The following is a 72089-nucleotide window of genomic DNA, read 5'->3' as shown; positions in this document are numbered from 1 at the left end:
AAAAAGGTCTTACCGAGAAGCCAGCCATCACGCACAGCACCATTTTCAGGTTTGTTCCCCACACTACTATGTCTCAGGGTGAATGAATCATGAGTTGAGCCAGGCCATCTTGCAACATTAGTGAGGCACATTTTTGCATCACTGATAATTTGCACATTAATAGAGTGAAAATGCTTTCTATTCACATAAACAAATTCATTCTGTGAAGGTGCCTTTATAGCAATGTGTGTGCAGTCAACCGCTCCGATTACATTGGGAAAACCGGACATTGCTGCAAATTGCGCTTTGATGTTTGCCTGTTCAACCGTAGTGTACAGAAATCTTATATATCTGCTTGACAAGCGGATAATACCATCCCATACAGCTGAAAAGTTCCTGTGGCTAAAAACCAGAGAGTGGACAAAACTTGCAAAGGAGCAGGTAAAGCACAAGTCCTTAAAGTCTGCCTTTGTAAAGCCGGCACCAGTTCAGCACACAGCTCCAAGAGGATCGCTCTTGGAAATCTAAACCGACAAAGAAGCCAGTCATCATCTTGTGCCAAGAAATCAGTATAATCTCGGAATACGCTTCCATTTGCGAGGTCCTCTAGCAACTCTAAAGCAGCCATGCCAGTGGAATAGTTTGGCCATTCTGTGCACCATTATATTGTTACAGGTTGATTACAATCAGGTGCCTTAAATTTATGAACGATATGCGGTTAATTTCAGTGTATTTGATAAGGCTGCCGTCGTGGATGTAAATCTAAGACAGGGTAACCACACAGGAACAGTAGCACTGCTTTGACGCTGGGAGCCGCCAGTCTGCAAAACCGAATGGAGAACTTGTGTACAACAGGGTATGAGGTACCGTGGAAAAGTGCGTGGTGACACAGGTTTCGACCTTGATGATGTCACTTCCTCTGACATCCCTTAAAGACAGCATCTTTGCCTCATTCAGGCAGTTCTATTGTGGACTCAAACCTGTACCATTGCACTTTCAATTCTCAAATTTGCAGCCAGGCTTCAAATATACATGAGGCTGCCCCAAACCTTTTTATGGCTCCTGTCTATTCATTTGACAAGAGATTGAAGAAGCTGAGCCATTTCAGTTTAAGCAAATGGAGACCGAGGGATGACATAATCAAAATGTTAAAAATTAGGAAGGGAATTAATACAATGGATCCTACCTGTTTGCTTTCTTCAACAAGAAAACAGTTGGAAACTTGTTAAGGACAAATTTCATTCAAATTTTAGAAAGGAACTGGAACACATTACCAAATAGTGTAATGGAGAATAGCCTTTTAAGGATCTTCAAAAGTCAACTTGATATTATTTTGGGGTGAATAGGATGGATGAGCCTATTGGGATCAATGGTCAGTTTCCATCTTAGTTTTCTCTTGGGTGGCATTACCAAGTATTAGACCCAAGAGAAATCCTATCCACATGACTAAACCTCCTCAAGTAGCATTTTGCTGTTCAGAGATGCAGCTGTTCTCCTCTAAAGTCATCGCATATTTCTAAGCACTTTGCCCAACCTTTAAATAACTTTTAAAAATAAATGAAAATATATATTTTTGAAAGCAATTATATTATAAGACAAGGCATGTGTGTTTCTTTTCATTATTTTTGCCTGCAAAACATGTTTTTGTAATTAAAATGAAATGGACCAGATAATAGCTATTAAAAACATTTCATCAATTTAATGACCTTTATTATGCAATCTAAAAATGAAACATACTGCATTTTTAAAGTTTGTTATTGTAAGGTTCTGAAAATTAATTGATATATATGGAGGAAGATATAACCTCATACCCATCTGCTGTGCTTTATATTTTTCCTTACTTGTTGTCATCATTAAGTTAAAATCTTTTTTTAGTTTCCTATTTGGACTTTGTTGAAAGATTTTGCAGTCAATCTTAAAGAGCAAAAGAAGTCTTACTTCACTGTCAAACAAAATGCTTTACAGAATGATACAATCATGGATGTCATCCAATGTTTGAGCTTCAAGTTTCATTTTGCTGAAGTGTTCGTCTCTCAAAAAAGTGATGGCTATGGTTCAGTCAGTTGTAGAAAATCTGAAAGCACTGTCTTGATGAGCACAGGTGCATTTAGCCAAACATTGTAGGGAGAATCTGTTGTGCGGGCCTTTCTTCTTCCAAGATCATAGCCTTGATGCAATGATTATTTTAGTGCCAGACTATTCGAACGTACAGTGCCAATAAAAATATTCAACCTCCTTTGAAGTTTCCACTTTTTATTATTACACAACATTGCATCACAATTGATTTAATTTGGCATTTTTGACCATGATCAACAGAGAAAAACTTTATAGTGGCAAAGTTAAAAATGATCTGTGCAAAGTGGTCGAAATTCTTTTTTTTTATTTCTTTTTTTGTGTTCAAATTTTTATTGATAAAATGAAAAAAAGAATGCAGTAAAAGGAAACCAATCTGATAAAAGGACCCTGCTATCCATGACTCCAATGCTCCCTTATCTGAAATTACTTTTTCAAAGGCAAAAAAACAAGTTGGTAGGATACTGAGAAGAGAAACCGAACAGAGGGGCAGTAATGGTTTATAAATATAGTATTACTTTTATTTTTGCACATATTACTAACAAATAGAAATGCAGCATGTAGACGTAATCAGCAGCTCTAATCAGGGTATGCTAAACTGAAGTAGTGAGTATACAGTGTCAAAGTTGCACGGATACACTCAGGGGTTTCCAGAGACAGAAACTTTATTCTTAAACTGTCAGAACAAACACAAGTCTCTTTCAGGTGCGATCCAGGCTCAGTGTCAAACTGGTCGCCACAGCTCTGTCTCTCGATCAAAAGAGCACAACATCTTCCTCTTCAAAGAGGCGCGCCTCAGGAACAGGAGCCCCAACTGGAGCAGAGGATGTCTGGGGGAAGAGAGACAAGGCAGTGAGACAAAAGGACAGCTGCGGTGCAGAATTATAATTGTTTGAAGCCCCACAAAAGATGCAGATTATGTGGCAGCAGCAGGCTTGCAGCTGATCCAGCACAGAGGAAATAAAAAACTGTCTTTGTTTCCCATTGAATCGCTGTTTAAGAGGGGGTTTCGGAGAAGCAGCCATGTCCCCTTGGGGCTGCATTCAGCGTGTTCACAACAGCCAGAATTTAAAAGCCGAGACTGAAGGGGCATCTCTTATACAGCAGGCATATCATTCCATAACTTTGGGGCTCTGTAACTAAAACTCAACCTTCCACTGTTATTTTATTAATCTTTGGACTCTTAAGTAGGTTGGCATCTTGAGATCTCAATGTGCACTCTGGTTTGTAAATAATGATAAGTTTAGAAAAGTAAGGGCATTCGGCATTTAAGACTTTATAAGTTTAAAGGGGGATTTTGAAATCAGCCCTAAGCTTAACTGGGATCCAGTTTAAGGACTTGAGACCTGGAGTTATGTGTTTGTATTTTCTGGTTTGTGCAATGATTCTTGCAGTGGCATTTTGAATTAACTGAAAACTGCATAAAGTATGATCAGAACCTGCAGTGAATAACACACTGCAGTAGTAAATCCTGCTAGAAATAAATGCATGAACTAATTTCTCAGTATCTTCCATATTTAGAAAATGTCTTTTTCTTCCAACAATTTTTAGATGGAAAAAAATGTTTTGAATAGTTTTGTAACATGTCAAAGATAATGCTTTAATTCCATGCTGATGAAGTAAAACTAATAATGATTCCACCTAAGTTAAAGAGCAACTGAATGTTGTTGCAGTTGGCATCATTTCTTCCAATTACTAACATTTCTGTTTTTTTTGTATTCAGAGACAAGTAGTTCTCATGCATCCACTCCTTTACCTTACTGACACACTAATTAAGGACAGCATCAGGAAATGTAATTTGGTCTAAAAGAAAGGTATAATTCGGTATCATCTGCCTATGAGTGAAAATTAATGTTAAATTTTCTAATGATAGTTCCCAATGGAAGCATGTAAAGAGAAAACAGTAAAAGTCCCAGTATTGAGCCCTGCGGGACACCATATTTAACTTCTGAGTATAGCGATCAAGTACTATCAGCACATTTCTGGACCTACTGGTAATGGTTTGATAAATAAGAACTAAGTCATGCAAGGACAGATTTATTGCATAGAAAAAAGCTTTGCCAAAAATTTCACATTAGTTTAGTGTATTTGAAATTAACTTGTAAAAATGATAACTTATCCAATACTTCGATGCAAGCTGCTGAACAATGTCATCTTATATACAGTAGATGGGGTATAATGACAGAGCACATCCTGTGACATGATTGGCAACATGGCAGTGACCTTGCAGATATACTGTAAGTACAGAATGGTGGCAGTGGCAGCAAATGACTACATGAAATGATGCAGAGTTGATATCAATGATAAAACACATGTTAAAAGTACAACAACATTTAAAAAAATTAACAACAAAGACGCATTAAATGTGGTCACATAGCAAAAATTAGCTATGCCCAGGTTTAATCCAAGCATTTGGGTTTATTTTGATTTTCACAATGTCATGGCACAGGAGAAACTTATTATGAAAGATGCCAATGTTTTCGTATTAAAATCAAAAGCAGTTGCACATGAGAAGCTAGAATGATGTCTCAAGCTCCAGCTGAGAGTGCTTGAAGACTGATTTATTCTGAATTTAGAGTTCACAAAACTAGTGTAATCAAAGAGAAAATGGAGAAGCAAGAAATTCGGCTGAAATCGTGTGTCATGCGCAAACTCCTTCAGATGCTGTGTTTGCTCCTCACCAGAGTGAATCAAGTTAATCTCCCCTACAGCAGCCATGAAAATCTGCAGAAAGAAAAGAAGATGCCTTTAATACTAGAATCCATGAAACCTACGAAAAAACTTGTAATCCCGGCCCACCTTAAATACCTTTGCAACTCTCCATCAGTGCCTTTTGTTTTGTAAATGTGTCGATCAGCACAAGCAGCAAGTAGCCTGCTATCCCATCTCCTGATCACTGAGGCAGAAAGGGCAAAAAGTTTTGCCAGCTCAAGTCTTGTTGATCGACATGGCACGCTCACAAGTTACATGTGTACTGAAGTGACTTTAGCTGCAGATGGAAGCTCCTGTCACACTCTACTCTCAGGGTTGCCTTTGTCCAGAAACGGTTTCATAAACATTATGACCTTAGCCATGGGGCGACTGGAATCTTTTCCTGAATAAGATCAAATACAGTTGTGTAGAGTGCGACAGGAGTAATAGCTAAAGGCATGAAGGAATCATTGGAACAGGTTAACATCTCTGCTGATTTGTATAGGACAGCAAGGGGAAAGCCGCTGCTCTCCAAAAAAAGCTTTTGCTGAATGCCTGAAGTTTGTCAAAGACCACCATGACCATACACAATGTTACTGAAAAAAATGTTTTGTGGACTTTTGAACCTAAGGTTCATGTCTTTTGTGAAGAATACACAGAAGTACTTATAGCATAAAGAAGTGTGCCACATAACGTGAAAAGAAAGAGCCCAAACCTTACACAAGTGGAGCTACTGTGGAATAACCTCAACAGAGCTGAGTTGTAGCTGTTCTGTAAAGAATAATGGTCCAAAATTCCTCCTGAACATTGTGCAGATACCGAAAGTGCTTGTTAAAAGTTATTACTGCCAAAGGAGGTTTGATTAGTTATTAAAATCAAATCCCATTCTTGCCAGTGTATAATATATATATATATATATATAAAAAAAAAAACTAATATTGGCTGGTTATCTGGGCCTTTATGGGATCTAATCAATGTAGACTACACCCTCAATGTCATTTAAAAAAACTACTGCACACATCATCTTGCTAGATCTGGCTTGGATCTGATCTTGGAGAATCATCATTATTCCAATATTTCAGCTATTGTTTAAAATCTCCCTATTTGCAATGTATCTGCATTTCATTCCTACATATAAAGCAATTCTTATATTTATTGAAATCTGAATTCATTAAGGGGTAGCACGGTGGCACAGTGGGTAGCACTGCTGCCTCACAGTTTGCTTATTGGGTCATCCCTGCGTGGAGTTTTGGTTTCCTCCAGGAATTCCAGTTTCCTCCCACAGTCCAGAGTCATGCAGGTTAGGTGCATTGGTGATTCTAAATTGTCCCTAGTGTGTGCTTGGTGTGTGGGTGTGTGTGTGTGCTCGGCGGTGGGCTGTTGCCCTGCCTGGGGTTTATTTCCTGCCTTGCGCCCTGTGTTGGCTGGGATTGGCTCCAGCAGACCCCTGTGACCCTGTAGTTAGGATATAGCAGGTTGGATAATGGATGGATGGATGAATTCATTAAATGGGGATCATCCATCAGGTGCCCCCACCATTTCTTTGGCTATCTATCTATCTATCTATCTATCTATCTATCTATCTATCTATCTATCTATCTATTGTCACTCATGTGTACATAGGGTACATTTTCATGGCACTTCTGAGGTAAGTAATACCACCCCAGGACAATCTACATTACCTATCTATCACCTCCCAAAGCTGTCTGTGTACACAGTAAATATTGATTCATTTATGCAGTGAATTAGTAATGGGATTTACTGCCTGGCAATTTAGACCCAACGTAGCCAGGTTACTTTCCAACTCCCAATAGCCCCATAATAGACTGGTACATTGATTTGTTTAACTTTACATATGATACACCTGTGCAAAGAGCCATCTGAGTTGTAGCTCTTTAAAAACAATTGTTGGTTTCTGGGTACATCTTATAGATGTGTAGATTGAATTTATTGGTCACGTTGAATGGGCCTGGTAATGTCTGTGTGTCAATGTGCTTTGAGATAGGCTGGCATGCTGTCTAAGGGTGGATCCTGGCCTATGCCCAAAGCTATCAGGACAGACTTTGGCTTCCTTTAAACATAACATAAAATTCCTAAACCCAATTATTTAGTAGAACTGGGCACAAGGCAGGAACTGACCTTGGAAGAAAATCCAAGCACTTTCTCCAGTTTTGATGTCACTGCATTAGTTACCCGTGTCATTTAGAATTGACTTTAAAGTATGCTTACAGTTTACAAAGCCTTAAATAATCTGCTCCATCTTATATTTCAGAATGCCTCTCACCTTACACTCCAAATTGTAACATTAGATCTTCAAATGAGTGTCTGCTTAAAATTCCAAGAGCTAACCTTAAAAGAAGTGGTGAGGCATCCTTCTGCTGTTATGCACCTAAAATCTGAAATAGTTTACTGATAGAAATTAGCCAGATTAATACGGTGGAGCACTTTTAAAAAAACTGCTAAAAACCCATTATTATAATATGACTTTCTCATAGCTTCATTTTAATTTAACCTTGATATTTTGTATGCGCATTTAATTATCATTTATATCATTGCCTCCGCAATCCACACTAACTCCTACTTTCTCTGCTGCTCTCTTTCTGCTTTTCTGTGGTGGCAACCTGCACCATCACCACCTGAGTAGGACACCGTGTAGTCCTTACATTGATGGATTGAAGGCCAGATGTCCACATGACCATCATCTTCTAATTCTTTCACCTGAAGCCTGAACACCATGAGAACGGATTGAGATCACTGATGTTAAGTAGAATGCCCAGTGGGGGCTAGGTGGTCTCATGGCCTTGGAACTCCTGTTTTTTTTCTTCAGTCCTCCCTCTGGAGTTTATTTTTTTTTTTGTTTATTTGTTTTTTCTGTCCACCGTGGCCATTGGACCTTACTTTATTGTTTGTTAATTGCTATTGCCTAATTTGTATATTTTGCCTTTTTTCTTTCTTCATCTTGTAAAGCACTTTGAGTTACATCATTTGTATGAAAACATGCTATACAAATAAATGTTGTTGTTGTTGTTGTAGTCCATCACAATACCCAGTTATGTACATACATACTGTATATTTACACTTACACTTAGAATGACCACTAAATGTAAAATACAAAATCAGAGTGTCCAGAGGAGAATTCTTAAAGGCAAAGGAAGTGTGTAAACTCAGTGATGCAGCACCATTAAACACTGTGACTCATATCCTTCAATCATGTAATGGAATAAACGGGCTAGAAAGTGGCCGGATGGTTGGCTAATTATTTATTGATTGGACTGTGCTCATTACAGTCACCTTAATCAGGTATAATTATGTGGCATTTAGAGAGTTCCTTCTTTGTCACTCTTTGATTAGCCATTCTTCATCTGTGTGTCTCAGTGCTACAAGTTGCGATGTGATCTGTATATTATCTCAGTTTTTAAGTAATCAACAGCATCTGATATATTTTCTTCATAAAACATCTCCTTAACTATTACTGATTAGATTTTTAACATTACATTGCTTCAAAACTTGGCTGTAGTGTGGTCAAGGCTTTTGGTCGTCAGACCCTGAGGTTGTGGGTTCATAAACCAGGTACTGACACTCTGTGGCCATGAGCAGGTCCCTACTCTCCAGTTTGAAAATTAAATGTATACAGTGTTTAGCAAAAATGTTCTAAGTTACCTATGATAAAGGTGTCAGCCAAAATATAAGTAATTAATAAAAAGTAAAAACAACAACTTCTCATTTAATAACAAGAAGCAGAATGTTGAGTTGAATAGAAAATGTTTCAGCTACTGTTGAGCAAAATGGCTTAAAAAACACTACTTTAAACAGGCAGGCAATGCCATTCCATAGGGATTAGGCTAATTGCTTGAAACATTCTGTTTTAAAGCTCATCATTCTGCCTTAAAGCAGGAGCGATCCCTTGAAACTGTGACAGTCCGTTTTGTTGACTTTTGCCTAGTCAATTTTACCTACATAGTAGTACAAGCCTGTGCTAAATGGCTTGAAGAGCCTAAGGCGGCCTTCTTTTTTTTTCTTTCTTCTTCACAGGCTTACCCTATTAACAGAGCTAAACGCCTTTTGTGGGATTTCCAGGAGAATGATTCAAAAATTGAATTTTTTATACCAAGAGCAATACTGCAATACTAGCAGTAATTTAAAGATATTCAGGTTGCACAACTGGGCCAAACAAAACAAAAGTGTGTACAAAAATAAGTGTCCTTCACTTTTCATAAGGAACTGGTGTCATCTTAGCAGGACAGCGCCCTATGGTTAAAATGACAGCCATGATGAACACTAGGTCCTGTAGGTTCTTATAGAGGTGGAAGGACAAAATAGCAGAAACACTTCACATTGTTTTAATATCAAGGACCTAGTAAGTAGTTAGGCCACCCTTTACCTTCAGAAACCTTCAGTCCTTATTAGAATACTGACATATAAATTCAAAATTGTGTGTAGTGAGACAGGCATTATCAGGACTGAATTTTGGGATCTTATAAACTTTTCCTACAGTGGAAGCCATTTTGTTTACCGTTGTCATGGACGTGACCCGTGTTTGTTGGTGGGGTGATCTCCTGGGTTGTGACCTTGAGTTCATCATGAAAATGGAATGAATGTTCATCGGTTGCACTGAGATTTATCTGATTTGTGGATAAATCTTTCAAACCTTTTTAGTATCTCTTGGTGATTGATTATCATGTCAAGTTTTGACTGTAATGTTTGCATCGTATCTGGGTTTCATTTTATTTTATTTGTTTCATTTTGCCTTTTTACACATATCTCCCAGTTATACTCAAAAAATGTATTATCTTTTTAATGCCAACCAGGGCAGAAATATTGTAACCATCATCAAGACGAAAGGCCTCCAGTTCTCTAAGGGATGAAAGCTACTGTATTCTCTGTGTTCCAGAATGTAGCAAAAAATTAAATAATGTTTAGACCTGGCAATTGGGGAGTCCACACAAGGCATTTGAATTCACCTTCTATGGCTATGGGGGCATTCTGATTCTGGAATAGAACATTACAGAGGAACACGGATTTGGCAAAAGGTTCTGAAGAATAGAAAAAGGCCCACAAAGCAGGCAAAGAATCTCACTAGTCTGTCCAGAATAGGCTCACCCCAAGTTAGCTTGTCCTCCACTTCTACCTGCAGGCTGTGGCCTATAAAGCCCTAAAAATGGGGAGCTGGCTTTACTAGTTCAAAATACACAAAAAAATGACATAAGAGGGACAGAGGAACTGTTAAATCCTCAGCGTCAATGATGTTGTGAATTGGTTCCATAACGCCTTCAAGACCATAACAATGGGGGGTTTATAGCTAGCTGTAAATAGTTCCTGTTAGATTTCATTCATTTTTGCTTTACGCTTATTTATTTTGAGTTGTTCACAATAAACTGTTTTCCTGCAACCACTTCTTTGTCCTGCTGCACATTCTTTCCAAATCTAGCGTGTGGGTTTGCTACAATATATACAGAATATGTAAGTGTAAATGTAGGCCTGTTATTCATAAATGATTGCTGTTTTCATCACATACGGTAGCACGTTTAAATGAAGAATATAATACATTCAGTTATGAGAGAAGTATTCTTGCTTTATTACTTGAGACACTTCATTTGCATAGTTAATGTACAAAGGACTGTCCTTGTACGGCTTGTCTTAGCTCACCATGCTGCATGTAAGAACAAAGTGCTTTCGAGGTCATCTGCTAGACAGAGAATGAAGCTACTTTTATTTCAGAATTTAGTATCAGAGGTGTAACAGAAAGCCCTTTTTAAATTCCCGCTTTGATCCTTGCTCTCGGTTTATATCTGGAGCTCTCTATGGTCTCATAGAGCGCACAATGACGTTTTAAACTCTGGAATGAGTCAGAAGCCACTAGCATATTGTTTAGAGGTGAAAGGAAGAAATTCATAGCACTCTGTAAATGTGATGAAAATTTTAAACTTTAATATGCATAGGAACGTAATATAATAATAAGCTGCTAATTGTTGCTTTCATGTGCTGTTTTATATTTATAGTACTGTGGGAATGGAAATACAAGGGAAGAGAAATCAAGCAAGGCCATAGTGGATGGATAAAGTCAAAGGAAAATTGACGGACTGTGGTTGGATGGGTATGAAGGGCTGAGCTATATGGAGAAGGTTCATCAAGCACATTGACCTCCACATAGAAGTGGGAAAAGAGAGGAAGAAAAAGCATGGTTAATAGACAACAGGACAGCATTTAACACTGTTGTACCATAAAAGTCTATCAGGAAGCTCTTTGACTTGAAAGTTAGTTGTACCCAGTTTACCTGGCAGACTCCAGCATATGAGGACTGGCAGCATTACTTATTCCACCCTGATCCTCAACACAGCCAATACCACATGCTGGTGTGCTGAGACCCCAACTTTTCTCTTTGTTCAGCTATAAATGTGTGATCAGGCAAAGCTCCAACTCCATCATTAAATTTACTGATGGCACCAATATTTTAGGCCTAATCACCAACAACACCGAGGAGATAGCAATCGAATTTACATTTCTTGAAGTTACCATGACTGATGAAGTAAAGTAAGAACAGCACGTCTCTTTCACCAACAAGGCTCACCACACAGCCATGAAAGACGTTTCTGTCTCTGCTCACCAACTTCCTTGGGTACTATGGATAAACTAAAGTCAGCCAGGCGTTGCTCTTTTTCTCTTTTATTAAGCTCAGTGTTGAAGCAAGACAGCACATGAACCCCAATGTTATCATAGCTGAATTCAAAAGCAGGAACCTTGTTGGTGGTTTATGGCAGCAGTTTATATTATACACTGTGACGCGTGAGTCCCTGTCTTGCCACCCCAAAACACGAGGCTGAGTCTCAGTACTTTAACAAAACCAGCCTTATTCAGCTTGAAACAGGAACAGCAGAGTTATTTATTGTAGCGGGATCTACCGCTCTCCTATAAACAGACACAGTAAACAGGCAGGGTCGTGGCCAGGTTAGTGGCCAAGTTATACTGTTCCCTGCATTTATAATGTTCCTTGCATCACCCATCGACGACAGACACTTATAGCGTGAATGCAGTCAGCTTGGTTTTGCTTTCACTACGAGCTGCTACAGCGCTAGGAGCCTGTGGTTGCCCCAGCAACTGATAGACTGTCTTCCATAGACGTGGTGATTGCTCTTCTGGATGCTCTTCATCGTGTTGCCCCGTTGGGGAGTCCCAAAAGAGTTTGCAAACCTTACAACACATAAAAGAATAAAATGTATTAAATTAAACTGTAAATACAGCATATACAGCATGTGTATGACTTTCGGAGACAGGGAGGTTCAGAATATTCTGTAGCCATGCTTAATAGCAGGTGTTTAACGTATGTGTAAGAGTAGTTTAACTTATATAATAATAATAGCGTACAAATGCTCATTAATTAAAAATAGGAAAATAAATATATATATTTTGTCATGCATGTGTGCGTACATACTGGACAGCTACAAGGCTTTAGTAGCAGTAATTCCCTACTTTTCCAGGGGTTGGCGCTGTGCATTAACACTCTTTCTCTTCCTACTCAGCAGACTAGAATATCAACAATTTTAATATTGATGACATCACTTCCTTTGTCCTTCCACCTGAACTTACCTCTTCTGTCAAAAACAAAGACATTGCCATCTCAGTCAGTCTCTGTTAAGCATCTTGTCTCAAAAAACATAATTTTGCAATGTCGTTTGTGCAACTTGTTTTTCTTTTTTTCTTCAGTTATACAGGGTTTGCCTTCAGGTGCCCCAACACTTTATGTGTCTCTGTCTCTCTCTCTCACTTACAGTATATATATATTGTGGTGGGACACCCCTAGTATGGAAGGACCAGGATAGAAAGTGTTTTCAAGACCATTTCTCCCCCGGTCTGCCAGAGAGCAGCCCCCTTGACTTGTAGCAAGGGCACGGGTTGTAAGCATGGAAGTTCAACCCTGCTGAGGCCCATGGCCACCACCAGGGGGCGCCTGGACTTTAACAGGGCCCTGTTTGGCAGCACTTCCGCCACACCCATTAGTGCTACCGGAAGAAGCTCATTGGCCATCTGGGGTCCTTCCAGATGCCCTATAAAGATGCCCAGTTATCACCACTCAATGGCCAGAGTCGTAAATAAAATGTAAATAATTTGGGTGTAAACTCATCTCTCTGCCTGTCTCTGTCGGGTTAGGGCAGCTGTACCCGCCCTGGGCTTTCACAATATACATTTGTTATATATATACTGTATATATATATATATATATATTGTGAACGGCACCCGGGCACAGACAGGCGGACATGTTGTTTTTCAACCACCACACGTTTATTTACAATATTTACAAGAATAATTATGGTCACAAAGACCCCAGTTCATTGGTCACACAGACCCAGTCACGTGCACAAACCCCAAATCCAAACACAAAGTCCTGGCCACAATGCCTTTCTTCGGGCCGCCTCCACTCTCCACTGCTTCGTCCTCCTTCCACCCGACTCCAGCTCTGAATGAAGGGAGGCGGCCCCTTTTATAGCTGACCCGGATGAGCACCTGGTGTTCCCGGCATACCTTGTTACGCCCCAGCGTGGCGGAAGTGCCTGCTGTCCTCCCGGCTGCTCTCCGGGCGCCGTCATAAATCTTCCCCCCAGCACTTCCTGGTGTGGCAGGAGTGCTGGGGAAACAAGTCCCAAGGCATTGGGGCGCCCCTGGCGGTGACCACGGGCTCCTACAGGGAAGGGCTTCCATGCCCTTGACCCGTGGCCCCCAAAGCAACCCGGAAGGCAAACCCCACGTGATCCAGGCAGGGCTCTGACCCTCTTCCGGTCCCTCCTGGCGTCCCGCCGGGTCATGGCCCCTGGCATCCCTGACAATATATATATATATACAGTGGTGTGAAAAACTATTTGCCCCCTTCCTGATTTCTTATTCTTTTGCATGTTTGTCACACAAAATGTTTCTGATCATCAAACACATTTAACCATTAGTCAAATATAACACAAGTAAACACAAAATGCAGTTTTAAATGATGGTTTTATTATTTAGGGAGAAAAAATCCAAATCTACATGGCCATGTGTGAAAAAGTAATTGCCCCCTGAACCTAATAACTGGTTGGGCCACCCTTAGCAGCAATAACTGCAATCAAGCGTTTGCGATAACTTGCAATGAGTCTTTTACAGCGCTCTGGAGGAATTGTGGCCCACTCATCTTTGCAGAATTGTTGTAATTCAGCTTTATTTGAGGGTTTTCTAGCATGAACCGCCTTTTTAAGGTCATGCCATAGCATCTCAATTGAATTCAGGTCAGGACTTTGACTAGGCCACTCCAAAGTCTTCATTTTGTTTTTCTTCAGCCATTTAGAGGTGGATTTGCTGGTGTGTTTTGGGTCATTGTCCTGTTGCAGCACCCAAGATCGCTTCAGCTTGAGTTGACAAACAGATGGCGGACATTCTCCTTCAGGATTTTTGGTAGACAGTAGAATTCATGGTTCCATCTATCACAGCAAGCCTTCCAGGTCCTGAAGCAGCAAAACAACCCCAGACCATCAAACTACCACCACCATATTTTATTGTTGGTATGATGTTCTTTTCTGAAATGCTGTGTTCCTTTTCGCCAGATGTAACGGACATTTGCCTTCCAAAAGTTCAACTTTTGACTCATCAGTCCACAAGGTATTTTCCCAAAAGTCTTGGCAATCATTGAGATGTTTCTTAGCAAAATTGAGACGAGCCCTAATGTTCTTTTGCTTAACAGTGGTCTGCGTCTTGGAAATCTGCCATGCAGGCCGTTTTGCCCAGTCTCTTTCTTATGGTGGAGTCGTGAACACTGACCTTAATTGAGGCAAGTGAGGCCTGCAGTTCTTTAGACGTTGTCCTGGGGTCTTTGTGACCTCTCGGATGAGTCGTCTCTGCGCTCTTGGGGTAATTTTGGTCGGCCTGCCACTCCTGGGAAGGTTCACCACTGTTCCATGTTTTTGCCATTTGGGGATAATGGCTCTCACTGTGGTTCGCTGGAGTCCCAAAGCTTTAGAAATGGCTTTATAACCTTTACCAGACTGATAGATCTCAATTACTTCTGTTCTCATTTGTTCCTGAATTTCTTTGGATCTTGGCATGATGTCTAGCTTTTGAGGTGCTTTTGGTCTACTTCTCTGTGTCAGGCAGCTCCTATTTAAGTGATTTCTTGATTGAAACAGGTGTGGCAGTAATCAGGCCTGGGGGTGGCTACGGAAATTGAACTCAGGTGTGATACACCACAGTTAGGTGATTTTTTTAACAAGGGGCAATTACTTTTTCACACAGGGCCATGTAGGTTTGGATTTTTTTTTTTCCCTAAATAATAAAACCATCATTTAAAAACTGCATTTTGTGTTTACTTGTGTTATATTTGACTAATGGTTAAATGTGTTTGATGATCAGAAACATTTTGTGTGACAAACATGCAGAAGAATAAGAAATCAGGAAGGGGGCAAATAGTTTTTCACACCACTGTATATATATATATATATATATATATGTACATTTTGTTTAATAAAAAACACAATTACTTTAGTTACAAGACGAACAGGCACTCGATGAGGCAAAAGCAGAAAAACAAGGGTCCATTTGGAGGTTTTCCATCTTGTAGTAGGCTCAGGTTAAGGCCCTTCTGGAAATGGCCACCTTTATATGGTTCAGACGGGAAGGGGCGAGACATCTTGGTGTGATGAGGACGGAGTCACTCAACCTCATGGGGTGTTTTCTCAGAACTACAGAGGAGAGAGAGAAAACTGTTAGCAATAGTGTCCTCTCTTATCCTGGAGTAGTTTTGCATGCCTGCATATGTATATAAAATATATATATATATATTTATATACATTGTGAAAGGCGCTATATAGCGCCCGACCCGGCACAGACCACGCAGAGGCACGTGAACAAAAACACACAGGCTTTATTTTTTCTTCAGCTGTGTGACACGTCTTCCCCGTGCCACACAACCCAAACACAGTCCCAAAGCACAAACTCACAGCAAACCACAATTCTCCACCTTACTCCACCACTCCTCCCAGACAAGCTTCGTCTCCTTCTTCCTTCCAACTCTGGCTCACCGAGTGGTGGTGGCTGGGCCCTTTTATAGCCCACCCGGAAGCGTCCCAGGTGATTAACCACCTGGTCCTAATTGCACTTCCGGGTGGGGCTGAAAGCTCGTACAGCCGGGCTGTGGGAAGCAGGCAGCTCCCCCTAGCGGCCACGCGGGCCCCAACCAAGCTGTGGAGGACTCCATCTCCCATGGAGCCCTGCGGACGGCTGGGGAGTCACCGTCAGCCAGGGAGGCTGCCACCAAGCGTCCCGGGGGAGGTATTGGACTGCCCATGGCGGCTCCCCTGGAACATAAGTAGCAGGGGCGTCCCTGCCGGGCATGGGACCCGGCTGTCCTTCACAACATATATATAAATGGTTGAGATTTCACAACCGAATCTGTAATCAATGGCTGAATTACATCTTGGTATGGATAAAGAGGACTACAAAAGGTGGTGCAGTTGACACAGAATATTCCCGGCACACAGCTCCCTCCTATTATGGAGTTATGAATTATTGCTCAGCATCTTTTCTGCTCTTTGTAAATGATTCTTCATGCTGTTATCAGTTTTTTAATTATGCTTGTTATTTTGTCCTAAGCCATTCCGTGAGGATTTTTCCATAGGCACATCCATGCTGCTCACAGAAAGGAATCCATTGTTGACAGAGTGACCAGGCATTGACACTACAAAATCACATATGTACTGACCCAAAATGAGACAGTGAAAATTTGAGAATGGGATCAGGAGAAAAGATGTGGTCAGGACAGGTAGAGGTCAATATCAAAAGGACCTCACACCGATCATAAAATAAATCAGGACTATATCACAAAAGTCAATGTCTGAAGCCAGAAAAAATATTTAGTTTGAATATAACTGACCAGTAAGTCAGACAGTGGAAAGCTTTGTGAAATCAAATACAGAATCCTAATATCAGATGCTCCAGAAACTTTTGAGCCAATCTCTATCCTAGCGCTCCAACTCACATCTGACATTACTCACCCCCAAGACCTTTTGGGATGGATTTCTGTGGCAACAACTGATGCTAATTCAATAAAAGGCAATAAACAAACAAAATGGTGCTTGATGCTATAATACTTCCAACTTTTTAACCATTGCAATTTTTACATAACCAATGTGAAAGTCGCATTCCTTCGGTTTCAACACCCCAGAATCCATGTACAACTGTACCCAACAACTGTTAAACGAAACTGAATGAAAGTAACTCATTATACAATAACAGCATACTTATTATTTAAGTTGATGGCACAGTTAAACAAATGCCTGTGCTTTGGATTCCAATAGATAAAACATCTAATAATAATAGTAAGGCCTAAAGATTTTCAGTTTGTTTTGGGGTCTTTTTGACTGTCATTTTGGTTTAGCGTTTCTGAGTTTTGACACTACTTTCCTAATTTGAATTACTACCCTAGACAGTTCCTAGACCTTGATTTCTGTGCTGAAGTCATTTTTTATCTCTTGATCATATATAAATGCTGACTAGCCTTCAGGCTTGATCTATTTTCCCAGAGACTCTTTCACGCCAGCATAGTAATACATGCTGGTGGCAAGAGCATGAAGATTATTGACACATCTGGCAAAAGGGTAGCAGGTAAAGGGAGATGGTGCCATGTAAAATCCGTGTAAACTTTGTGTGGTTAACTTTTTTATTGTGTAAAATGTACCCCTGTCAATATTCCATCCATCAATCCATCCTCTTCTGCTTATCCGGGGTCGGGTCGCGGGGGCAGCAGCTTGAGCAGAGAGGCCCAGACTTCCCTCTCCCCGGCCACTTCTTCCAGCTCTTCCGGGAGAATCCAAAGGCGTTCCCAGGCCAGCCTGGAGACATAGTTCCTCCAGCTTGTCCTGGGTCTTCCCCGGGGCTTCCTCCAGGTTGGACGTGTTCGGAACACCTCACCAGGGAGGCGTCCAGGAGGCATCCTGATCAGATGCCCGAGCCACCTCATCTGACTCCTCTCGATGCGGAGGAGTAGCGGCTCTACTCTGAGCCCTTCCTGGATGACTGAGCTTCTCACCCTATCTTTAAGGGAAAGCCCAGACACCCTGTGGAGGAAACTCATTTCAGCCACTTGTACCCTCTACCCATAGCTCATGACCATAGGTGAGGGTAGGAACGTAGATCGACTTTCTTCACCACGACAGACCGAAGCAGAGCCCGTATCACTGTGGATGCCGCACCGATTCGCCTGTCGATCTCACGGCCCATTCTTCCCTCACTCGTGAACAAGACCCCGAGATACTTGAACTCCTCCACTTGGGGCTGGATCTCTCCCCCAACCCTGAGAGGGCACTCCACCCTTTTCCGGCTGAGGACCATGGTCTCGGATTTGGAGTTGCTGATTCTCATCCCAGCCGCTTCACACTCAACTGCGAACCAATCCAGAGAGAGCTGAAGATCATGGTCTGATGAAGCAAACAGGACAACATCATCTGCCAAAAGCAGTGATCCAATCCTGAGTCCACCAAACCGGACCCCTTCAACACCCTGGCTGAGCCTAGAAATTCTGTCCATAAAAGTTATGAACAGAATCGATGACAAAGGGCATAAAAGGGATCGACTTACTGCCAGCGATGCGGACCAAGCTCTGACACCAGTTGTACAGGGACCGAACAGCTCTTATCAAGGGGTCCGGTATCCCATACTCCCGGAGCACCCCCCACAGGATTCCCCAAGGGACACGGTCGAACGCCTTTTCCAAGTCCACAAAACACATGTAGACTGGTTGGGCAAACTCCCATGCACCCTCCAGGATTCTGCTAAGGGTGTAGAGCTGGTCCACTGTTCCGCGACCAGGATGAAAACCACACTGTTCCTCCTGAATCCGAGGTTCGACTATCCGACGGACCCTCCTCTCCAGAACCCCCGAATAGACTTTTCAAGGGAGGCTGAGGAGTGTGATCCCTCTGTAGTTGGAAAACACCCTCCGGTCCCCCTTTTTAAAGAGGGGGACCACCACCCCGGTCTGCCAATCCAGAGACACTGTCCCCGATGTCCATGCGATGTTGCAGAGACGTGTCAACCAAGACAGTCCTACAACATCCAGAGCCTTAAGGAACTCGGGCGATCTCATCCACCCCCGGGGCCCTGCCACCAAGGAGTTTTTTGACCACCTCGGTGACCTCAGTCCCAGAGATGGGAGAGCCCAGAGTTCCCAGGCTCTGCTTCCTCATTGGAAGGCATGTTAGCGGGATTGAGGAGGTTTTCAAAGTACTCCCCCCACCGACCCACAATGTCCCGAGTCGAGGTCAGCAGCGCACCATCCCCACCATATACAGTGTTGACACTGCACTGCTTCCCCCTCCTGAGACACCGGACGGTGGACCAGAATCTCCTCGAAGCCGTCCGAAAGTCGTTCTCCATGGCCTCTCCAAACTCCTCCCATGCCCAAGTTTTGCCTCAGCAACCACGAAGCCGCATTCCGCTTGGCCTGCCAGTACCTATCAGCTGCCTCCAGAGACCCACAGGACAAAAAGGTCCTATAGGACTCTTCTTCAGCTTGACGGCATCTCTCACCGCCGGTGTCCACCAACAGGTTCGGGGATTGCCGCCACGACAGGCACCGACCACCTTACGGCCACAGCTCCGGTCAGCCGCCTCAACAATAGAGGCACGGAACATGGCCCATTCGACTCAATGTCCCCACCTCCCTCGGGATGTGGTCGAAGTTCTGCTGAAGGTGGGAGGTGAAGCTACTTCTGACAGGGGACTCTGCCATACATTTCCAGCAGACCCTCACAACACGTTTGGGTCTACCAGGCCTGATCGGCATCCTCCCCCACCATCGAAGCCAACTCACCACCAGGTGGTGATCAGCTGACAGCCCCGCCCCTCTCTTCACCCGAGTGTCCAACACATATGGCCGCAAGTCTGATGACACGACCACAAAGTCGATCATCGAACTGAGGCCTAGGGTGTCCTGGTGCTTGAACATGGTGTTCGTTATGGACAATCCATGGCGAGCACAGAAGTCCAATAACAAAACACCACTTGGGTTCAGATCGGGGGGGGGCCATTCCTCCCAATCACTCCCTTCCAGGTCTCACTGTCATTGCCCACGTGAGCATTGAAGTCTCCCAGCAGAACGAGGGAGTCCCCAGAAGGTATGCCCTCTAGCACCCCCTCCAGAGACTCCAAAAAGGGTGGATACTCCAAACTGCTGTTTGGTGCATACGCACAAACAACAGTCAGGACCCTTCCCCCCACCTGAAGGTGGAGGGAGGCCACCCTCTCGTCCACCGGGGTAAACCCCAATGCACAGGCTCCAAGTCGGGGGGCAATAAGTATGCCTACACCTGCTCGTCGCCTCTCACTGAGGGCAACTCCAGAGTGGTGGAGAGTCCAGCCCCTCTCAAGGAGATTGGTTCCAGAGTCCAAGCTGTGCGTCAAGGTAAGTACGACTATATCTAGTCGGAACCTCTCGACCTTGCGCACTAGCTCAGGCTCCTTCCCCTTCAGAGAGGTGACATTCCACGTCCCAAGAGCCAGTTTCTGTAGCCGAGGATCAGACCGCCAAGGCCACCACCCAACTCACACTGCACCCAACCTCCTTGGCCCCTCCCATAGGTGGTGAGCCCATGGGAAGCCCTGTCAATATTACTTTACTTTATTTGAAACCTTATATGCCTTCAAGAAAGCATTGTGTTCCAATTTTGCCATATGAATGATATCAAACAAAAGACCCATTGTGATAAGCGTTTAGCATATATGGAGCTGTTCTAGTTGTTACTGTTAAAGATGTCAAACATTCTCCTGCTTTTAAAGAACCGTGGACTATCTGGTGATTTACATCCAGAAGATAGCTGAGGTTAACTACTTTAATCTACAAATCTACAACAGAAGGCTCACAGTGCCACTCAGTGTCAACGCTTGACCCGAGGTGGTAGTACGTACCTCAGATGAGCCCGAAGGATGATCCACTGATACACATGTGCAACAGCTCTTCATTCATCGTGGAAATTGAACACCAAAGCACAATCCTTGTTAAAAGCTCAGAAGCTCCAATCTTTAACTCGCATATCAACTGCAGTTTTCTTTCTAAACACATCCTATGTTTATATTAAGAAGAGGAGCTGCACCTTTCTCTTATATTTAATTAGTTCAAACACCTTCTAGCTACAGGTTGATTATATTCATTCTTTGCAATATTAATGTTCACATAATGCAGCAGTAAGGTTCTCTTTTAGTGTAAAGTAAATACCGAGGACATACAGTATGTGTTCACTCTATGCTTATAGAGCAACTCTTCCATAATTAATTTCCTCTTCAATTCCTTTCCAGATTAGAGGCTTTTTTCTAATTCCTTTCCTTGTGCAGTCACTTCCAAGTAAGAGACCTTAATGCAGGAGTCTCCAACCTTTTTTCCCCTGAGAGCTACTTTTACAAAATGAAAATGGCAGAGAGCTACTCCTGTTTTCTAACATTTATTCTCCTAGCTTATTTCAACCCAAACAAACTGAATAAGCTTGTTTTGCCAGAACATTTATAAAATGTTGACATCCACAACTCACATTTTACATTAAAACATCTCAAAAAATATTTAGTTCACCTGCAAGTGCATATTGTTTGTCTGTATGCATTTTCTAGTGTATCTCGTACTATTGAATTAAATCATGAATGCTGTCAAAACAAAACAATGCAATTCCAAATACGCAGATATGACTTATTCATTATATGACCTATTAATATAGGACTTTGTTAAATAGTGTGACTCAAACCACCTACACCCGAACACCAGCAAAACCAAGGAGCTGGTGGTGGATTTTAGGAGACCTAGGCCACTCCTGGACCCTGTGATCACCAGAGGTGACTGTGTGCAGAAGGTGCAGACCTATAAATACCTGGGAGTGCAGCTGGATGATAAATTGGACTGGACTGCCAATGCTGATGCTCTGTGCAAGAAAGGTCAGAGCCGACTATACTTCCTTAGAAGGCTGGTGTCCATCAACATCTGCAATAAGATGCTGCAGATGTTCTATCAGACGGTTGTGGCGAGCGCCCTCTTCTATGCGGTGGTGTGCTGGGGAGGCAGCATAAAGAAGAGGGACACCTCACTCCTGGACAAACTGGTGAGGAAGGCAGGCTCTATTGTAGGCGCAGAGCTGTCAATCCTGGCTCCAGTCAATCATGGAGAATCTACTGCATCCACTGAACAGTATCATCTCCAGGCAGAGGAACAACCTCAGCGACAGACTGCTATCACCGTCCTGCTCCACTGACAAACTGAGGAGATCGTTCCTCCCCCACACTATGCAACTCTTCAATTCCACCCGGGGTGGGTGGGGGCGGGTAAACGTTAACATTATACAAGATTATAGACTGTTACACCTGCCTCGCACTCTCCACCTTGTATTTTTTAACTTGCACTGCATTTTTATCAGTATGCTGCTGCTGGAGTATGTGAATTTTCCCTTGGGGATTAATAAAGTATCTATCTATCTATCTATCTATCTATCTATCTATCTATCTATCTATCTATCTATCTATCTATCTATCTATCTATCTATCTATCTATCTATCTGTTCATTTGTCATTTTGTTCCATGTCACTGTTTCACTTTATTCACAGGTCCAGTTGCATGTGTGATGTGTTTTTAGTTAGTGAGACGACTCAACAAGAGAGGTGTATAGTGGAGTGTAGCCACTTAGGTTCACTCTTATGGAGTCATTTAAATGTTCGTCTATCAGTCTTGTTCTGAACTTTGATTTCATGACATTCATGTCAGACTCACAGAGGTACGGAAACCCAAACAAAGCAGACATTTTCAGAGCTGCTTGGTGAAGATTCTTAGAGTTATCTGGCTCTAAGTTCCAGAAATGCTGAGAATGCTGTTGACTTTAACTGCACATTATTTTGAAGCATTACTAATATATAATATATAAAATCCAATGTCCGTCTGTCTGTATGTCTGTCCACTTTTCACGAGAGAACTACTTAACGGATTTAGATCGGGCTTTTTTCTATAATCTGCTTGAACATTCTGGTTGATTTTGTGACTTCTCTCATTTTGCTATGTATCATAGGTCGCCTGCGATGCCAATTTATTTGCGCGATTCCGAGATCCACGCAACAGGCCCCTTGCCTTCTTCACTTACTTGCCAGCTTCAGGTCGTGTTCCTTAACTCCGCTTAACTAGTGAACAAGAGAACAATTGAATTCAACTTTGTTTGATATTTAAAATAAAGTGTTACTTAGGTCTTGATGAGTTTGAGCCTGGATATTCTCTTAAGTGTATGCCACATTGAAAAGATTGATTGCAATTCAGATTGTGGATCGTGATTTTGTGCTAAAAGGATCGTGATATTGTTTTTGGGAAAGATTGTCCACCCCTAATTTGACTAATCAAATTTTCAAATTTATGTAGCATCCATTAACCTTTTGGCGAGCTACTTGGAAAGGGGTTGCAAGCTACCGATAGCTCACATGTGACAGGTTGGAGACCCCTGCCTTAACGTTTACATTTAGTTTACTTTGAACAGATGGAGACATGAGCTGGTGTTTCAGCAGCACATGTGAGTCTTCCCCAGAGTTTTGACTAACTTGCACTGGGGATCTGACTGGCTATTGAGCAAGAGGAAGATATATAAAATATACAAGCTGAAGTAACTGGGTTCCTCCCAGGTATACAATCCCACCACGGGCCAAGAGAGGACGCTGCTACTAACAATGTTGTTTACCTTTTCATACACAGGGCCATGAAACCGCCTAGTGAGGGCAACTGACTCTGCCCCTTCCTGTCCATGGACCATAAAAGCACAACCGCCCAGCTGGAGGTGTCACTCCTTGATTGAGAGAACAAAGAGACAGAGCTCCCTCGTGCCTTGACCTTATCTGTTCTAAAGAGCTCTTGACAGGCAGGAGTTTTGTTGATTTTGCTCCATTGTGCATTGGTTTCAGATTAAACAATTGAAGTAAACAGAGATGGCTGGTTTGGCACCCAGAAATGTATCTCTTGTCAAAAGCTGTCCTTCCCATGGATGACCGCACTGTTCTCAAGCTGAATTTAATACAACAAAGTGATGCATGACTGACATGGAGCAGAATCTTTCTCTGTTTTAAGACAGATGAGTTTGCAGATTCAAAGCTTTGCACAACACGCACTATTTGAGATCACTCAATAAAAATTGAACTGTTCAGACAAATTTCCTCGGAGAAAAAGTATGCTAATTTTCTATAAAATCTGTCCTTTAGGGGATGAGCTATTGCAATGGCACAGACAGACAGACATAGCTATCACAGTAGGTGCATTTTGCCTTATATGTGAAAACATCTAAAAGATTTTTAAAATGGTAAGAAAGTGATATCAAAAGGATAAAATGAACAAATTATACTGAATTCAAACAATAACAAAACATACTCATACTTTGAGTTGTGGAGGACTGGCATCTGCTCCAGGGTTGCTTCTTTTGTGCCATGCTCTAATAATAATAATAATAATAATAATAATAATAATAATAATAATAACACATTTTATTTTAATAATAATAACAATAATAATAATAACACATTTTATTTTAATAATAATAACAATAACACATTTTATTTAAGGCACCTTTCCCTCCCCAGGAAATTCCCAAACTGCAGATTAGCAGATTAGAAGCTGGATATTTTCCAAAATGATAAAAAATTTTGAGGCTATAGCCCGGTCACATTGCTGCTTAATTTTAAAAACCATGGTGTGATTAATTTGAATTAAATGTAAGTGCCAGTCAAATTAAGTTTGTATCAAGTCACATGCATGGGATTGGTGTGTATCTTAAATGGGAACAGCCATTTATTTCTATTGAGAGGTTTCGGAACTCTTTTAGGAATCAACCTGCCCCCCCTCAATAGGACGGCACACCAAAGCACACCTGCCACATCTGTAGAGGACTGCTTGCCTGTTGCTGAAGCAACCACAGGTTCACAGCACAGCAGAAGAGCGCCACGGAAACGACTACGAGCTGATCGAGATCTAACTATTCAGTATGCACCTGTCGCCGATGGGTGATGCAAGGAACATTATAAAGGCAGGGAGCAATATTACTTGGCCACTGTCCTGGGCCCTGACCCTGCCTGTTTGCTCTGCCTGAGTATAGGAGAGTGCTAGATCCCACTACAATAAATAACCACGCTCTTCCTTTTTCAAGCTGAATAAAGCTGTTTTTGCTAAAGTACTGAGACTCAGCCTCGTGTTTTGATGTGCAAGACAGTGATGCATGTGTCACAGTACACTATATTTTAATAGTAGATTAGTAGTAGTAGATTACATCCTGCCTGAAGAAGGGGCTGGAGTTGCCATGAAAGCTTGCATATTGTAATCTAATCCACACATTCACAGTTCTCAAAGTAGATCCAGCAGAATTATTTAAACTAAATACTTAATCACATATTGTACTCAAAGACACCACTTGAAATGCATTTAGGACTGAAGCCAGGAAACCCTTCTTTACACAAAGAGTTCTGGGAGTCTGTGACAATCTACTGGGGCATGGAGATGAAGCAGAACTTTTAAGAAGTATCTAGATGAGATATTGGGACAGCGTAGCTATTAGCTAAACAAATGAGCCTGATGGACTGAATGTCCTCTTCTTGTTTGTCAAATTTCTTATGTCCGTCCAACTTTCTTTGTTAAAATGGCAACTGAATAGGAAATCCCAAACATTTATATGACTGTTTGTCTCTTTACATTTTGCAAACATTATGTAATTTATGTTGCTTACTTCAGATGCCATCTGTTCTACACTATAGCTTATTAATCACTTGCCTTTCTGTTGATACAAATGCACATGACACACAAAAGATGAACGTTGGATGACAGCTTAGTTCTGGGTCAAAATTTTGATAAGCTTCATCTATTCTGAATATTTCAGTCATCCGACCTGTTCACAGATCAGGTCAAAAGAAAGGAATGCTCACATAGGATCAGCAAAAAGGATGATGTTAGAAAGCAGCGTAGCCACACTTCATTGTGAGTTGTCAGCAGGAAAACGCAGGCATTGCTTAGTCTTGGGCTGTTAACCAGCCAGAAGTAATGATTGAGAAGCAGCAGATCTGCTGAAGCAATCACAGCCACCACCGACTGAGTAGCAGAACTGATCCTTTGAAAGTTGCACATTGATTTTTCTTCTTTTTTTTTTTAAGTTAAACTAAATCAGTAAAAGCTGAAGGGGAATGAATCAGCTGCATGCACTTAAAAGGCAGGTAATTGATTCAGGTAACTAAAGGAAGAAACAAACCAAAGGGGCCAGAATTAAAAAAAAAAACTCTTAACATTTTACTAATTTGCTATACTATGAACCTCAAAGCGTACTATTGAATTTCCCATGTAATATGCTAGCAAGTGATGAATGTCAAGAGCTAAGCAATGTGTGCAGTTAGTTTTTGCTTAAAACATCGAGTTCAATTTATTCTGTTGCATATGAAAGAAACTGAAGTGAAAAGATAAAGCAGATAAGAAATTCAACTTTACAAAATGGTTTTAAAAACATAATATTTCAAGTGGATTCAGAGGGTATTCAGAACCTTTCACTTTCTGCACACTTTAATGTGTTTTAGATTTTAATTTTAAATGGTTACATTTGTCATTGTTGTCATCAGTCTACACTCAGTAACCTATAATGACAAAGTCATAACATGTTTTCTGAAAGGTTTGCAAATTTTTGAAAATCAAAAACTGAAATCTCTCATTCATTTAAGTACTTAGACTGTTAATTTAGTATATTTAGTTATTTAGTTATCTGTAGAAGCTCCTTTGGCAGCAAATCTAGCTTCAAGTTTTCTGGGTGAGCTCTACAAGCTTTGTACATCTGGATTTGGGCCGTTTTTCCAGTTCTTCCTGGCAGATCATTACAAGCTCTGTTACATTGGATGGGAAGTGTCTGTAAACATCTATCTTCAGGTCTCTCCACAGAAGTTCTAAGGGGTTTAAATCTGGCTTTGGCTGGGCCACTCAAGGGCAGTTAGAGACTTGTCCTATAGCCACTCCATTATTGTCTTGGTTGTATACTTTGGGTTATACTGTCGCCCCAATACTCTGCAACATGTTTTCTTCAAAGTGCTCTCTGTATTTGGATGCATTCATCTTTCATTCAATTTTGACCAGTTACCCTGTCCCTTTTGCTGAGAAACACCAACACAGCATGATGCTGACACCATGCTTCACCATAGGGATGGTATTAGGCAGCTGACAAGCAGTGCCTGGGTTTCACTAAATATACAGTATATTGTAATAAGAATGACCAAGAGACACTGGGAAGGTTTGCGGCAGAAACCTATATAATATTTCTCGGCTGCAAAATCTATCAAAAAGAACAGACATGTTCACACGACTGAGTCCAAAACAGAACTGACTATTGTCTTAAGATGGCGGCTTTTAAATGCTCACAGAGCATGTGATGTCATCAGGACCAGAACCGGAAGTGACGTCGTTGGTTGCCCCAGAACCGAGTGGGATTTCCCAAGAATGGTCTACAAGGAATTTAGAGATGGAATCAGTGCACTTTGCCACCCCCGGTCCAGTGTGGAATTACATCTATTCTGGCCATTTAGTTGTCCCCTAATCACATGTGTGTGACAATATATATATATATATATATATATATATATATATATATATATATATATATATATATATATATATATATATATATACTGTATATATTGTAAGAAAAGTACAAAAAATCATAAAGGTTTTGGGTTTTTAGCCCCATACTGTACATTGTAAATTAAAGGTCAGATATTTTCCAAACAAAATCATCAAACAAAAAGGGTTGGCAGACGGACAACTTATAGGATCGGACCGGAAATGAAAACAGTGTGATGCTGGGAAAATTGTGGTGGTGGATGGGTAACTGACGTCATCAAGCAAGGACCAGAGGGTAGAAAGGAACCCGGAAATGTTGCGGCTCTTTAGTCATCCAGGCGAAATTACGACGGCGGTGCTTCGTTCTTTCTGAGGAAACAAAAAGATATTAGTTAGTACCCAGCCGTTGTCCCCGGCAGGACTTGTCGCAGTGTGCGTCAGGTCCTTAAGCTGCTCTCCATGCGCTTGTGCATGACAATATATATATTGTGATATTTGGCCAGCTTATCATCCCATTATTATTATTTCCGGCGCCGCATCCGAGTGCCAGCCTTTCCAGCAGCTCCGTATATGACTTTATCATTTTACCTTTTTATCTCTATTTTCTCTATTTCACTGATCACTTCTACCACTTTCTTTTATGTGGAATTGCTCCCTGGACACTTTTTACTATTTTACTATTTGACATGGATTTTTACACCCCGACAATCACCTATTCAAGTAGTCAGCTTAAAGCACTGAGAAGAAATGCTTATGCCGGTGTGGTTCCTTATTTACCTGACGAGGTAAGAAGACGATATCGGGGCAGCCGAGCGGCGCAAAGATAAAAGATAAGATTAAATCGAGACAACTTGAGAGAAAATGGCGTTATAAACCGTCGGTGCCTTCTGTGATCCTGGGAAATGTAAACTCACTACCAAATAAGATCGACGAACTGGCTGTGCTGGTGAAAAATGTCAGAACCTACAGAGAATGCAGCTTGCTGTGTTTTAGTGAAACGTGGCTAACGTCTATCATCCCAGATGCTAATGTGGAGCTACCGGGTTTAGCACAGTTAGAGTGGACAGAGACGCAAGTACCTGTGGAAAGAAGAAAGGAGGAGGACTCGCTCTCTATGTCAATACAAAGTGGTGCAACTCAGGACATGTAAACGTTAAAATCTCCACTTGCTGCAGGGACATCGAACTGTTGGCCGTAAGTCTGCGCCCCTATTACTTGCCCAGAGAGTTTGGACACGTGATTGCTGTTATTGTTTACATCCCCCCTCAAGCGAACGCGAGATGGCGAGTGACATCATCCATTCCGCAGTTGCTAAGTTACAAACGCAGCACCCTGAGGCACTTGTGCTAATCGCTGGAGACTTTAACCATGTAACGCTGGACAAAACATTACCTGCCTTCTCCCAGTATGTGGATTGTAACACTCGGGAAACAGGACTATCGACCTACTGTATGCAAGCGTTAAAGACGCATACAGCGCCACCCCTGCCTGCGCTTGGGAAAGCAGATCATAACCTGGTTCTGCTTCAGCCTCAATACAAACCAAGAGTGAGGGCGCTACCTACAACTACAGCTCATTCAGGAAGTGGTCCCTGAGGCAGAGCAGGCTCTGAGAGACTGCTTTGGAACTACAGACTGGGATATATTGCTTGGGTCACATAGTGAGAACATTGAAGAGGCTGTTGAATGCACAACTGATTACATCAACTTCTGTATGGACATTGTAGTTCCAGTAAGAACAGTATGCTGCTATGCTAACAACAAGCCATGGATTACAAGTGACATCAAGGGCCTTTTGAACCAGAAGAAAAGGGCTTTTAAAGGTGGTGATAAGCATGAGCTCAAGTGCGTGCAGAAGGAACTCCGAGTCCAGCTCAGGGCGTGAAAGAGCAGTACAGGAGAAAGCTGGAGCAGAAGTTGCAGAACAACAGCATGAAGGAAGTGTGGGATGGGATGAAGATTATCACTGGCTGCAGCTCGAAGCGGGGGGCCGCCATCGAGACAGACGTGGAGAGAGCAAACCAAATGAACAACTTCTTTAATAGGTTTGATCACAGTAACCCACTCTCACCTCGGAGTACTGCATCCTCCAACCATCCTTCTGCTGATACCAGCATAGGTGAGACATCCCCACCCACAATTACAGCAGCCCAGGTGAGCAGAGAGCTGAAAAGACTTTGTGCCAGCAAAGCAGCGGGTCCAGATGGTGTATCGCCACGATTGCTGAAGGCCTGTGCGTTGGAACTGGGGAGTCCTCTACAGCGCATCTTCAACCTGAGCCTGGAACGGGGAGAGTCCCAAGGCTTTGGAAAACATCTTGTATCACTCCTGTCCCAAAGGTATCACGTCCTAGTGAGCTGAATGACTTCCGGCCTGTTGCTCTGACGTCACATCTGATGAAGACCATGGAGCGGCTGCTGCTTCACCACCTGAGGCCACAGGTCCGCCACGCCCTCGACCCTCTGCAGTTCGCATACCAGGAGAAGGTGGGAGCGGAGGATGCCATCATCTATATGCTTCATCGATCCCTCTCCCACCTGGACAGAGGCAGTGGTGCTGTAAGAATTATGTTTTGGACTTCTCTAGCGCCTTCAACACCATCCAACCTCTGCTCCTTAGGGATAAGCTGACTGAGATGGGAGTAGACTCACACCTGGTGGCATGGATTGTGGACTATCTTACAGACAGACCTCAATATGTGCGTCTTGGGAACTGCAGGTCTGACATTGTGTGCAGCAATACAGGGCGCCGCAGGGACTGTACTTTCTCGGTCCTGTTCAATCTATATACATCAGACTTCCAATATGACTGGAGTCCTGCCACGTGCAAAAGCTGATGACACTGCTATTGTGGGCTGCATCAGGGTGGGCAGGAGGAGGAGTACAGAAAGTTAATCAAAGACTTTGTTAAATGGTGCGACTCAAACCACTTACACCTTAACACCAGCAAGACCAAGGAGCTGGTGGTGGATTTTAGGAGGCCCAGGCCCCTCATGGACCCTGTGATCATCAGAGGTGACTGTGTGCAGAGGGTGCAGACCTTTAAATATCTGGGAGTGCAGCTGGATGACAAATTGGACTGGACTGCCAATACTGATGCTCTATGTAAGAAAGGTCAGAGCAGACTATACTTTCTGAGAAGGTTGGCATCCTTCAACATCTGCAGTAAGATGCTGCAGATGTTCTACCAGACGGTTGTGGCGAGTGCCCTCTTCTACGCGGTGGTGTGCTGGGGTGGCAGCATAAAGATGAAAGACGCCTCACGCCTGGACAAACTTGTTAAGAAGGCAGGCTCCATTGTAGGATTAAAGTTGGACAGTTTAACATCTGTGGCAGAGCGACGGGCACTAAGCAAACTCCTGTCAATCATGAATAATCCACTGCATCCACTGAACAGTGTCATCTCCAGGCAGAGGAGTAGCTTCAGTGACAGACTGAGGAGATCGTTCCTCCCCCACACTATGCGACTCTTCAATTCCACCCGGGGGAGTAAATGCTAACATTAATTTTATTTTAATTTTTTTCATTTTTATTACTATTTAATTTAATATTGTTTCTTTGTATCAGTATACTGCTGCTGGATTATGTGAATTTCCCCTTGGGATTAATAAAGTATCTATCTATCTATCTATCTATCTATCTATCTATCTATCTATCTATCTATCTATCTATCTATCTATCTATCTATCTATCTATCTATCTATCTATCTATCTATCAATACCCCCAGGCCGCAAGATGGAGCCCTCCCTGCAGTATGGAGGTGCCCCAAAAACCAACAGGGAATCATGGACGATTTAGTTTTTTTCCTCAGCCTTGCTGGATACCTCAGGGGCCGCAAGAGGGTGCTACAGGAAGGACCGAAGACTCATTTGTGCCCTATGACTCGGAAGTTCGTCATAGGAAGAGCGACGGGCTTCCGGGTGAAGAAAAGAACTTTTGCCTGACCCGGAAGTGATTGAGGATCACATGGACTGGGGATTGAGAACACTTCCAGGTCAGGGAATATAAAAGGACTGTGGGAGCTCCCAGACGGAGAGCTGAGCTGGGTGGAAGGGTGGCAACGCGTCTGGGAGCTGGAGGATTGTATTATTGTGATTTATAGTGAGTTATATGAGTATTATGGAGGAGAGTGTGCTTTGTGCACTGTGGCAATTAAATAAAGTCAACATCTGGACTTTTACCTGGTGTTTGGAGTCGTGGACAGGGGTTCAAGGGAGCGAGAGCACCCCCTATCTACCACTATATATATATATATATATACAAGTTAAAATACCAGCCAGTGAGCGGAGAAGTAGTGTGTTGAAGAAGCAATGAAAAGAAAAGGAAACATTTTGAAAATAACGTAACATGATTGTCAATGTAATTGTTTTGTCACTGTTGTGAGTGATGAGTGTTGCTGTCATATATATATATATAAATATATATATATATTTACACACACACATACATAAACATATATATATACATATCTATACATATACACATATATACACATACACATATATACATACATATATATATCTACATATATACACATACATATACATACATATCTACATATATACACACACAGCTATTTCGTATCAGTGCAATACGCTGCTTGTTAAAACGGATAACTCCCGCTCTTACGTGCAAGTCTGCGTGGATATTATGAACTATCGTATTTGTTCAAGTTCTATTTAAATTTTAAATAGAAGGAATTTTTATTTAGTCGACAGAAATATCTTTGGTAGGAATGGTAAAATCAGACAGGAATATTATTCGTGAATAAATCAACTCAAACCTTAAATAACTTAAAAGAACAAACATTCAAATTTCTTTACTCTTATGTAAATTTATATAAAAAATAAACTTAGATTTTAAATATCCCAAAAGATTTTGCTCTCCATAAAAATATATCCTTTCAAAATTATACAAATTCAAATATGAACATGCTGCATAACAAAACCTGGAAATATAAATAAAATGTGTTCCTTTCAGCAATAACAAATCAAATCATTAAGTTGTCTTTGCTCATATGTCATTTTAGAGCTGGACGCCTGGCATCTTTTTGGCAACAGGTTCGTTTCTGTTTGGTGTGAGGTTCTGTGTTGTGGAGATTCTCAGGATGGATTGCAGGTGCTCATCAGTGAGGCGACTCCTGTGTGCTGTTTTGTTATTCTTTATCACTGAGAAGAGCTTCTCACACAGATATGTGCTACCAAACATGCACAAGGTTCGAGCCGCATGTAGACGGACTTTTTTTGTTCTTCAAAGTCACCAAAGCGCCGTGCAAACTCAGTGCGCCGGTTTATCAGCAAAGTGCGTATTTGGGAACACCGTAGTGACGACTTGGTTTAACATTACTTGGCAACAGGGAAAGTTGCACTGGTGCATTTGTGTCTCCCATAAAAGCAACTTCACTTGAAATCACTTTGTGATTGTGCACGGTAAAACGTCCGCTGAAGTGTCAGATTCTTATTTAATTCTTCTGCTTTCTGTATCTTCTGCATTGCATTCAGGTCTTTCAGCCTCACTGATGAGCACCTGCAATCCATCCTGAGAATCTCCACAACACAGAACTCCCTGATGTTTTGTCTCATAGTGCCGTCTTAGATTAAATTCTGTAATTACAGCCACATTAGCTCCACAAATGAGACACACGGGTTCAGTAAACATATACTCAGCCTCCCATCGGTTTTTAAAGGCTCTATTTTCAGAATCAACTTTTCTCTTCAGCATCGTGTGAGCTAGCTTCGCAATAACTTGCAGCATCATAAGCTAGACTTGATTAACGCGTAAGTGTTGGCAAGGCAGCTGAAGCGCTGCATTATGGGATCTGTAGTTTATTGTGTTACCAGCGCTTCATATACCCGGCCATTAATAACAATAATACAGTATATAAAATGATCTCGCGGGCGGATATAATTACATGGATGTGGCCCGCGCCCTTGAGTTTGACACATATGGACTAAATAGAACTTGAAAAGATATATTTTTCAAATGTGATCGCAAATTCAGATAGAGTTGACGCGACTACAGCCTGCATGCCTCAATAAGTCATCCTCCCCTCGCTCTTACTTTTTTACCGTTCATCTAATGAATACACTGAGTATGGCTTTACCAAAACAATCATTGATGGCGAATAAAGTATCCATTATTCGAGTATGTAGATCGGGATGTATATATATATATATATATATACCCGCGTATCGCAGCGGAGAAGTAGTGTGTTAAAAAAGCTAGAAAAAGAAAAGGGAACATTTTAAAAATAACGTAACATGACTGTCAATATACAGTATTTGTTTTGTGAGTGTTACTGAGTGTTGCTGTCATCAAGGATTTGATTATCATTATTTCTTTCAATCAGGTTTGTATTTGTAGGATGTGTTGTGTTCAAGTTACATTCCGTGTTTGTCAATCGCTGTAAAGATGACAGGTTTCATTCATCGATTCGTTTCTTACTGCATCAATAAACAGCTCGTCTTCTTCTTTATCCGAGACCTGACACACTGCATGCATGGGTTTTTTACACTGTCTTCCTTTTGCGGGACATTGACTTTTTCCACCGTGTGCTTTGTTTCCACAGTAGTTGCATTTATGAATATGCTTGTATGTATCAGACGCTTCATATTTTTGCTGCCTTTTCAATTGTGTAATTCGGTTTTGTTCAGCTCTTTGGAACTGTTGCTTTTATCTGTGCACTGCGCCAGTTCACGTGAGCCGCTCGGTGTACATGCATCGAAGTTCCCCAGCTGTGCTGGTGCCATCTCGTGCTATGTCCATGGCTGTATTTAATGTTACCTTAGTCCTGGCACTTAAAACTTTCTCTCGCAGTTTCGCTGAGTTTGTGCCAAACACCACGCTGACCATCTCATCTTCCTCTGCATAAGCACAGTCCTTAACCCGTGAATATTTAGTGGAGTTTGCTATTGGATTGCCGCTGACGGACGGCCTTATGTGGGCAGGCACTAAATTATAAACGCCAGCGGCAGCCTGTCTATGAACTTAATTTAAAGTGTAGGTTTACATCGTGCTTTGTTTCAAGTAGCAGAACTCATCAATATGGTTGTATATGTCACTCGCCGCTTCTTATTGTTTCGCTGCCTTCTCAATTATATAATGCATGTTTTCTTCAGCGCTTTTTGGAGGTCTTCCTGATTTTCTATGTACTGCGTGATTACGTGGAGGCGTGATGATGTCACACGAAACTCCCCCACGGCGTTCAAGCTCATCTCCATTACAGTAAATGGAGAAAAACAGCTTCCAGTTATGACCATTACGCGTAGAATTTCGAAATGAAACCTGCCCAACTTTTGTAAGGAAGCTGTAAGGAATGAACCTGCCAAATTTCAGCCTTCCACCCACACGGGAAGTTGGAGAATTAGTGATGAGTAAGTGAGTGAGTGAGTGAGTGAGTGAGTGAGTGAGTGAGTGAGTGAGTGAGTGAGTGAGTGAGTGAGTGAGGGCTTTGCCTTTTATTAGTATAGATATAATAATAAAAGGCAAAGCCCTCACTAACTGACTGACTGACTGACTGATTCATCACTAATTCTCCAACTTCACATGTAGGTAGAAAGCTCAAATTTGGCAGGCTCATTCCTTACAACTTACTTACAAAAGTTAAGCAGGTTTCATTTCGAAATTCTACACGTAACGGTCGATAACAGTCAACAACATCCGCCATGAACTTTCTTATTTATGGCCCCATCTTCACGAAATTTGGTAGGCGGCTTCCTCGCTTAACCAAACCGATGTACATACTTATTTCGGTGGTATGAGGCCACTGTCAGCCGCCATATTGAACTTTCCAACGTCACTAATTCTCCAACTTCCCGTGTAGGTAGAAGGCTGAAATTTGGCAGGCCCATTCCTTACAGCTTACTTACAACAATTAAGCAGGTTTCATTTCGAAATTCTACGCGTAACGGTCATAACGGTCAACAACATCCGCCAAGTTGAACTTTCTTATTTACGACCCCATCTTCACGAAATTTGGTAGGTGGCTTCCCTGAGCTAACCGAAACCAATGTACGTACTTATTTCAGTGGTATGATGCCACTGTCGGCCGCCTTATTGAACTTTTCAACAGTCTTTGTTACTTATGGGCCCATCTTCAAGAAATTTGGTACACGGGTTCCCAACACTAAATGAATCCGACTTACGTACATATATACGTCCATAGCCTGCAGCTCGGTCACCGTGTGAGACGGCGTTGGGATGGGGGACCCACGTTGTTGGCTGCCTTCCTTGATTTGCCACGGGATTCATGTCTCCCTACTGATAACTACAACCTTTTTTTTTAATCCACGGCTTCTCCGCTGTTTTATTGTTGGTTTATTACAATTATAGTTATTGTATAGGTATTTTACACTTACTTTACATTGCTCAGGTACCCATTTCCTTTATCATTCCAACCCCCTTCACCATGTCTATTGAGATGATCACTATCGATCAAAAAACAGTCACTTACCGAGTGGTTTCCATGCCCGGAGATACCACCTATCTTTTCCATTCTCTTTGTTACATATTGCACGGCCATATCAGGCTCAGTCTTGATATCCGGAGGAACATTGTGTCTTATATATTGAATGACTGGGACAGGTTCAAGGTGTGGACTGATGACAGTACAGGAGATAATTATAGTACACAGGAGCACTAGAAGAGTGAAATGCTTAAGCCCTTCACTTATGGTTCTGCATGTGAGTTGATGGCTGCCGCTGAATTGATCGGTTGTCGCTTTCAAGTGTACCGAAATCGCCAAATATTTTACACCTTTCGACAACCGCCAATGCCTCTTAAACATCTTAGATTCACAGGTGACGATTTGAGTAGTGGACACTTTGATGTTTATGAATGTTTAAACTCCCAAAAGCTGGATGTGAAGTTATCGATGAAACCGGCTGTATGCTTATAACGCTTGACAGATGCCGAATGTCACTTCAACACAATTTCTGCAAATTCTAACTTAATTGAAACAAACCATGAAACTCAAACCGATTATGAGAGCAGCAATCCAAGCTGTGAGATTTGAAACAAGATTACTGTTCACATGGCCAACTGTAAGTTGCATGCTCAAGAGTAAGCTCAGCGCACAGCTTGGTCATGTTACAACCGGAGGGCCGAACTGACAAAATGGTATACAAAGAGATCCTTAACAAATAATTATTGGCATATTTTCCCTCAGTTTAAAAAGGTTAAATTTTCTTCTTAATAAAAATTTTAATGCAGTACTTCGCCACTGCGAAGCGCGGGTATTTTGCTAGAATATATATTCACACACACACGGGTTGGCAAAAGTAGGTTTACAGTTGTGAGTATATGAGGTATAGCAATTTAAGCACTTAGTGGATTGTACCTAAGTGCACTGTGTCATTGTGACATTCTTTTCAGTTAATAAAGTTAATAAAACTATTGAGTTAATAAAGCTATCGCAATAATCATAACCTGCATATCTTTTTCCACACGAATATCTGTAAGCCTATTGTTGCCCACCCTCATACATATATATATGATACAATATCTGCCAAATAATAGAAAGAGTACACAACACTTGTTTCGCCCTTATTGGGGCTAGTCAGGTGTATACACTTTTGCATCACCTTACGGGGATCAAACCTACAGTATCACAAACCTATGATCTGCTTCTTGCTTCTGAGAGGACATGGTGGATGTTTGCCGATGTGCCAACTAACCGCAAGTGTTACCTTTTAGGTAACCACCTAATAATCAGATTAAAATTCATACTTAAAAAGAATATACAGTATATATATATATATATATATATATATAAATATATATATATATATATAAATATATATATATATATATACAGTATATATACCATATTTTGCGCACAATAAGGCGCACTTAAAAGCCTTTAATTTTCTCAAAAATCCATGGTGCGCCTTATGTGTGCACTGAGTTCCAAAATCTGTAAAAATGTTGTTGTGCATTTTAGTAAGTGCTCCGCTTGATTGACTGTCGGACCATTTCCTGCCGACATAGGAACGTAGTAATACATACACTACCGGTACGTACGCTGGCAGCGATAAACCAATTGCAGAACATTACGTAAAGCCGCGTACAGACGTACGCTTACCTCCGCCACGCCTACGGCAGGGAGGTATATTGTTCTACTGGTGCGCTGTGAAACAACATTTGTTTGGCTAAGGACCCTGAAAATGGCATCAGAGAAGAGACATGCTTACGATGCACAAATCAAACTACAGGCTATCAGTTACGCGGTTGTAAATGGGAATAGAGCAGCAGCGAGAGAATTCAAAATTAATGAATCTATGGTTCGGAAGTGGAGGAAGCAGGAGAATGAATTGCGCCAAGTTAAAAAGACAAAACAGAGTTTCCGCGGGAACAAGGCGAGGTGGCCAGAGTTGGAAGACCAACTTGAACAATGGATTCTTGAACAAAGAGCAGCAGGGAGAAGCGTCTCTACAGTCACCATTCGACTGAAGGCAATAACGATAGCACAAGACATGATGCTCGAACACTTTCAAGGAGGTCCATCTTGGTGCTTTCGTTTTATGAAAAGGCGCTATCTCACCATCCGCCCACGGACTACCGTGGCGCAGCAACTGCCAGCGGATTACAAAGAAAAACTGACCATCTTCCGCACCTACTGCAGCAACAAGATTACCGACAAAAATATCCAGCCCAACCACATCACCAACATGGACGAGGTCCCTCTCACTTTTGACATCCCCGTGAACCATACTGTGGAGAAAAAGGGGACCAGCACGGTATCCATACGCACCACGGGGCATGAGAAGTCGGCTTTCACTGTTGTTCTTGGTTGCCACGGTAATGGACAGAAACTACCACCTATGGTCATTTTTAAGAGGAAGACGCTGCCAAAAGAAAAGTTTCCAGCCGGAGTCATCGTTAAGGCCAATCCAAAGGGCTGGATGGACGAGGAGAAAATGAGAGAGTGGCTGAGAGAGGTGTATATGAAGAGACCGGGCGGGTTTTTCCATGCATCACCGTCTTTGTTGATCTGCGACTCCATGCGTGCCCATATCACCGCTACTGTGAAAAAACAAGTGAAGCAAATGAATACGGAGATTGCCATCATTCCGGGAGGATTAACAAAAGAACTCCAACCACTGGACATCGTGTAAACAGGGCGTTCAAAGTGAAGTTGCGAAGCGTCATGGGAGCGATGGATGAGAGACGGCAAATACACCTTTACTAAGACTGGGAGGCAGCGCCGGGTGAGTTACGCCACCATATGTGAATGGATTGTGGATGCCTGGGCTAAGGTGTCTGCTTCGACTGTTGTCCGAGCTTACGCGAAAGCTGGAATCATTGCTGAACAGCCACCCGGCAACAAGACTGACTCCAACAATGACGAGAGGGAACCCGACATATTTGATGGAAAACTTGCCCATCTGTTCAATTCAGATACAGAAGGTGAGGACTTCGATGGATTTGTGACAACAGACTGATCAAAAAATAATGTGAGTGTATTTTTAAATACGTAGTAGAATAAAGTTTAACTAAACTCATTATTTTGCTTCTGTTATCTTGTTTTTGCATGCGCCGAATAATACGGTGCCTTATGTATGGCTTAAGTACAGAAATAAGCCCCGCAATTGAGAGTGCGCCTTTAAATCCAGTGCGCCTTATGGTGTGCAAAATACTGTATATATATAAAACAGTACATATATTGTATATATTTAATGAGTGCAACAAGTAGCCAATGTGGTTTTCTATGCTGCAGTCTCTTGGGGAAGCAACCTGAGCACAAAAGAAGCACAATGTCTGAACAAACTTATCAGGAAAGACTGCTAAATCACAGGGTGAATCCTGGCCACACTGGAAGCTGCTGTCGAAAAGAAGATGATGGCAAAATTGGATTCCATCATGAAAAATCCCCTCCATCCTCTCCAGGATGTGCCATCTTGGAACACTTTTACCCACAAGTTTATTCCACCATGGTGTACAAAGAAGAGCCTCTGGGGGTCTTTTCTGCCCACTGCTATCAGGCAATTCAATGTTTCCACCCGATGTACTTGTTAAGATTATTTTTATTTAATTGTTACTTATAGATTAATTGATTAGATGAATGTATCTGTCTGTATTCTGTGAGTCTGTATTCTTGTTGTTTTTAAGCTTCTGCTTCTGTATACAGCTGCATTTCCCCATGGGATTAATAACATTTATCTAATATAATCTAATCTAACGCAAAATTCAGGCAAATTTGCAAAATGTTAACATAGTTGGTCTATTACAGCAAACAAGTACAATAATTAATCTTACATAAATTACTTAATCCAAAATATTTAACAGGATCTATTCTTCATCTAGATTACAGAGGTTACAAGGTTAGGGGCCCTTTGTAGCCGTATTGCCCTGCTGCATCAGCAGAGCTTACTCATTGACAGCTGAAAGTGAACCCTCCTTTCTCAGGTCTCTCCCCCCTTTTTTAGCATTTTGGGGGCATTTGTTGTTGCAGTGAATAACAGAAGTCGATCAGAACTCAGTTTAACAAATTTGCAGCTTGTCCTGTTGTGGTCCCATGAGTGTCTGATTGCACATCAACAGTGACACAGCAGTAATTAACAACATGCAGCAATACATTCTGTGACATTTAGTGAAGAGGGTTCAGGAAAAAAATATGTTTTTTTAATACATCATGAAATATATCTGTAAAGACTACATTAAATCTTACTTCTTCATTGCACATTCTTGAGAGTTTTACTTCAACTCATATCACAATGACTGTCAATGTGAGACAAACTGCAACATTAGTGTAAATATTATTCTCTTTGTGGCTTATGAAAGGTCCTTGAAATTCTCATATCAGTACCATTCATTGTAAAACACCTGGAAAATGATGAAATTGAATATTGCATTAATATATTCAGTCTTTATGTTGACTAAAATTAAGGAGTAGATTAGGAGTGTAAACTTTACATTATCGCTTCATTATCATGAAATCCTGTCCGCAGTGTGTAAGAAATTAAAAGAAACAAAAGGAATATGCAGAAAGTAATAACTTGACAAGAAATTGGATCCTTAAATTGTTTTAGAATCACATCTTAAGCATCATTGCCTTTGTAGTTTGACTCGTTTTTCTAGTTTCATAGATAGAGAAAAGCTGGAGAATTTCTCAAAGTATGCATTATAGTATAATTGTTATATAATTCAAACATTGTGGAAAATTTAGTGTCTGAGGACACCCACAAAGATATTTCAGCAACACTTAGTGTTTCATTTAATTTTTCTTGGGTTTCCCTTTAGCCCAAAAAATCATCTTGAAACCCAGTGTTGTGCATGAACTAGTTCAAAAGAGCACATTCATTAAACAAGCTCATTTTTCTAAGAACGATGAACTTAACGTAACGTGTTTGCAAGTGAAGAACTTGAACGTGAGCTCATTCAGTTTTAGGTGACATTCTGGATCTGGTTTAGATCCAGATTAATCATTTTGCCTTATATACGGTATTCGGATAAGCACAAATAATGGATTTTTACAAATTTTTAATTAGTATGATTTTTTGATATTTATTTGTATTCAGAAAAAATAACGTGAAATCAAATAAACCCTGTCTGTATCTGCCTACTTGTTCTTATGCTGCACCCCCACTGGCACGAGCACGCGGTGAAGCTCCGCTTTCGCTTTAGGAAAATGTTGTACTTTGCGAAGCCACTTTATATTTTTTCCCGTTAGACATGCAATATGTGACACGAATTTTGACTGGCAGCGTAATAGGTTAGTTCACCTACACGCTCCTTCAACAGCCACCATTTGTGTCACATGGTTGGAAATAGAGTCATAATTTATATATATACTTGCATCTATTTAATTTCTTTATAGAACGGGAGGATATTAGTAATATAGTTATACGTGTTTGTTGCTGGGTATAACTCAACAAAGTGTATTTAAATAAAAAAGTCTTCAGAATTATTGTATTTTATTCAAAACACTGTAATAAGTAACTCACTCCTGGACAAACTTGTGAGGAAGGCAGGCTGTATTGTAAGCATGGAGCTGGACAGTTTGACATCCGTGGCAGAGCGACGGGCACTCAGCAGGCTCCTGTCAATCATGGAGAATCCACTGCATCCACTGAACAGTATCATCTCCAGACAGAGGAGTAGCTTCAGTGACAGACTTTTGTCACTGTCCTGTTCCACTGACAGACTGAGGAGATCGTTCCTCCCCCACACTATGCGACTCTTCAATTCCATCCGGGGTGGTAAACGTTAACGTTAACATTATACAAAGTTATTGTCTGTTATACCTGCCTCACACTCTCCACCTTGTATTTTTTAACTTGCACTGCATTTACATTTAATTAATATCGTTTTTATCATTATGCTGCTGCTGGAGTATGTGAATTTCCCCTTGGGGATTAATAAAGTATCTATCTATCTATCTATCTATCTATCTATCTATCTATCTATCTATCTATCTATCTGAATTGAAAACGGACTAGTTTAAAACAATGAACTATGAACGTGAATGTATTAATTTTAATCTGTGTGAACTGAACTTTAAGCTAGTTCTTGTGAGGTATGAACTTGCACAACACTGTTGAAACATTTTCATATTATGTAATGCCATAGAAAAATAACACAAAATGAAGATCTATCAACATATTGTCATACAGTACAACCACCAAAAAACAGAATTAGTGCAGATCCCAATATCAGCTTCAAATACTTAACACTGTACGAATACACCCTTTGAGATATAATACCATTGTTGCACCACTTCATCCATTCCTGGAAACATTTGCTGTGCTCATCTTTTGTTACCATGTCTAGAATTTGGTCTACCCTTCAGGCCCAGTTTTAATTTTGGAAAGAGTCGCAGGGAGCAATTAATGGGTGCAAAGCAACAATCAAACTGGTTTTAGTCAAAAACTCATTGGCGGACAATGTGGTGTGTGCAGGTGCTCTGTCATGGTGCAAAATGCAGTTTTCCATACATCACTGCTCCAGATATGATTTTCCTGACGCCTTCCCACAGACACCTTACCAATTTAGTGTGGTGGTGTCAATTAACAGTCTGTTCACTCAGAAACTCTTTATTAAGAAGTCCACACACAATCATCATTGTTTTGATGTTCAATATGTTTGAACATGCTTTTTCGGCTTTATTATAAACTAGCAAAATAATAACGCAGGGGCGAAGTACTGCCTTAAAATTTTTATTAAGAAGAAAATTAAACCTTTTTAAACTGAGTGAAAATATACCAATAATTATTTGTTAAGGATCTCTTTGTATACCATGTTGTCAGTTCGGCCCTCCGGTTGTAATATGACCAAGCTGTGCGCTGAGCTTACTCTTGAGCATGCAACGTATAGTTGGCCATGTGAACAGTAATCTTGTCTCAAATCTCACAGCTTGGATTGCTGCTGTCATAATCGGTTTGAGTTTCAAGGTTTGTTTCAATTACGACAGTATTTGTAGGACTTGTGTTGAAGTGACATTTGGCATCTGTCAAGTGTTGTAAGCATACAACCGGTTTCATCAATAACTTCACATCCAGCTTTTGAGAGTTTAAACATTCATAAACATCAAAGTGTCCACTACTCAAATCGTCACCTGTGAATCTAAGATGTTTAAGAGGCATTGGCAGTTGTCGAAAGTTGTAAAATATTTGGCCATTTCGGTACACTTGAAAGTGACAACCGAACAATTCAGCGGCAGCCATCAACTCACATGCAGAACCATAGGTGAAGGGCTTAAGCATTTCACTCTTATAGTGCTCCTGTGTAGTATAATTATCTCCTGTACCGTCATCAGTCCACACCTTGAACCTGTCCCAGTCATTCAATACATAAGACACAATGTTTCTCCAGATATCAAGAGTAAGCCTGATATGGCCGTGCAATATGTAACAAAGAGAATGGAAAAGGCAGGCGCCATCTCCGGGCATGGAAACCACTCGGTAAGTGACAGTTCTTTGATCAATGGTGATCACCTCGATAGACATGTTAATGGGGGTACGGTTGGAACGATAAAGGAAATGGGTATCTCAACAATGTAAAGTAAGTCTAAAATACCTACACAATAACTATAATCGTAATAAACGAACAATAAAACAGAGGAGAAGTCGTGGATTAAATAAAAAGGCTGTAGTTATCGGCAGGGAGACATGAATCCCGTGGCGAAGCAAGGAAAGGAATGTAGAGACCGGAGTGACGCGACAGCCTTATATAGGCAGACAGCCAACAACATGGGAGGCGTTGGGATGGGGGACCCAATGCCGCCTCACACAGTGACTGCAGGCTATGGACGTATATATGTACGTAAGTAGGATTCAGTTAGCGTTGGGATCCTGCGTACCAAATTTCTTGAAGATGGGCCCATAAGTAACAAAGACCATTGGAAAGTTCAATATGGCGGCTGACAGTGGCGTCATACCACTGAAATAAGTATGTACATTGGTTTCGGTTAGCGCAGGGAAGCCACCTACCAAATTTCCTGAAGATGAGGCCATAAATAAGAAAGTTCAACATGGTGGACTTTGTCGACCGTTATGACCGTTACATGTAGAATTTCAAAATGAAACCTGCTTAACTGTTGTAAGTAAGTTGTACGGAATGAGCCTGCCAAATTTCAGCCTTCTACCTACACGGGAAGTTGGAGAATTAGTGACGTTGGAAAGTTTAATATGGCGGCCGACAGTGGCGTCATACCACCGAAATAAGTACGTACATCGGTTTCGGTTAGCGCAGGGAAGCCGCCTACCAAATTTCGTGAAGATGGGGTCAGCCTTCTACCTACACGGTAGTTGGAGAATTAGTGACATTGGAAAGTTCAATATGGTGGCCGACAGTGGCGTCATACCACTGAAATAAGTACGTACATCAGTTTCGGTTAGCGCAGGGAAACCGCCTACCAAATTTCGTGAAGATGGGGCCATAAATAAGAAAGTTCAACATGGTGGACATTGTCGACTGTTATGACCGTTACATGTAGAATTTTAAAATGAAACCTGCTTAACTGTTGTAAGTACGCTGTACGGAATGAGCCTGCCAAATTTCAGCCTTCTACCTACATGGGAAGTTGGAGAATTAGTGATGAGTCAGTCAGTGAGTGAGTGAATCAGTGAGGGCTTTCTTTGCCTTTCATTAGTATAGATTTAAAATTCTAAGTTTAAAACTGCATGATTGTGTAATAAATGATAGAAACATACATCTCGATCAGTTTAGCACAATGCCTCTTGCTGGACTGTTTAACAAGATTTTAGGCACGTGATACCTACTGGCATAAGTAATATTCACACTACTTGAATGTTATTGACTTATACCAGGAATTTTAGGGTCCCCCCTCATATACTTATTATATTAGAGGAGATCACAAAAATAGGCTTTTGCAACAAAACCACATAGTTTTGTAATCATTGGCCCAAAATCCATAAGATACATACAAAAGTGTTAGGAAGCAAAATTTTTGTACTAAAGTGTAATTGATGTAAGTTATGATAATGATAATGACTACTCCAAAATAGAATGATATAGAAGTCAATGCACCCTTTAAACTGCATCACAAAAAAAATCCAATGGATCATTGTAATGGGGTCTAGCCTTTAATCCTCAAGATAGAACTGAAATGTTCAGGCTGCACATGCGCACAACTCCGGGGTCCAACAGCTTGTCAAAGTGGCCTGAAATCAGACTGGCAGTGATAAGTACAATGAAAATTTCACATACTCCAAAAAGATTTTTTTTTATATAAGAAATTGATTTGAGCATATCATTAAAAATTATGAAAATATTATGTGTTTGCTATAAACATTTTAACAATACAATATTTTCATGGCCTCCTTACTACTTATTTAATATTTGCACAACAACGCCATCTGCTGGGAGATTGAGGGCCAATTCCCTATGGCCCATTTTAATACATAAATGTAGATCAAAGTGGCTTGAAATAATTATAGATAGATCAAGAGAATTACAAAAAAGAAAGTGAAAACTAAAGGATAATGATTAATACAAGGTCTCATAAGACGGTGAAAATGAGAAAACAAAGGACCAGCTTAATAAAGAAATGCTATGGTCAAGTGACCAGGGAAGACAAGGAAATGTGGCAGAAAAATGGAAGCCAAAAGGCAGGCTGAGCCTTTCTAGGTATTCAAATATACATAAATGTGTCAACAATTATGGATAACAAAATTATGAAGGTAGTCTTGTGTAACATTTTTCATATTAACAGCACTAGATTCAACACAGCAGTACATTATTCATTTTTCACATAGCAGCATTAGAAAAAGTCCAGAGAAGAGCGACTAGGCTGATTCCAGGGCTACAGGGGTTGAATTGTGAGGAAAGATTAAAAGAGCTGAGCCTTTACAGTTTAAGCAAAATAAGATTAAGAGGAGACCTGAGTGAAGTGTTTAAAATTATGAAGGGAATTAGTACAGTGGATCAAGACTGCGATTTTAAAATGAGTTCATCAAGAACACGGGGACACAGTTGGAAACTTGTTAAGGGTAAATTTCACACAAACATTAGGAATTTCTTCTTGACACAGAGATCCACAGACACGTGGAGTAAGAGACCAAGTAGTGTGGTAGACAGTAGGACTTTAGGGACTTTCAAAACTCGACTTGATGTTTTTTTGGAAGAAATAAGTGGATAGCACTGGCAAGCTTTGTTGGGCTGAATGGCCTGTTCTCATCTAGAGTGTTCTAATTATTCATTCTTACAGGTTGGGTGGCAGCAGTGTCTTTAGAAAGTATTCAGAGCCTTTCACTTTCTATGCATATTATTGTGTTGTACATTGCCATTGTTTGTCCATCAATCTATATTCCATAACCCATATTGACAAAGAAGGGTTTGTAAATTTATTAAAAATCAAAAACCAAAATCTCTCCTATATGTAAGTATTCAGATCCTTTGCTGTGACGCCCCAGATTGTGGTCAGGCGCATTTTCTTGAGATGCATCTCGAAGATGATTGGAGTCCAACTGTGGCAAATTGAATTTACTTGACATCATTTAGTGAGGCATACATCGGTGCATACGCAATCCCACACCTCACACTGCAAGTCAGGATTAAAAACAAGCTACGTAGTACAAGATGGAGGCCACATTTGAATAAAAGCCATATGTTACCTTGAATGCGGAAAAAAAGTCTGTGGTCTGATGAGATGAAAATTGAACTCTCTGAGCAGAACACCAAGCAGTATGTCTTTCAAATCCAAGGCACTGCTCATCTCCTGCCTCATACCATCTCTATAGTGAAGCACTACTGGAATGCTTCTCAGTGGCAGGGACAGGGAGACTGGTCAGAACTATGTGAAGTGTGAACTCAGTCAAATACATAGAGGTCCTTGAAGAAGACCTGCTCCAGATTGGAATGATAGTTTACCTTTCAGCAAGGAAGTGACCCGAAGCCTACAGCCAGGACAACAATGGAGTGGCATTGGGGCAAATCTCTGACTGTCCTTGTGGCCCAAACTTAAACTCCATAGAATATGTGTGGTGAGACCTGAACATCGTACTTCTCATCCAGTCTAATTGAGGTTGATAGTACTAACTTCCACTGTCCAAATCCAGGTGTGCAAATCTTGTAGACATCCAAGAAGACTCACTGTAATTACTGCTAAAGGGGCTTCTGCAAAGTACTAAATTAAGAGGCCTTAGTATTATATTGAATGTGAGATTCCGATTTTTTGATTTTTAATAAATTTGCCAGCCCTTCTGGAACCATTTTTTCACATTATCATTATGGGTTATGGGGTGTAGATTGATGGGCAAAACTGGTAAATGTATTTAAAATTAAATCTACAACTCAATAAAGTGTGCAGAAAGAGAATCAGGTCTGAATCCACTGGACAACATGCCTTGGCCAGGTGTCAGCAGTGTAGAGTGCCACCACCACATATAGTTAAAAGAGAAAACACACAAGTAATAATTTAGGTCTAGTGTAAAAAAAATGAAAACTTGCATTTTACAATAAGACAGACTTGTAAACACCTCTCCCTATGGGAAATAATAAAGTATTAAAGAGCCAAATTAAAGAGAAGTCTTTTTAAAAGATTTTTATAATTTTATTTTTAATTTTATCTATCTAAAAGATTTTTATATTGTAAAATGAAAGATCTTGACACAGAAACAGATTTGGGGCAGCAACCCGTATATTTGAATAAGGCTACAAAAATTGCGGTTTGGTTGCACAGAAGTGTACAGGTTGAGTCCAAAACAGAACTGAATTCAGAGTGGGAAGTTGTCTTGCTTTTAAAGCAGGTTGGTGGATATGAGGAGAGTGGGGCCAGAACCGGTAGTGAGGTCAGGAAGGCCAGAACCGGAGGTGTCGTCCTCAGGGTCAGAACTAGAAGTGAGATCATCGGGGTCAGAATCGGAAGTGATGTCCTTGAGGCCAGAAATGGAAGTGAGGTCATCTCGCCCGGAACCAGAGGTGATGTCCTAAGGGGCCCAGGACTGGAAGTGACATCATCGAGACCAGGCAGAATTTCCCATGTCTGGCCTGCAGGGATAAAAGAGAAAGGTTTTTAGAACATTAGAACTTTGCACATTGCACCTCGCCTCCCCTTAGCCTCCCATGTGCACGTGTGTGACAATATGGATAGTGTTCATTCATAGTAACCTTGCATATCTTTAATGGTGAAGCATTCCAGATTCTTGGTGCATTAAACGAAATGTGGCTTTACCGATGCAAGAGAGTGTCAGGGAACCATATGAGAGTTTCTGTGCCAAAAGCGAGCTCAAACTCACATTCACCATGTTAATTTTGTTTTAGGTCCTTAACAAATAAAGTGAGGAAAATCATCTTCAGATAAAACACAGAACCAAGCTGTGATGACAAAAGAGTCTGAAAAACAGGCTTTCACAGCCAGCATGAACACTCCTACCCTAAATGTCACTGCAGTGTCTGCAGTTTTTTGCTAATGGATTCAAAATCTGGCGATTAGCATGTGAGACAGAGCTTAACACGTAGATCATTTTTCTCTTTCCCTTTCAAAGTTTCTTATTCACGTCCTTCTAGTGTGAGGGGTAAACCCCTAGCACACATTTTTATCTTTGATCATTTCCAGCATTTTCTGGGAGATCAACCGTGTTCAGATTTGCACACTTTCAACCCACGTCCTCAAGCTAGTTAAGGGTGACATACATAAGTCTTGCAACAAATCGTTCTTTTCATTTTACCTTCCCCCAGCTACCTTGTTGAAAATCCTAAGCATTGATAATCAAACCTGTTAAACGGTAGAAAAGATTTCTTTAGAAGTAAGGCATCAAAGGCTTCCACCGGCTCTAAAAGTCTGGATGGAACGCTGTCCTGGATAAACATATTGGATATGATATTATAATTCCAATTTTGTAATTTGCTAGAGGATGCATTCTACATTGGAAATTGTTACTGCTGGTAAAGAGGCTGTTCTTTGATCACAAGGATAGAAAAAATAAATCATCTTTAACTTCCCCATTCTGATGGCTATTTTCAGCATTCCTTACTTTTATGTAATCCTCACGTATACAGAACTGTCACCGAGCCTTTCAGCATCACTGTGTCTGACAAAAAGTGACAAACCTGGAGGAATTTGGACAGCTTAATTTGTCACACATTTCATTGGACAGAAATGTTCAAGGTTCTAATTTCAGCTTCCTTTTAAACACCATCAGACACCAAGTGTTTAATTATAAGGACTCACGCACACCCTTCTAATCTTTACAATGCATTAAGAACAAGCTGTATGTGTAATTTATTATGTACTAGCAAAATACCCGCGCTTCGCAGCGGAGAAGTAGTGTGTTAAAGAAGTTATGAAAAAGAAAAGGAAATATTTTAAAAATAACGTAAGATGATTGTTAATGTAATTGTTTTGTCATTGATATGAGTGTTGTTGTCATATCTATCTATCTATCTATCTATCTATCTATCTATCTATCTATATATATATATATATAGCAAAATACATACACACACACACATATATATACATATATATACACATATACATATCTACATATATACTGTATATATACATATATATATACAAATCTATATATATATATCTACATATATATATTAGGGGTGGGACTCGATTAAAAAAATTAATCCAATTAATTAGAGGCTGTGCAATATTTAATCTTGATTAATCGTATGTAATCGCACACGTAAATTTGCCCCAAATCGAAATGTTTTTTTGTAATTTAAAAGGGTTTTAGTGGGTGACAGAATCAAATAATAGACATGGACATGAATATTGTAAACTCAAGCTCTTTTAATTTCTGAAAAAAATGCTTTTAAACTGCATTTGAATTTAAAACAGAAACTAAAAATTGGTTAAAATGGTTAAAATTGGGCAGACTTAAAAATAAAGTGGTAGTTTAAGTACTTTAAGTACATTTTCAGAATGGTATTCTCTTTAAATAATAATAACAAAATTTCAACATAAAGTGCAGTTTTTCTTCTTAAAAAAATAAGTCAGAAACATAAAAGGTAATTTGACCAACTTAATCTTTAAACTCTGAGTAATCTTAGCCAAAATTATTTTGTACATTAGGCTAAAACAGTGTGATCATTGAACATTTTGTAATTAGATGTAATTAGAATTACTAACGGTCACGGAAGTCCAATGATCCCCAGTAAGAGCCACAAAGTCCGCTTTCTGTAATGCATCTAATTTTGCTTGCTTCTCAGTGTGCACAAAACCATGCTTTTATCAAGACTTCGCTCAGGTAGTTCTTTGAAATGAAATTTTCCTCCGATCAGTCGTAGGAACGCAATTCATTCCGACTCTAACATTTTTGTAGCTGTGATGTGTGCATCAGTGTAATCGATGTACCAGGTAATCATGCATTGACAAAAATTCCCCTTTGCTTGGAACTGAAAGTGTGATTAAATGCGTTATTTTTTGTTATGGAGTACATGCATCGAAGCTTCTCAGCTGTGCTTGTGCTAAGAAAAGGAAACATTTTAAAAATAACGTAACATGATTCTGCGTTAACCGCATATTTTTCATACGTCCCAAACCAAGGAGATGCGAGGTTAAAATGAATCGGGAAGCGCGCGTACATACTCAATACATCCCCTCTCGGGAATCGAACCTCAGATGTCGACGCTAGAGGCGAAGCCTCTACAATTGCGCCACGGCGTGTGGCTTGTCTATTTGAGAGTATGTAGATCAGGGTATATATATATATTCGCCGCGGAGAAGTAGTGTGTTAAAGAAGTTATGAAAAAAAGGGAACATTTTAAAAATAACGTAACATGATTGTCAATGTATAGTAATTGTTTTGTGAATGTTATTGAGTGTTGCTGTCATCAAGGATTTGATTATCATTATTTGTTTCAATCAGGGTCGTATTTTTACGATGTGTTGTGTTCAAGTTACATTCCGTGTTTGTCAATCGTTGTAAAGATAAGAGGTTTCATTCATCGATTCATTTCTTACTGCATCAATAAACAGCTCGTCTTCCTCTTTATCTGAGATGTGACACACTGTATGCACAGGTTTTTTTTTTACACTGTCTTCCTTTAGCGGGACATTCACTTTTTCCACCGTGTGCTTTGTTTCCGCAGTAGCTGCACTTATGAATATGCTTGTATGTATCAGACGCTTCATATTTTTTTGCTGCCTTCTCAATTGTGTAATTCGGTTTTTGTTCAGCACTCTTTGAAACTGTTGCTTTTTGTCTGTGCACTGCGTCAGTTCACGTGAGCCGCTTGGTGTTCTTGCATCGAAAGTTCCCAGCTGTGCTGGTGCCATCTCGTGTGATGTCCACGGCTATATGTAATGTCAGCTAAGACCCGGCACTTAAAAGTTTCTCTCGCAGTTTCGCTGAGTTTGTGCCAAACACCACCCTGACCATCTCATCTTCCTCTGCATAAGCACAGTCCTTCACCCGTGAATATTTAGCGGCAGTGTTTCTATTGGATTGCCGGTGACGGACGGCCTTATATGGGCAGGCACTAAATTACAAACACCAGCGGCAGCCTGTCTATGAACTTAATTTAAACTTTAGGTTTACACCGTGCTTTGTTTCCGAAGTAGCAGCACTCATGAATATGGTTGTATATGTTAGTCGCTCGCTTCTTATTGTTTCGCTGCTTTCTCAATTATATAATGCATGTTTTCTTCAGCGCTTTTTTGAGCTCTTCCTGTTTTTCTACGTTCTGCGTTGATAGTCAGTTCACGTAATTACGTGGGAGGCGTGATGACGTCACACGAAACTCCGACCCCCACAGCCATCCAGTTCAACTCCATTACAGTATATGGAGAAAAATAACTTCCAGTTATGACCATTACGTGTAGAATTTCGAAATGAAACCTGCCCAACTTTTGTAAGTAAGCTGTAAGGAATGAACCTGCCACATTTCAGCCTTCTACCTACATGGGAACTTGGAGAATTAGTGATGAGTTAGCTTCAATGTCTGTCTGTTTTATATTTTATTGTTGTTTTTGTTACTTTTTAGTTTTCATTGTTCACATCTTTGTATTATTTCTGTTGGTTTCATTTGTAATTCTATTATTATTTTCTGTTGCTTTAAATGTTCTGCTGTCCCTTGGTTGTTGTGGATGAAGCCCCGGGAGGTGGGGTCACCCTGAAATCATTGGTCTTAAATCCTCCCAGCTGGCTATAAAAGTGAGCTGAGAAGGCTCAGGAGCAGGAGATCATTTGTTAACTCTGAGGGTTTCTAATTATTGTTTCATGTTTTTGGTTTTCGAATTATTCTCACTCTCTCTTAAGGATTCTGTTTATTGTGTATCAGTTTGGTGTTTGTTCTTATTTTTCATTGACTTACAATCATAACTAAATTCTTCTTATCTCTGATTTCTTTTCTGTTTTGTTTTGCGCCACAACCATCTGATCAAAATCCTGCGCAGCCACCTGTGATGCTGAAATAAAGGAGTGTGCCCCAGCTGTCCACGAGACCGACTGCATCGAATCCTCTCAGATGAAGTCTGGAAACAATGAGGAATTATTTAAGCACATTTATGTTAGGCAAAGTGGTGGCTCTTAGGCTAGGGATCTAGGTTGCTGGTTTGAATCCCGTAAATGCCAGAAGTGATTCCACTCCATTGGAACCTTGAGCAAAGCCCTTTATCCTGCAATTGCTACATCCTGAGTAGGATGTTAACCTGCATCGAGCCCCGAGGTCCTCCAACTTACAGGAAAAACTCGGGCGTTGGTGGCAGGATTGACATTCCAGCCATTGTAAAAGACCTCACACTGTTACATTCCATTTGAACTAGTGTTGTGATGAGGTGTCACCTGTTGCACAACTGTATTCGGGTCCTAATTTGGGTTCTTGAGGTGTTTCGTCATGTGGTGGGTGTGGCAATGTCCTGTATCAGTGAATGCTCCCAACCTCCTCCTCTATGTTAGGCAGAATGCCAATGAGGGTGGAGTGGCCTTTTGGCCTTGGAACCCTTGCAGATTTTGTTTTTTTTCTCCAACTTAACTAGAGGTTTTTCTGTTTTTTCTGTTCTCTCTAGGCCATCTGACTTTATCACCAGAATCATCTTTAGAATATTGCATATAAGGGTGCAACTCTTCTAGTACTTTTATATCTATGTTTTACAAGAGTATATGGATTTATTTATTTATATTTCTATGTTACTTATCCATTATTGGAAGACAACTAATTCAACAAATGAGAGGAGACCATTCATTCCATCAAGCCTGTTTATTTAGCTAATAGCTAAGCTGTCCCATTATCACATTCAGATTCTTCTTAAAGGTTTTCAAGGTTTCTGCTTCAACTCCATGTCTCGGTAGTTTGTTGCAGAGTCCCACAACTCTTTGTGTAAGGAAGTGCTTCTTAGTTTCAGCTTTAAATGCATTTCCCCTTATTTTCTGCGGATGTCCATCAGTACGTGACTTACCCTTAAGATAAAATAATGTTGTCGGATCTACTTTACTGATGCCTTTGTTCAATCAATCAATCAATCAACATTTATTTATATAGCACATATTCATACAAAAAAAATGTAGCTCAAAGTGCTTTACAAAATGAATAGAGTAATAGAAGACACAATAAAAGATAAACATAAGTCAACATTAATTAACATAGAATAAGAGTAAGGTCCGATGGCCAGGGTGGACAGAAAAACAAAAAACTCCAAAAGCTGGAGAAAAAATAAAATCTGTAGGGGTTCCAGACCAAGAGACCGCCCAGTCCCCTCTGGGCATTCTACCTAACATAAATCATCATATTTTCATGGAAGGACCTGATGATGATGGTCACGTAGACTTCTGGCTTTCAGTCCATCATTGTTGGAGCATCATGATGCTCTGAGTAGGTGGTGGTGGCGCAGGCCGCCACCACAAAGAAACCGGAAAAAGAAACAGAAGAGAGAGTAGGGGTCAGTACGGATTTTAGAGCCACCATGAATAGTTATTATGAAGAATTGAACATACAGGGTATCAGGATTATGTTAAAGTGAAGTTATAAAAGGCCATGTTAAAGTAATGTGTTTTCAGCAGTGTTTTAAATTGCTCTACTGTATTTGCCTGGCGAATTCCTATCGGCAGGCTATTCCAGATTTTAGGTGCATAGCAGCAGAAGGCCGCCTCACCACTTCTTTTAAGTTTAGCTTTTGGAATTATAAGGAGACACTCATTTGAAGATCTAAGGTTACGATTTGGAATATAACGTGTCAGGCATTCCGATATATAAGATGGAGCGAGATTATTTAAGGCTTTATAAACCATAAGCAGTATTTTAAAGTCAATCCTGAATGACACAGGCAACCAGTGTAGTGACATCAAAACTGGAGAAATGTGTTCGGATTTTCTTTTCCCAGTTAGGATTCTAGCAGCTGCATTCTGCACTCGTTGCAAATGATTTATGTCTTTTTTGGGTAGTCCTGAGAGGAGTGCGTTACAGTAATCTAGTCTACTGAAAACAAAAGCGTGAATTAATTTCTCAGCATCTTTCAATGATATAAGAGGTCTAACTTTAGCTATGTTTCTTAAATGAAAAAATGCTGTCCTAGTGGTCTGATGAATATGCGATTTAAAATTCAGATTACAGTCAACGGTTACCCCTAAATTTTTTACTTCCGTCTTAACTACTAATCCTAGTGCATTAAGTTTATTTCTGATAACCTCGCTGAATCCATTATTGCCAATTACCAAAATTTCAGTTTTCTCTTTATTTAGTTTGAGAAAATTACTATTCATCCATTCAGAAATACCAGTAAGACATTGTGTTAGTGTATCGAAAGAGTCGGAGTCATCAGGTGCTATAGATAAGTACAGCTGTGTGTCATCAGCATAGCTGTGGTAGCTCACATTGTAACCTGAGATAATCTGACCTAACGGAAGCATATAGATTGAGAATAACAGCGGTTGTTGATAATGATGACCTGGATTAGGTCCCCATGCAGTCTCCTTTTCTTACCTAATCTTATTTGTTTTTTTCTTTTTTTGTAATTTTTTTCTTTGACATCTTGTAAAGCACTTTGAGCTACCTTCTTTGTGTGAAAATGTGCTATAGAAATAACGTTTGTTGTTGTTGTTTTATTTTTGCCAAGGATCCTACCCTGGCCAGAGTCTCTTTTATGTCTTTTTTGTTCACTGTTTATGTTAGCATTGTTGTTTCCTTTGTTTTATTTTGTATAAGGATCTTTTACTATGTGCCATTTGTTTTGTAGGTGGTCCCCCAAGAAGAGTGACCACCTGCCCATCACCATCTAGGGTAGGCTGACCAGGCTGTCATGGCTCCAAAATGGGACATAACCCATTAATCCAGCGATGTCCTAGATGCAAATAAAATTAAAGTCCCAGAGATATTGAGTAAAAATGCACATGAAATTGAAACCGGGGGCTGAGGGGATTCTCCCTTTGCATTTTGGCCACCTAAAAATGGAAAAAACAGAAAAAATATGTAATTTTGTTCAGCCCAGGGATGGGACATGATGCATGAGAGCAGGATGTTTGGTCTCCCTTGTCTAGCAACTGCCCTTAGCCCTATAAATGCTGAGGAAGACCCACAGTCCCTTGTGGTTCATTGTGAATGTTTTCAGGTGAGTTTTTGTTGTGATTTTCTATACTTTTTTCATTATCTAGATTTTTTAAACTATTGCTGTGTTTTTGCCTTTGACTCTTTAGATTTCATATTGTTTGCTATTTTAAAGCTGGTGCCTATTGTGCCTTTGTGCTTTTGTGAGCTTCATGTGACAGTACATTTTTTGTAAAATAAATCTAGTTAGTAATAAAGATAATTTGAGGCCTATTGTACAGCTAGTCTGGGTTTAACAATTTTTCCTCTTCTAGATGGTATTTTGAGTATTTTTAGGACTTTGTGTGCCTTGGAACTCTCTAGGTCATAACTGTTTGCTTAGAATTGCCCTTTGATGCAAACTCCTTGTGCATCTTATTACTCTTTTGTGCCGCTTTTGTTTTTCTATATTTTTTATTAAAACCATCCATTTGTAAAGATTTCAAGATGAGGGTCTCTACAACCTTTGCCTGCCTAGATTTGGGTAGTTTGTCCAGTTCCTCTCAAGCTCCTTTAGACTGGATGTGAAGCTTCTATAAACTGCCATTTTCTGGTGCCCCCCCAGATGTTCTAAAGAGTTTAACTATAGGCTTTGTCTGGACCACTCAAGGGCAACAACAACAACAACAGCATTTATTGATGTAGCACATTTTCATACAAAAAGTAGCTCCCGGGCAACACTGGGCATTTCAGCTAGTTGCCAATAAATGAAGCTCTGCTCTAGTAAGTTAAAATCACACTAACGGTCAGTCTAATGGAAGAGCATTCGTATCACACATGTCTCCAATCATGCAATCTGTCATTCAGCGGATTTAATTGGAGAAACGTAGTTTGCTGTTTGCTATCATTGTATGTCCCACACTGAACATCAACAACAACAACATATATTTATATAGCACATATTCATACAAAAAGTAGCTCAAAGTGCTTTACATACTGAAGAAAAGAAAAATAAAAGACAAAATAAATTAAAATAAGACAATATTAGTTAACATAGAAAAGGAGTAAGGTCCGATGGCCAGGGTGGACAGAAAAAACAGGAAAAAAAAAAACTCCTGACTGCTGGAGAAAAAAAAAATAAAATCTGCAGGGGTTCCAGGCCACGGGACCACCCAGTCCCCTCTGGGCATTCTACCTAACGTAAATGAAATAGTCCTCTTTGTAGTTAGGGTTCTCACGGAGTCACTTGATGCTGATGGTCATACAGACTTCTGGCTTTTAATCTATCCATTATTGTTGGAACATCACGGTGCTTTGAGTAGATGGTGGTGGCGCAAGCTACCATCAAAAGGACACCGGAAAAGGAAACAGAAGTAGAGGTAAGAGTCGGGGTTAGTACGGATTTTAGAGCCACCATGAATAGTTATCATAATGAGTTGGAGATATAGAGTATCAGGATTTTGATTACAGTGAAATTATGAGAAAGCCATGTTAAAATAATGCGTTTTCAGCAGTTTTTTAAAGTGCTCCACCGTATCAGTCGGCGAATTTCTATTGGCAGGCTATTCTAGATTTTAGGTGCATAGCAGCAGAAGGCCGCCTCACCACTTCTTTTAAGTTTTGTTCTTGGAATTCTAAGGAGACACTCATTTGAGGATCTGAGGTTATGATTTGGAATATAAGGTGTCAGACACTCCGATATATAAGATGGGGCGAGATTATTTAAGGCTTTATAAACCATAAGCAGAATTTTAAAGTCAATCCTGAATGACACAGGTAATTAGTGTAGCGACAATAAAACTGGAGAAATATGCTCAGATTTTCTTTTCCTAGTTAGGATTCTAGCAGGTGCACTCCGTACTCGTTACAAACGATTTTTGTCTTTTTTGGGTAGTCCTGAGAGGAGTGCGTTACAGTAATCTAGTCGACTAAAAACAAACGCGTGAACTAATTTCTCAGCATCTTTCAGTGATATAAGGTCTAACTTTAGCTATGTTTCTTAAATGAAAAAATGCTGTCCTAGTGATATGATTAATATGTGATTTAAAATTCAGATTACAGTCAACAATTAGCCCTAAGCTTTTTACCTCCGTCTAGACTTTTAATCCTAATGTATCCAGTTTATTTCTAATAGCCTCATTGTAACCATTATTGCCAATCACTAAGATTTCAGTTTTCTCTTTATTTAACTTGAGAAAGTTACTATTCATCCATTCTGAGATACAAGTCAGATATTGTGTTAGTGAATCAAGAGAATCAGGGTCATCAGGTGCTATTGATAAGTACAGCTGTGTGTCATCAGCATAGCTGTGGTAGCTCACATTGTGCCCTGAGATAATCTGACCTAACGGAAGCGTGTAGATTGAGAAGAGCAGCGGACCCAGGATAGAGCCTTGTGGACCACCATATTGGATATCATGTGTCTTTGAGTTGTAATTACCACAACTAACGAAGAATTTTCTACCTGCCAGGTAGGATTCAAACCAATTTAAGACACTGCCAGAGAGGCCCACCCATTGACTAAGGCGATTTCTAAGAATATTGTGATCAATGGTGTCAAATGCGGCCCTCAGATCTAAGAGAATGAGAACAGATAAATGGCCTCTGTCTGCATTCACCCGCAAATCATTTACTACTTTAACGAGTGCAGTTTCTGTGCTGTGATTGGTTCTAAAACCCGACTGAAATTGAGAGTCATTGAAATTGGCAGTCAAAGACTGAAGCCACTCCAGCTTTGTCTTACCTCTATGTTTCAGGTCACTGTGAAACGTGAACAGTGACACCAGTCTGAGGTCAGGTTTTCATCAAGGACTTCTCTTTATTCGTTCAGTTCTGACCACTCTGCCTGAGCCTGCCCCCCATGACATAATGTTGCCACCACCAAAGAAAGAGATAGTATTAGGCAGCTTATGAGTATTACCTGGTATTTGCTACAAATCTTGCTTGGCATTCTGGCCAAAGAGTTCAATTCCAGCCTTATCAGATGAGAGAATATTTTCGTCATGCTCTCGGGTCCTTTAATTGCCACAGTAGTTTCCGTGTGAATAATGGAGTGCTGCTGAGATGGTTATTGTTGTGACATGTTCTCTCATCTCAGCAGAGGACCTTTGCAGTTCTGTGTGAGTGATCATTGTGTTCTTGGTCACCTCTCTGACCAAGACCCTTCTAGCCCTATTAACGATGGAGTGTTGCTGTGATGATCATCTTTCTGACAGGTTCTCCCTTCTCAGAAGAGGACTTCTGAAGTTTTGTTAGAGTGATAATTGGGTTCTTGGTCACCTACCTGACCAAAACTTTTCTTGCCCTATTACTCAGTTTAGAAGGATGACCCAATCTTTAGAAAGACTACTGATAGTTTCCAGTTTTACTCAATTCACAATTATTGAGGCCAATGTGCATCTGGAAATACACAAAGCTTTAGAAATAATTTTATCCTCTTGCCTTAACTGATGCCTCACCATAATTTGATCATGGAGGTCTACAGAGAGTTCATTGTACTTCATGTCTTGTTTTGTGTCCTGACATGCAGTGTAAATAATGGACCTTCTATACACAGGTACACGTGTGCCTTTCTAAATGATGTCCAATCAAATCAGTTTACCATCAAGTGACCTCCAATCAATTTATAGAAGCATGTCAGGGAGAATGAAATCAAACAGGGTGAACCTAACCACATTTTGGAGCTGCACAGCAAAGGGTCTGAATACTTGTAGGAATGAGAGTTTCCAGCTTTAATTTTTTATTCAATTTGCAAACCTTTCTGAAAATATGTTTTCACTTTGTCATAATGGGCTATTGGGTTTAGATTGATGGGCAAAAATGGCAAATGTCTCTATTTAAAATGAAATCTACAACATAATAAAGTGTGCAGAGAGTGAAGGGGTCTGAATACTTTCCAGACCCACTGTATGTTGTACCTCAAGCAGAAGTATACAAAAATAATAGCTTTTTTAGATAAATGATTGCAAGAGGCATACATAAAATTTAAATGGACATGAAAATAAAATAGTGCTGAGTAAAGTAATGTGAACATAATTATTCCTTGAATAAAATAATTGGTGTATCTTCTGTAAAGTAAGGTTGACTGAAAAGACTAACAGAACTGTCAAAAACATAAAATGATTAGACTGCAAAGGTTAAAGCATACGCCTGCTGAAAGGTAATTCAGAAATATAATTATGTGTGCATGACTCAGTGGAGGTATGACTGTCTTTTGTGTTTTCATCCTGGAATGAATAAGAGTGATTAAAATGTGAGCCAGAATGTGCCATTCACCATCCTGTCTTCACTGACTTATTTGAGAAAAGAAGCTCTTATTAGGGTCCAACACTACAAACAGTCCGGCAAGACTGCTTAAAAATGCACACTCCAGTTTTCATTTTAAGAAGACTGCACATTCATAACTACATGTGACCGTCATGGGAACCAAAACGCTGGTGAACTTCTACCACTGCACTGTTGAAAGTATTCTGACCAGATGCATCATGGTAAAGTTTGGTCACCTGATTTGTCAGGATCACAAACTCTTTCAAAGGATCGTCCATAGAGCTTTTAAAGTCATTTTGGTTGACTTTCCACAGCTTCATACCATCCGCTCAACCGGATGTCTGAGGATAGCTGAATCCATCATCGCTGATGACAGTGTGGAAGAAACTCTACTGGCAGCCCCTGCTGGGTGTCCTGTTCTCTCTTTTATGTTGAAGGAAATAAGCACAGGCAGGAGGAAGCACAAATCAAACTTCTTTGTTTTCTAAATCCTGCAGGGGTAACACTTATTAAACATATATCTCAAAGCAATCAAAGAAAGTGTTTTACATAGAGGAGTTTGTGCTGCGTTCTTTTATATATTCCAAATTCAGATCTTAACCAGCGTTCATAACATAAGCTCTCAATACCATTGGTTACACCTAGTTGCTAACAGGACATGGCAGAACAGACATACCTTAAGACTAGAATTGCCAGAGCCTACGAGTAAACTTGTAAATCTGGCCCACCTTAAGTCCTTTCTCACCTCTCCGTCAGTGTCTTTTGTCCTGTAAATGTGTCGATAACCAGCAAGTAGCCTGGTAAAACATCCCCCCGCCCACCGCCGCAGTTCAATTCGCAAAGAAGTTTCTCAGGGCTCAGTGTTTATCTTTGAGTGAAATGCTGGAGCTTTATTGGGTAAAAAAGTACATCGTCATTTGGAATACATACATTTCATGTGTGTTCTGTGTCAACAACAATCTATGTAAAAACGTCTTTAACAGAGAAACGTTTTTCACGTTTTAGTAACAATTGACAAAATGTAGACATAAAATGTATAATGTGTGAAGCCTGAAATACAAATATGAAATAAAAACTTTCACAAAAGGTACAAGTATAACAAAACAAGTGCACTTTTATTCAAGAATTAAACAGAAGAAAAAAGAAAGCAGGTTACGATAGGCAGTTGATACGACAGCTTGCGTGGTGCAATGCTAAGAACTGCAGACTCCCAATCAAGAGCTTCTGGGTTCGATGCTGGCAGCTTCTCAAGTTTACCATTTTAAGTAGAGAGCTGCTCTTATTGTTAATATGATACAATAAAAACATACATTTGATTTGCATCTGTAACAGCCGCTGGCAACTAACAAGGTGTGGCCAAGCGGATGATTCAATTGCACAATGCCTGTTATCTAGTCATTCCCCCTGGCAGCTGCACCAATTCAGCCCTTACTTCCACTGGCACCTTCTCAATATGAGGAGCCAAACTGCATTTTAAATCTGCACCTGCCATATTTTTAAAATGACCCTTGATATGGAGTGCCACACTCAGCACTATCTACATCAAGACGGTGTACAGAAGTGATCAAGGTGGAGTACAAGTCAAAGACGGCCATTGCTTAAATTATATAACGCTCTAATAAAGCCTCACCTGAAGTAATGTGCACAGTTTTGGTCTCCATATTACAAAAACACATAGCAGCACTTCAGAATGTCCAGAGGTGAGCAGCTAGGTTGATTCCAGGACTGACAAGTATGAGCTATGAGGAGAGACTGAAGGAGTTAAACTTTTTCAGTTTATACAAATGGTTATTAAGAGATGATCAAAGTGTGTCAAAATCATGAAAAGAATTAGTACAGAGATGCCAGTGATCAAAATGTGATCAAGTAGTGTGGTGGGGAGTAGTACTTTAAGGACCTTCAAATCTTGACTTAATGTTATTTTTCAGAATTAGGTGGATGGGACTGGTGAGGTTTGTTTGACCAAATGGCCCATTATCTTCTAGATTGTCTAATGTTCTATAAAACACACCATCATGCACATTACTGTGATTTTTCCTGCTGTGGAAACCCACTCCCATCCTTGTAGGTTAATAGGATGGGCTGAATTTTTTGTTCTTCTTACAGTTGTTGTATAGGTCTAATCAATTATTATTATTATTTTTTTAATTATTTGTAATTAATTTAGACTGCTTTGCAGAGATATATTTTTACTTTGACATTAAAGAGCCTTTTTTGGTTGATCAGTGTCAAAAATGGCAAATTAAATCTACTGTGATTCAATGTTTACAATATATACTCACATTTAAGTTCTTCTGCGTATAAGTCAGGGCATGATTTTACCATATAATTTCCAGTATTTTATAAAGCCGGCCGTATAAGTCAAATGTGGGAAACTCATGCTATTGGTCCAAGAGATTATCATATGCTAACACCCACCAGAGAGTAGCCACGGAGCACACTGCCTTTTTTTTCTATATATTGTGCCTACTTGACCACACGGTAATAACCCAAACTATTCTGAAGTGATGTTTGCACTGTTTTGTGTTTTTGGTATTTCACACCCTCATACACCTTTATCGTAAGAGCATCCCTTATCTACGATGGAGCGTTTGATCAGAAGAAAATATGAAGCTGGTTTTAAAATAAAAGTCATTGAAGTGGCGAAAGAAATTGGTAACTGCGCTGCTGTAACAATATTCAATGTGTCTGAGAAACTCAGGCGAGATTGGAGGAAGCTAGAAGATGTAAAAAAAAAAAATGTGTCGTATTTTTGAACAGGCATATAAGTCGGCGTCTGATTTTATGATCGATATTCAAGGTTTCAAGGCTCGACTTATACTTGAGTATATACGGTAATCATAAATTGTAGATTTTAGCTTTTGTAGAAGTGAATACATTTTTTTAGCTACTGTACTTAACAGATATGAAATACACTATGACTAAAACGCTGATATACTGACATATAGACAGATTTTCGCCAATTCTGTGTGGCAGTGACACACACTTGCAATGGCACATTTAACCAAATGGAAGGACCAACCTGGGCTTTTAAAGATGTAGTTTGGTGTCCCTTCATATTTTCTAAGGCAGGGCTATCCCTCTGATTCTGCCTCCCCTTTTCAGCGGGACTACTGATGATTTGAATGAAATAATTATTTTATCTGCCCTAGCAGTATGCTTGAGCCAAAAGACTTAAAGCAATATCTGAAACAGAAGCCGATTTGGCTGCAAAGGTTAAAGCATAAGCCAGCTGAAAGGTGACTCAGAAATCTAATTATTTGTGCATGACTCAGTAGAGTTATGAATGTCTTCTGTATTTCTACCCTGAAATGAATAAGACTGATGAAAATGAGAGGCGAGATTTAATAAAGAGAAAGAGTTACTAGTGTTAAGTAGAAGTAACCTTGGCAGAATAACAGCCAAATGCCTTTATGACTTCAATAATCATAATGAAATGCAACTATGAGTGAAACATCATTTGATTTGTTAAATTGTATTTCATTGTTGTATTTAGTTAGCAATATTGTTTTGTTCTATAAATAATAAAGAATGATTTTTTTTCTATCTTCACAGAGATCTTACAGCAGTCTAGGGGGCCTAAGGTCTCAGAGTTGTAGAGATGGAAAATGATTAACAGAGCTTCAAACTATACATATAATTTATTTATAGGTCTGAAAATGAGAGTTGCATGAAAATATAAATGCTGTGAATTTGGAGTTTTTCTTCTGAAATTCTTTACAAATGAGCCAATAGAAGTTCTTTACACTTGGAAAATCAATTCTGGTACGGTCTGTAAAACTATAATGTGACAGAATTCTTTTGTCTGGGGAGGCTGGTATCTTCTTTAACGTCTAAATGTATGTGCTGATTTTTTCTTTTTTTGGATTGCCTTTATTGCTTTTTTAAATTTGGACCAACTGCAGCAATATGTTTACCAAATGTGATATACTTGTTACTTATTTTCATGAAGCTCTAAAGATATTACAATGTGTGTTGATATATTAATTAATAGCTTGATTTGTTAATTTACTTTCAACTTCCTTGCAGATCTGAAGACATGCCAATATATTTAGAAACTCTTTTGGAGAGTAGGGGGTTGTACCCTTTGGCAGTCCAAAAGCTCCATGATAAACAGAAACTATTTCAAAGATGAGTTGGGTAGTTTCCATTGAATGTGAAGAAGCTTTCCAAGCACTGATTTTAGTGTCCATTCCTGTTTTCCTGTACAATACATCCTTGTTCTTCAGCTCAACCACCTGCCTTTTGAGGATTGACCACACATTCTCAATGGGATTAAGGTCTGGGGAGTTTCCTGGCCTTGGACCCAAAATATCGATGTTTTGTTCCCAGAGTCACTTAGTTATCACTTTTGCCTTATGGCCCGGTGCTTAATAATGCTGGAAAAGGCATTGTTGGTCACCAAACTGGTCTTGGATGGCTGGGAGAAGTTGAAAAGAGGCGGGTGGAAAAACAAAAACCCACAACTTCTGACAAACTCCAAGCATTGATAATGCAAGAATGGGCAACCATCAATCAGGATTGGGCCCAGAAGTTGACTGACAGCATGCCAGGGTGAATTGCAGAGGCTTTGAAAAAGAAGGGCCAGCACTGCAAATATCGACTCTTTACATAAACCTAATGTAATTGCAAATAACAGTCTTTCAAATGTATGAAACGCTTGTAATTCTATTTCAGTATACCATACAAACATCTGATGAAAAGATCTAAAAACACTGAAGCAGCAAACTTTGTGAAAACCAATACTTGTGTCATTCTCAAAACCTTTGGCTACGACTGTAGTAAGTCTCCAGCTATCTCCGTTTATATATCCTTAATCTTCATAATGATGTAGCTATACACAAAGTAACGAGGCTAATCAGCTATGCGCTTAAATTCCATTATCATCACAAAGGAAAAAATATTTCTCTCTATCAGCTTTAATAAGATAAAATACGAGAAGTCTATTATTGAGGGAATGCTCTTTTTTAATTCATTCTCATTTCCTCTTTGAAGACATTAGAGAAGCTCCAGATGTGCATTTCAAGTAGTTTTACATATCAACATAGTCTCGATTTAGTTCATTAGTTGGCCAAGTCTGTGCTAAGAGTATTGTTATGGCTAACATTTGTCTTTAATGCTTTTGCACCTTTGTTGAGGCTTTTTCTGAAAATATGAGGGAAAATGAATAATTATCTGCACTTTTGTGACAATTTTGTTTGGTCTGACCATACAGTTTTCCTTGTGCACATGTGAAAGCATGCCATGTCTGTGACCACAGTGGTAATGTTTTGACTTTGATAAGTAAGTTTCTCTCATTGTTTTCCAGGAGTAAACATGGACGCTTCATTTCCCCATTTGGACCATAGAAGAGCACCAAGCAGTGATTCACTTTTTTTAGGCAGGGGTTGAAATCCTCATTTGGGTTGTCAGAATTACAGAATTACTTGCTCAGTGTTGTTACTGGTTTTTGACGTGGTTGGGTGTTCCACTCCTTCTTCATATTTAACACTTGTATAACCATTTTTGAACTTCTTGATTCATTTTAAATGTTCTGCTCCCAATTTGCAGCAAAGAAGAGCGACAAGCAGTGAGTCGCTTTTTATGGACTGTAGGTGTACCAGGGGCTGAAATCTCCTTATTTCTTTGTCAGAATCATGGTACAGACTTGACATGGACGGGTATTCCACTCTTTGTCTGTATTTAACACTTTTTAACTTCTCAATCTGTTGCAAATACTTTGCCGTGGTAAAGCACTCTCTTCATATTCTGCAAAAAGCCTTCTATGGATTTTATATCCTGGTCCATATAATTATTGTGAGAAAATTTATTGAGTCACCCTCATATATACGAGGGGGAGTCAAGCTAAAGTTAGAAAATGGGATTTATTAGAAAGTGGAAAGAACCTTAACAAAACTGGCGAGGTCACTTCTCAATGTCATCTCCACCTTTCTCAATGTACTTGCACCATCTGCCTGGAAGTGCTGGGATTCCAACAGAATAAAAGATTTTGTCTTGTCCTCGCAACCACTTGTGCATCTCTTTCTTCACGTCATCATCTTTCTTGAATCGACGATGACCCAGAAGTTTTTTTAGCTGTCCAAAAAGGTGGAAATCACACGGTCCCAAATAAGGAGGATGTGGCAATACCTCAAACTTCAGTTTCTCCACACAAGCCTTGGTGTTCTTAGCAGTTTGTGTCGCAGCAGTCCCCGCCGCTTGGATAGAATAGCAGACTTCACATCGGTCTCCAGCAAGTCACAGTAACTTGCATGTTACATCAGCATGTAGCATTCGACAATAACTTGGGTGCATGAGTGGCTGTGAGGACAAGACAAAACCTTTTTATTCTGTTGGACTCCAGGCACTTCTAGGCAGGTGGCTCAAGTGCATTGAGAAGGGTGGAGATGACATTGAGAAATGACATGATCGGTTTTGTTAAGGTTCATTCCATTTTCTAATAAATCCCATTTTCTAACTTTAGTTTGATCCCTCCATTTGTACATACAGTTTGGTGTTTTCTGTGACTGTTTATTTTGTGAATCCAGGAAAGACTCCCTGCTAGATAACAGTTGCTGTTGTGTTTTCCACGGACTGAGTTTTCTTGCAGAGAAAACACAGGAATGTGTATTCTGGTGAGGAAAATATGTAGCTTGTCACATTTCAAAAAATCACTGTGCTCCTCTACAATAGCGTGAACGAGAGTCATAAAATACAATAGATTTCATCGGTGTGCCACGGATCACCTGTGCTAGACAGCTGCCAAAAAATATTTTTTCTTTGTTTTCCATCGCCCCAAAAACACTTTAAAATCCCACGAAAGGCAATTTTAACTGAGTTTCACATTTCATTGTTGCAAAATCACTTGCAATACAAAATTTAACATATACGAAACGTAATCCCTGTGGTGGGCTGGTGCCCTGCCCAGGGTTTGTTTCCTGCCTTGCACCCTGTGTTGGCTGGGATTGGCTCCAGCAGACCCTGTGACCCTGTAGTTAGGATACAGCAAGTTAGATACTGGATGGATGGAAACATAATCCGGCTGTTTAGCTCATCACTGTGCTTGACCTCACATCTGTGTTTATTCTTTCCAGGGATGCCTTTATTTTTGCAAAGCTTAAATGATTTACTTTTCCAAATCTCAAATAAAAATGAAATAATAATCCAAATTTTCTAAAGGGTAATATTTTCAAATTAAAAGAACACTTTAACAACAGTATATAGTACTAGGTTGTTGTACCGTGTTAGCCATTATGAATGTAGAGAAAAGCCAAGCAAAATAACACCTTTTATTGGCTAACTAAAAAGATTACAAAATGCAAGCTTTTGAGGCAACTCAGGCCCCTTCTTCAGGCAACTGAATTTTACATTTAAGATTTTTCATTTAAACATTTACCAAGTTGTTTCTTGTCCTAGTGTGTGGATATAAACACAGGGAACTCCAGTATTTGCCTGAAGAAGGGGCCTGAGTTGCCTCGAAAGCTTCCATATTGTAATCTTTTTAGTTAGCCAATAAAAGGTGTCATTTTGCTTGGTTTTTCTCTACGATGGTAGATATATAAAGGATGAGTAGTTGCTGGAATGTTCTCGGTGCATGTTTGCACATAAATCTAATTGAGCTAATTTGTTTCTAGATTTATTGTCATGTGTGTGCAGTGAAATTCTTATCTATATGTGCTAATCAACATTAAACTCACTTTTGTATTTTAAGATCAAATGTACAGATTCGGGAGTGCTTTTCTTTATCAATGGTAAAATGAGGGCATTCTTTGGAGGCACCACATTGAAGCTTTGCTGTTTAATTTGAATTGTGCAATTTTTATGAAACACCTAGGATTTCAAGGCAAAGCAGTAAAAGTAAAGAAAATGTTCTGGCATCCATTGGGTTAATGCTTACTTTATGCTCCCATGCAGGTTTAAAAGTTTTCATCAGGGGCTAAGAGCTTTACAATCGTAAAAGATTTGCCAAAGGATATTCTTTTGTTGAAAAGAAGCCTAGGCTGCCTTTTCATTCAGTTTTCTTTCATCGATGTTGCATCTCTAAGCAGCCTCATAATGCACTTCAAAGAATCATCTTATACAAGGTCTTGTGAGAGCAGAATGAATACCTGGGTCTGCTGAAAAAAAGTAGCTGCTGTATAATGCAAAGTACAGATTGTCACACTACACAAGCTATATCATATTTTATTGATAAGCAGCTCAGTTTTCTTGTAAATAAATGTATGAAAGATACAGAAAAATATCCTTAGTAGAGTAAAACATTCATCATAAAGAAAGTTTATGAATCCTGGAAAACATAATATCACCTTATTGCAAATGGAGGAAGTTTCCTATTACAATACAGGCTGAAGTTTCACTCATTCAGTGTTCGGCACTCGTACTCAAATAATTCTGGTAATACTTTGCCAAATACTTTAAAAATTGCAAGTTGAGCTGAAAATCTTTATTGATTGGAAAAGTAAAGTCTCTGTTATCTGCAATATATCAAAAAGGCATATTTAAAATGGTTTCAAACATTAAAAGCCATAAAAGAACACAAGAAAAACACAAAGAGATGAGATGTTGTAGGCTGGTAATGCGACCTTCTCTAGCGGCCTCTTCGTGATTCGTGCAGGAGGATGGGTCAGAAAGTCAGGCATTTAATATCCAGGGTCGAGAGAAGGCAGAGTCATCTTTCTCTTCTACATCAGGGAGCTCTAGAAAAAAAGGTGACATATGTATGATTTCTGTAGTGATCCCCAGTAGAACAACTTATGTTTTGGTGGTGGAAGCATCTTAAGGGAACTAACAGAGCTGCAGTCAGAACCCTTGCCAAGGTCACAACTGTTATAAACTGATTAGTACACAAAGAAATCTCCAAATACCTTCTTTATTATAGAAAAGCCTCTCCTATACAATCTCCTTCCGGGAACTCTCTTCATCCCTCTCCCAGTTCTATTTATATATTTTTCTAGTTCTATTTATATATATATATTTATACAGTGCCCCCTACTGCCCAAATTAGATAACATTAATACCACAACATAACATCTCCCCCTTTCTTAAATATCTCACTCCCCCCCGTCCAAAACTTGCCGTTAACAAAACGGAAATAACACAACAAAAGAAAACGACAGAGTAATCTGTTTGTCTTGCGTTACGATCTTTTAACCACACAGGACGACGGCATACGCGGCCCTTCAAGGTGGATTTCCCGTTTCCTTCAGGGACCAACAAAGCAGGTGGTTTCACTGTTGGAATCGGAGGCGGAAAACTCTCAAAGAATGAATCCCCGTGTGACTCAAGCGGAGAAGTAGGAGGTGCTCCAGATGATTGATCCGCGGCTGGCACGTCATTTGCCGAATCTGCACTTGGTGCACAAGGGGACAACCGTGCTGCATTCCATACTTTACCGTCTCCAAGCACGTCGCTGCTTTCTCCAAATTTGTCAAGTACAGGCGTAGCAATCCTTTGGACACACGGGTAGGCCTTTTTACTCGCACTGTGTCTCCCTTTGCCAGTAACGGGACACAAGCTCCTCTTCTATCATCCGTGTATTCCTTCATTTTATTCTGTTTAGCAGCAACTCGTTGTCTTATACTTGCATCGTCTAGTCCAACAAATGTTGACAAAGGCAATAGGTTCAGTTTGGTACGCATCTTGCGTCCATGAAGCAGTTCAAAGGGCGAAATACCCGTTGTTGCATGTGGCGTAGCTCTAAAAATGTGAAGGAATTCCGTAATGGATGATTTCCAGGGCTTACGCTGCAAATGAAGCGTCTGTACCGTTTCCTTGAGCACTCGATTAAACCTTTCAATTGCTCCATTAGCCTGAGGGTGATAATTTGCAGATCTAGTGTGCTGAATGTCCCTCTCCTGTAGGAATGTGGTCAGCATTGAGGATGTGAACTGAGGACCATTATCAGATACCAAGCATTGAGGGTTGCCATGGTGACTGAAAATAGATACTAAAAAAACAACTGCAGCTGAAGCAGTAATTTGTGACATAAAACCAACTTCAGGCCATTTTGAATAATAGTCAATTAGTGTGAAGGCAAAGCGACAGTCTGATCTGAGTGCTGCATTTGACACCATTGATCACAACATTCTTAGAAATCGCCTTAGTCAATGGGTGGGCCTCTCTGGCAGTGTCTTAAATTGGTTTGAATCCTACCTGACAGGGAGAAAATTTTTTTGTTAGTTGTGGGAATTACAACTCGAAGACACGATATCCAATATGGTGTTCCACAAGGCTCTATCCTGGGTCCGCTGCTCTTCTCAATCTACATGCTCCCGTTAGGTCAGATTATCTCAGGGCACAACGTGAGCTACCACAGCTATGCTGATGACACACAGCTGTACTTATCAATAGCACCTGATGACCCGATTCTATTGATTCACTAACACAATGTCTGACTTGTATCTCAGAATGGATGAATAGTAACTTTCTCAAGTTAAATAAAGAGAAAACTGAAATCTTAGTGATTAGCAATAATGGATACAATGAGGCTATTAGAAATAAACTGGATACATTAGGATGAAAAGTCAAGACGGAGGTAAAAAGCTTAGGGGTAATTGTTGACTGTAATCTGAATTTTAAATCGCATATTAATCAGATTATTAGGACAGCATTTTTTCACTTAAGAAACATAAGTAAAGTTAGACCTCTTATATCATTGAAAGATGCTGAGAAATTAGTTCACACGTTTGTTTTCAGTAGACTAGATTACTGTAACGCACTCCTCTCAGGACTACCCAAAAAAGACATAAATCGTTTGCAACGAGTGCAGAATGCAGCTGCTAGAATCCTAACTAGGAAAAGAAAATCCGAACACATTTCTCCAGTTTTAATGTCACTACACTGGTTACCTGTGTCATTCAGGATTGACTTTAAAATTCTGCTTATGGTTTATAAAGCCTTAAATAATCTCGCCCCATCGTATATATCGGAATGTCTGACACCTTATATTCCAAAACCTCAGATCCTCAAATGAGTGTCTCCTTAGAATTCCAAGAACAAAGCTTAAAAGAAGTGGTGAGGCGGCCTTCTGCTGCTATGCACCTAAAATCTGGAATAGCCTGCCAATAGGAATTCGCCAGGCTGATACAGTTGAGCACTTTAAAACACTGCTGAAAACACATTACTTTAACATGGCCTTTTTATAACTTCACTTTAATTTAATCCTGATACTCTGTATGTTCAGTTCATCATAATAACTATTCATGGTGGCTCTAAAATCCGTACTGACCCCTACTCTCTTTTTCTGTTTCTTTTTCCGGTTTTTTGTGGTGGTGGCCTGCGCCACCACCACCTACTCAAAGCATCATGATGCTCCAACAATGATGGATGGATTAAAAGGCAGAAGTCTGTATGACCATCATCATCAAGCCCTTCCGTGAGAACCCTAAGGCCTTGTTCACACGGGCGTTAAAATCGAGCGTTTTTTTTGCGTTTGAAGCGTCCGGTGAGCGCGGATCAAGCGCCAAGTATTTTCTACACGTAGGAGTCAATGAGAGTGTTCACACGGGCTTTGGTGACTAACGCAAGGAAACCGCTTCTAGTTCGTTTTCTGTGCGTTTATTTTACGCTTTGGAGGAGCCAGGGGGCTTGGGGTGGGAGCACTCCAGTGCATAACACTGGTGTAAGCGCCGCACACTCGACTACTATTTCCTTACCTCAAAGTGACAAGTCATCCTCTTCGGGGCTAACACCAAGTCGCATATTGGTTGATCGGCGTGCAATGTGGCATTGCTCCAGCTGCAGCAGACAATCAAAAGTGGAAACCGACATCCGACAGTAATTAAAAAACTTGCGCGGAAATTTTCGCATTTCTTCATAAAGCACAAAAAAACTTCCTTTAACCCGTTGTGCAGTCAGAGGATGAACTCTGTAGCGGTGGCGATTTTTTCTCTCCCTACGTCGCCGTATTACGAGTATTTTTAAAACAAGAAGATTAATATCTAACATAGCAAAATGGTCCATATTGAAAGGAGGCACCTCAAATAAAACGACAAGGGCTTTCATATCCAGTTCCTGACACTGCCTCCACAGGTTAACACACAAACTACAATTTGGGCTGCAGGCTGGCGTTAGACAGAGACAAACGAACGCCGGTGTAGAAGTCAATCGATCGCCACCACAAAATGCAACATAAACGTCTAGGACGTTCAGAGTAAGTTCGTTTATCCAAAAACCATTTGACACCATTGATCACAACATTCTTAGAAATCGCCTTAGTCAATGGGTGGGCCTCTCTGGCAGTGTCTTAAATTGGTTTGAATCCTACCTGGCAGGGAGAAAATTCTTTGTGAGTTGTGGTAATCAAATCTCAAAGACACATGATATCCGATATGGTGTTCCACAAGGCTCTATCCTGGGTCCGCTGTTATTCTCAATCTACATGCTTCCGTTAGGTCAGATTATCTCAGGTTACAACGTGAGTTACCACAGCTATGCTGATGACACACAGCTGTACTTATCTATAGCTCCAACATTGATGGACTGAAAGCCAGAAGTCTACGTGACCATCATCATCAGGTCCTTCCATGAAAACCCTAAATACAAAGAGGACTGTTTGACTTATGTTAGGTAGATTGCCCAGAGGGGACTGGGCGGTCTCTTGGTCTGGAACCCCTACAGATTTTTTTTTTTCTCCAGCCTTTGGA

Source organism: Polypterus senegalus, chromosome 14 (genome assembly GCF_016835505.1).
Source record: "Polypterus senegalus isolate Bchr_013 chromosome 14, ASM1683550v1, whole genome shotgun sequence".
NCBI lineage: Eukaryota > Metazoa > Chordata > Cladistia > Polypteriformes > Polypteridae > Polypterus > Polypterus senegalus.
The sequence above is the reverse complement of the archived record's forward strand: the minus strand, read 5'-3'. Positions refer to the sequence as shown.